This window comes from Lolium perenne, chromosome 4, assembly GCF_019359855.2.
Source record: "Lolium perenne isolate Kyuss_39 chromosome 4, Kyuss_2.0, whole genome shotgun sequence".
Lineage (NCBI taxonomy): Eukaryota > Viridiplantae > Streptophyta > Magnoliopsida > Poales > Poaceae > Lolium > Lolium perenne.
In genome coordinates, this window is record NC_067247.2 from 228,357,153 (window position 1) to 228,429,241 (window position 72,089).

General features: G+C 42.1%; 3 protein-coding genes across 4 annotated transcripts; 2 read left to right on the top strand and 1 right to left on the bottom strand.

Annotated features, from left to right (window-relative positions):
• Window positions 1-29,631: 29,631 nt before the first annotated feature.
• On the top strand, window positions 29,632-34,472 carry LOC127323232 (secretory carrier-associated membrane protein 4). The gene is made up of 12 exons (XM_051351399.2): window positions 29,632-29,730; window positions 31,934-32,023; window positions 32,430-32,492; window positions 32,648-32,681; window positions 32,772-32,894; window positions 32,980-33,042; window positions 33,163-33,256; window positions 33,375-33,420; window positions 33,522-33,589; window positions 33,826-33,874; window positions 34,121-34,186; window positions 34,278-34,472. Exons 1-12 carry the CDS (start codon window positions 29,665-29,667, stop codon window positions 34,356-34,358), a joined length of 843 nt encoding a protein of 280 aa, XP_051207359.1. The 5' UTR covers window positions 29,632-29,664; the 3' UTR covers window positions 34,359-34,472.
• Window positions 34,473-34,700: 228 nt separating this feature from the next.
• On the top strand, window positions 34,701-38,900 carry LOC127323231 (secretory carrier-associated membrane protein 4). 2 transcript variants are annotated; one of them, XM_051351396.2, is made up of 13 exons: window positions 34,701-35,049; window positions 36,557-36,622; window positions 36,714-36,827; window positions 36,964-37,026; window positions 37,141-37,174; window positions 37,265-37,387; window positions 37,554-37,616; window positions 37,743-37,836; window positions 37,942-37,987; window positions 38,090-38,157; window positions 38,344-38,392; window positions 38,486-38,551; window positions 38,668-38,900. In XM_051351396.2, the coding sequence occupies exons 1-13, from the start codon at window positions 34,981-34,983 to the stop codon at window positions 38,752-38,754; spliced, it is 942 nt and encodes a 313-aa protein (XP_051207356.1). In that variant the 5' UTR covers window positions 34,701-34,980; the 3' UTR covers window positions 38,755-38,900. The 2 variants fall into 2 exon arrangements, with proteins under 2 accessions (XP_051207356.1, XP_051207358.1); XM_051351398.2 differs by having other exon boundaries at window positions 36,717-36,827.
• Window positions 38,901-39,484: 584 nt separating this feature from the next.
• LOC127323233 (uncharacterized) lies at window positions 39,485-50,115 on the bottom strand. Its single transcript, XM_051351400.2, is given in 8 exon segments — window positions 39,485-40,290; window positions 40,946-41,011; window positions 41,194-41,300; window positions 44,012-44,077; window positions 47,617-47,729; window positions 48,432-48,517; window positions 49,509-49,698; window positions 49,786-50,115. Coding segments are annotated over 8 exon segments (1,239 nt in total). The 5' UTR covers window positions 49,926-50,115; the 3' UTR covers window positions 39,485-39,819.
• Between the last annotated feature and the right edge of the window lie 21,974 nt (window positions 50,116-72,089).

The following is a 72,089-nucleotide window of genomic DNA, read 5'->3' on the forward strand; positions in this document are numbered from 1 at the left end:
CCCTTCCTGAAAAGCCTGTAAGCTTCCTGTTTTTGACAGTTTCAGAGTTTTTATAAACTTCTTGAAAGAATCCCATTGCTATTAACAACCACTTCTATTCGTTTCTTCAGGATATTCGATCAGTTATTTCTTCCTTGGAGACCTTCGCCTCTTAGTTCACCTCACTCGAAGCTGACAAGGTTCGGCTTCAGGAGGAAATTGATTCAACTTCCTCAAAGCTTGATAATGCAATCAAAATGGTTGCCGAAGCTCGCCAGAATGCTGATTCTCTGAAGGGAGAGCTTGAGCAGTTGAAGAAGAAACTGAAAGATGAAGAAGCTTCGAAGGCTACTGCCGAAGCTCAAAGGAATGAAAAGGACAATCTTCTTCGCCAATCCATTTTGGCCTTGCTCAGTAATTCTTATCGGCTCAGCCTCTTTTTTAATTTTTTCACTCTTGACTTAATTGTAACTTAGCAAATTTTTCCTTTCGTTCTTTGCAGAAGCTGCCGATATCCCTGCTGATGCCTTAGAGAAGCTCCCGGATAACTCTCATGTCGATGCTTTGTCATTGACCCTTGAATCTCACAAACTTATTCAAGCTCTTCTCCAGAAGAATAAAGGAGTCATGGTGAGGATGCACTCGATGATTTTTCCTAAGGTCGACCAAAATAAAACTCTGGAGCAACTAACATATGCTTTTGCTGTCGACACGAAGGAAGTTATTGAGGTATTCAAACGCACTTCACGCACCTACGGCGCTCTCCTGGCTTTTCAGCTTATGATGGGTCATGGCTTCAAAGCCGATATTGAACAAATGTCCAAGGAGCTGCCAAAGGAACAAGATGGGCGACTTATTGACTTAAGTGTCCATAGAACTTCAGCGCTCAAGTGTGCTCGCCAGCTTCTCGAATTGGTTTTTTCAAACAAATCAGCTACTGGCCCAAGCTTGTCAACTCAGACCCAAGCTCCTTGACTTATTTTTTGTTGGATTGTAATCTTGTTTGTTTTAAAACAATTTCCTGTCATAAGACCTTTTTATTGTAACGAATTCCGTATTGGCAATGTTGCCAATACCCTCTTGCTGTAATACTTTCGACACTTTTAATTGCACGCTCCCGATGGGAGTGAATCCAATTGATAAGCTCATATACTCCATTGTGTTCTTAATGGCATAACTTTGCAGGTATTTCCTGTACCCTCCTTTACCAAAGGTTCTTCGGATGGTTCTTCTGAAAATGATCGCCTCCAACGCATGAAGGCTCGGATCGCCCAGATGGAGAAGGATATGCGTGGTATTTATGCCATGGCCGCTGTTATAAAGAAGAAGGGCGAACTAGCCGCCGACGCAGAAAGATATGCCCTTACTGAGTTGCACAAAGCCACATAAATTTTGAATTGTAAGTATCCTAACTTCCTGTTCCTTAACTTCTTGAATAATAAAGATAATCTCTTGACTTGACTTCCTTGATTGCTTCCCATAGTCATAGCTCTGAACTTATCAGAAGAGAACAAGCGTATTCATGAACGCGTAAATGCCATGATCCATCTTGCATCTTTGGATGAGGTTTTTTGGAGGAATCAATCAAAAGCTTCCACTGTCGCGAAGTTTCGGGATCGGGTGCAATCAGTGCACCGATTTTACACCAAGTGCTGTAATGTCTTGAGAGTAATGTGGAAGATAATGTTCCCCCTGAATGAGGTTCCTCCTACGTTACTGACTTTGATGTCTGAATTCGGTAACGCCAAGAAGATCCAAAGCTTGGTCCGTGAACAACTTGTTGCTGGAGCTCAATCTGCCTTCGCTCTTCTTCTATCGAATCACCCATCCATAGACCTGATGGCCATCGCAAATGCTGATGGTGATGTAAGACATATTTTTTGCCAAGGCTCATATTCCTTCTACCATTGTAATCGACAAGCTGGAACAGAATTCAAAGGTGATTGAAGAAGCAAGGGTTCTAGAAGGAGAGTCCTGAAAGATATTTATGCTCTTGTAATGTAAATACTTTAGTGCTTGCTGCAGCCGAACATTCGGATGCATTGACTCGACAGAAGGTGTATATATGTACTTCCCTTTTGCTTTTAATTGCGTTTAAGTGCCGTTGGCAATTTTTAGTATGAATAGAGTAAATCTTAATTACTCGTGTTACATCTGTATTATGATGTATATGTAAGTTTATCGGCAGCAAATTCTTTGAGTGATCAGTCCATATTGCAGGTTTGCAAAACCTGTTGTAAGTGAAACAATTCTTTCAACCGATGTATGACTTGACAGCAGCTCCCGAACGAACCGATAGAACTAAACCTGCCGATGACTCTGTTGCTCTTTCGTACTTCTGTAGTTTAAAGTACCGGTCATGGGTCGTTTTGTAAGTATGTGTTTATTATCCTTGCTATCTGCATCACTCTCGTATTCTTGAGGCTTTTGCAGTAAAGGATAAAAGCAAGATTCCCACCAATTTTGCATTGTAGCACTCGTATTTTCAGAGGCTTTAGAGTGCAATCTTGGGTATAATTTCAAGTAAACCAATGTTCGCTATAGTATACGAAAAAAGGTCTTGATAAACTTGTTCGGGTGTCCTGAATTACTGCAATACTTCAGACAAACGAAACTTGAGTCTTTATTAATAAAGTAAGCAAAAACTAAGGGGCTAAAAAAGCCTTATTGAAAGATAAAAAACTAAATGTATATAATGCTACACATCTTCTTAAACAAGAGGAGGGTTCTTTTTATCTTCGATCTTGTCTAATGTGTATGTGGCTTTGGAGGCGTCGTTGATTTCATCAGGAGTACTTGCAGCAAGTGCTAGAGCTTTACTGTCTTCGGCAGTGGCCTTGCTGTCAGCTACCGAAGGCCCAACTGCCGAAGCTTTCGGAGCGAGATCATCTAGTTTCTTCTTTAATTTCTTGATGCGCTCGTCTTCGTTATCGTCAAGTTCCAACGATTTGGGAGGGAAGTCGACAGGTTCTTGTTTTATTCCAAACTTGGCAGCGATCCTCTGAAACTCGCAATCACAGTTATCTGAGTGTGAAAAACTTCCATAAACTGTGATGTTTGTTCCATTGTTCACTGGCATCTTGAGCTTGAGATACGCATAATGTGGCACAACCATGAACTTGGCATAAGCTGGTCTCCCGAGTATAGCATGGTACTGTGATTCCCAATTTACTACCTCGAATTCGATCTTTTCCTTCCTGAAATTATCAGGTTTCCCCAAGACAACATTCAGATAAACTTTGCCAAGAGAATACGCTGGTAAGGTGGGGAGGATTCCATGGAAACATGTATCTGTTTCTTCCAACATCGTCATTGTAATTCCCATATTTTTGACTGTGTTCAGGAATATCAGATTTAATCCACTTCCACCATTCATAAAGACCTTGCTCAAATTAAATCCTCCAATTTGTGCTTCAGCTACTAAGGCACATGACCTGGCTTTGGGATTATCATCGGGTGGTCCGCTCTGCTGAATAGAATGCTCTGAGATGACCAGTCAATGTATTCTGGAATATTGGCCATAATACTTTCTGCCAGGTTGATTTCTTGAGTGAGCTTCTTCATCTCCCTTCTCGAAACACCAGTTCTGTGAATCATGCTCATCTGTCCCCGTGGTGTAGGGAAGGACTCGTTGGAGTTGTGAGGCTGCACTTGCTGAACTTGGTGCTGAGGTGGTGGTGGTGGTGGTGGACTCGGCTGTTGTTGTTGGATAAACTTCTGCATCTCAATGAACTATCGATAATCCCTGAGTAGATGACTCGACTTTTTCTTATCATCCTTAGGGTCAATGTACGCATGTAAGTAACAGGGAGCGTTTATCTGTCCAGCAAAAGGCAATTCAGGGATCCTCGAGGGTCGTGGTTTGTACTTGTCACGATTCCTTGAGTTATTGCGATTGTTATCCTGTCGATCATCTCGCCTGTCGTCGTACCGATCATCCCGACGATCAGAATATCCTGCGGCTACCATGTTAGTATCATCGTATCCATGGTTCTTCCTTTTCTTACGGCGATCTCTTCGACTGACCGAGTCATGCCTCGGCTGGTCGTCATCTTCATCGTCACTGCGTGGGCGAGGTTTTCGTACGTTATCCTCGCCATCAGCCCAACTATTGGCGATTTACATTAATTTGGTGATGGTCTTCGGCTTCTTACGCCCAAGCTCCTCTATGTAAGATTCGCGTCGAATACAGTCGCTGAAGGCGTCGATTGCTCTGTCGACAGAGACATCTGCGGCAGCGTTTAAGAGTTTGGTGAACCTCCCGATGTACGTACGCATCGACTCCTTCGGCTTCTGCTGGCAATGACGTAATTCATCGATTCCAACAGGCCTTTTATATGTTGCCTGAAATTTTTTGACGAAAACGTCTACCAGATCGTCCCATGATTTGATGGATCCCTTCGACATGCCTCTTAATCAGGCTCGTGATGAGTCCTTTAGGTAGAGCTGCAAGCACTGCATTGCCGCTATTTGGTTTCCCTTATGTAAGATTACAGTCTGCAGATAATCGTCTATCCAAGACCTCGGCTCCTGTTGCCCATCATATTTAGCGGCATCAGTAGGAGTAGGTTTGAATCTTTTGGGCGGCATTGTCTCGCGGATTTTGTAGCTTAAACAATCAGCTCCCCTCATCTCACCGTCGTACTCCTAGCTTTCCTCGGAATCATCACTGTCGTATTCTTCCCTTGCTGCTCGCTGTCGCCTGGCTCTGTCGATCCTCCTCTGGGTAATTTCATCTCAAGCGTCCCTTGAACGGTGCCTCGAACCGCTAGCTTGAAGTGTAGATTTTTCTTTCCGTGGAAGCAGCTTATCTCCAAGGATTGCGAGGCTTTCCAGGGCACCCCGATGAGCTTGGGCCATTGGACCTTCGGGTGCTGGTTGCTGGTTGATAAAATATGCCGCGAGGTTGGCGGTTGCTCATTCGACGGTCTTTGGTATCAACATACCCGCAATGTCGGTGGTCATGAAGGATTTGGATAGGTTTGACGTTATTTCTCTAGCATCATCTTCTGAAATTCGAGACAATCTTGATCGATGCTTCCATGCACCTTGGCTGCTTCGAGATGCACTTCCTCGCGAGACCCTCCGTCGTTCACTAGATTGATCTGCTGCGAGTAGACGTCGATCGAGGGTGGCCTGCTCGTTTGATAGTTGCTCCCGATTCTTCTTCAAAATAGACCGATATGCATTGAGAGTTCCAACCGAAGTTCCGGCAGGAAGCGGCGTATTGTTGATTATGGCAGCTCGAGCTGCTACCCATTCTTCCTCTGTGATAGTATAATCGATATTGTTGTTACTGGCGCTGTTTTCAGAGTTACATCGCCTGCTAGAACGGGGGGTGCGGTCTCCTCCTCCTCCGTTCTCCGCGTTTCCTGCGTTGAGGGTAGCGTAGACTTGGTGATGCGCTGCCCTCCAGGTGGTCATCTTGATGGCGCTGTCGATGCTTTCCTCACCCGATGAGTATATGTCGATGCATATGAACGGTGTATCACTCGATCCTAATCCGTGCCTAGTATCACAGTTTAAGCAGTAGTATGAAGTCATATCGGATGACATAGAATCATCGGATCCAATCGACATAGAGGACATTGATCGGGTGATCGATGGTGAAGAACAATTCGTCGAGTCCATCAAACCGGCCGATAGGTCGACTGACGAGGACGCAATCGATCCTGCGACTGATGGAGATGGTTTCCCGGCTGATCCGGAAACGTGCGGCTCAGGCAGCCGAAGGATCCCTTCCATGTTGACGTTGTAATGAACGCTTCCAAACATCATGCCCAAACCTCCTTGCAGATCCGAAAAGGTCGAGCGAGACGAGTCACTGTGCGGGGTAAACTCGAAGGAACCGAATCGAATCGAATTCCCCGAGTTTGGAGACGAAAGGGCCAGTGGTGATGCCGGCGGTGTAGATGAAGCTGCCGACGACATGGCCGAATCTGCCGATGACGGATCTTGTGTCAACAGGGTTCCCACAGACGACACCAATTGTCGAGGGTACTCCTCGGCAATGCCCTCCGTGTGGGGCTTAGGGTTGATGGAATCCTTTAGGCTGACACGAGACATCGGTTATCAAACAAGCGGGGAGAGCGATTTACCCAGGTTCGGGACCCTCGATGAGGTAAAACCCTTACGCCCTGCCTGCCTGATCTTGATTATGAAAATACCGGGTTACAATGGGGTGCCGAAGGTTTCAGCTATGATCTCGTCGAGAGACTAAGTTCTGTAATGACCTAGCTCTAGACTTACGTTAGCTATGATTACTATGGTTGTGCGTGTCCCTCAGCAGCCCCTCTCCTGACCCTTATATTGGGAGCCAGGTCTCGAGAGTACTGTCCGGGTACGACTAGGTTACAAAGACCCCTAGATCTAAACTCTCCTTGTATTCTTTGTCTTCTTGCCTTGTCTTTCAAGAATCCTTCTTCGGAACCGACGCTACGGCCCACCTGGTCGTCGAGTGTCTTCATGGGCCCCTGATACGTCTCAAACGTATCTATAATTTCTTATGTTCCATGCTACTTTTATGATGATACTCACATGTTTTATACGCATTATATGTCATATCTATGCATTTTCCGGCACTAACCTATTGACGAGATGCCGAAGAGCCAGTTGCTGTTTTCTGCTATTTTTGGTTTCAGAAATCCTAGTAAGGAAATATTCTCGGAATCGGACGAAATCAATGCCCAGCATCCTATTTTTCCACGAAGCTTCCAGAACACCCGAGAGCCAGCAGAGGGGGGCCACAGGGCCACCAGATGACAGGGTGGCGCGGCCAGGGCCTGGGCCGCGCCCCCCTATTGTGTCACCGCCTCGTCAGCCTTCCGACTCCGCCTCTTCGCCTATATAAAGGTCCCTAACCTAAATCTTCGAGACGGAAAAAGCCATGGTACGAGAAACCTTCCAGAGCCACCGCCATCGCGAAGCCAAGAACTGGGGGACAGGAGTCTCTGTTCTGGCACGCCGCCGGGACGGGGAAGTGCCCCCGGAAGGCTTCTCCATCGACATCACCGCCATCTTCATCACCGCTGTTGTCTCCCATGATGAGGAGGGAGTAGTTCTCCCCCGGGGCTGAGGGCTCTACCGTAGCTATGTGGTTCATCTCTCTCTCCCATGTGATCTTTATGTGATCATGAGCTTTGTGATCTAGTTGAATATCATCTATGTGCTACTCTAGTGATGTTATTAAAGTAGTCTATTCCTCCTTCATGATGTAATGTGGACAGTGTGTGCATCATGTAGTACTTGGCGTAGGTTATGATTGTGATCTCTTGTAGATTGTGAAGTTAACTATTACTATGATGGTATTGATGTGATTTATTCCCCCTTTCATAGCTAATGTTGACAGGCGCATGCTATGTTAGTACTCGGTATAATTGCGTTGGTCTATCATGCACTCTAAGGTTATTTAAATATGAACATCGAATGTTGTGGAGCTTGTTAACTCCGGCATTGAGGTGCTCTTGTAGCCCTACACAATGAATGGTGTTTGTCATCCAACAGGAGAGTGTAAAGAAAGTAGTATTTGTTTATTCAGTTATGTGATCAATGTTGAGAGTGTCCACTAGTGAAAGTATGATCCCTAGGCCTTGTTTCCAAACATCGAATCATCGCTTATTTACTGTTTTACTGCATCTTTACTTCCTGCAATATTACTACCATCAACTGCACGCCAGCAAGCACTTTTCTGGCACCGTTACTACTGCTCATATTCATTCATACCACTTGTATTTCACTATCTCTTCGTCGAACTAGTGCACCTATACATCTGACAAGTGTATTAGGTGTGTTGGGGACACAAGAGACTTCTTGTATCGTGATTGCAGGGTTGCTTGAGAGGGATATCTTTGACCTCTTCCTCCCTGAGTTCGATAAACCTTGGGTGATCCACTTAAGGGAAACTTGCTGCTGTTCTACAAACCTCTGCTCTTGGAGGCCCAACACTGTCTACAAGAATAGAAGCACACGTAGACATCATGCACTTTTCTGGCGCCGTTGCCGGGGAGGAAAGGTAAAAGACACTCATACTCCAGTCCCAGGTAACTAAGTACTTTTCTGTTGCTGTTGTGTGTGTGCTCGAAGCTATTTCCTTTAGATCCTGCAATTGCATCTTTTTGTTTCTTGTTAAACACTAGTAAGGCATAATGGAAAACATCTGTGAGCTTTTTAAACTATTTCCTGAGTCAAGACATGAATGGTTTAATGCGAAAATTAAAAAACCTGTGGAATCTTATTTGCATGCTAGTAGCAATGATATTAGTATGAACGCTTTGAACACCATTGTTGCTGATGATATAGAAAATTCTAAGCTTGGGGAGGTCGGTTTTGATGAAAATGATCTCTTTAGCCCTCCGGGTATTGAGGAGAAAGTTTATGTTGATTATGATATGCCTCCCATATATGATGATTATAATGATAGTGGTCTTTTGGTGCCGCCTACTATGGAGAGTAAATTTATTATGATTATACTATGCCTCCTACACTTGATGAGAATAATAATGATACCTACTTTGTTGAATTTGCTCCCACTACAACTAATAAAATTGATTATGCTTATGTGGAGAGTAATAATTTCATGCATATAGCTCATGATAAGAATGTTTCATTTGATAGTTATATTGTTGAATTTGTTCATGATGCCACTGAAAGTTATTATGAGAGAGGGAAACATGGTTATATGCATCTTAATAATATTAAGTTTCCCCTCTTTATGTTGAGAATCTTGAAGTTGCGCTTGTATTGCCTCCTTATGCTTGTCACTTTGTTCTTCATGAATTTGTTTATTTACAAGATTCCTTTTTATAGGAAGTGGGTTAGACTTAAATATGTTTTGAACTTGCTTTTTGATGCTCTCTTTTGCTTCAACTCTCATCCTTGTGCGAGCATCATTAAAATTGCTGAGCCCATCTTAATGGCTATAAAGAAAGAACTTCTTGGGAGATAACCCATGTCTTTATTTTGCTACTGTTTTGTTGTGTCTTGGAAGTTGTTACTACTGTAGCAACCTCTCCTTATCTTATTTTATTGCATTGTTGTGCCAAGTAAAGTCTTTGATAGCAAGGTTCATACTAGATTTGGATTACTGCGCAGAAACAGATTTCTGTCTGTCACAAATTTGGGCAGGGTTCTCTGTAGGTAACTCAGAAAATTCTGCCAATTTACGTGCGTGATCCTCAGATATGTACGCAACTTTCATTCAATTTGAGCATTTTCATCTGAGCAAGTCCAGTGCCTCTAAAAAATTCGTCTTTACGGACTGTTCTGTTTTGACAGATTCTGCCTTTTATTTCGCATTGCCTCTTTTGCTGTGTTGGATGGATTTCTTTGTTCCATTGACTTCCAGTAGCTTTGGGCAATGTCCAGAAGTGTTAAGAATGATTGTGTCACCTCTGAACATGTGAATTTTTGATTATGCACTAACCCTCTAATGAGTTTGTTTTAAGTTTGGTGTGGAGGAAGTTTTCAAGGGTCAAGAGAGGAGGATGATATACTATGATCAAGAAGAGTGAAAAGTTTAAGCTTGGGGATGCCCCCGTGGTTCATCCCTGCATATTTCAAGAAGACTCAAGCGTCTAAGCTTGGGGATGCCTTGTTCGTCAACAATTTATCAGGTTTCTTCTCTTGAAACTATATTTTTATTCGGTCACATCTTATGTACTTTACTTGGAGCGTCTGTTTGTTTTTATTTTCGTTTTGTTATTTTCATTCTATGAATAAATTCATGCTTGTGTGGGAGAGAGACACGCTCCGCTTTTTCGTATGAACCCTGGTGTTCTTAGTTCTATCTTTAATGTTCATGGCGGAGTTGAAAACCGCTTCGTTCATTGTTATATGGTTGGAAACGGAAAATGCCGCATGTGGTAATTGGTATAATGTCTTGAATAATTTGATACTTGGCAATTGTTGTGCTCATATGGATCATGTTTAAGCTCTTGCATCATGTACTTTGTACCCATTAATGAAGAACTACATAGAGCTTGTTAAAATTTGGTTTGCATGATTGTTCTCTAGAGTCTAGATATTTTCTGGTTAAGGTGTTTGAACAACAAGGAAGACGATGTTAAGTCTTATAATGCTTACAATATGTTCATATGTGAGTCTTGCTGCACCGGTTTATACTTGAGTTTGCTTCAAACAACCTTGCTAGCCTAGCCTTGTATTGAGAGGAATTCTTCTCGTGCATCCAAATCCTTGAGCCAAAAACCATGCCATTTGTGTCCACCATACCTACCTACCACATGGTATTTCTCTGCCATTCCAAAGTAAATTACTTGAGTGCTACCTTTAAAAATTCTATTCTTTGTCTTTACAATACATAGCTCATGGGAAAATAGCCTTAAAAACTATTGTGGTGAAGAATATGTAGCTATGTATCTTATTTCTTATAAGTTGCTTGTTAAGCGGTAACCATGTTTCTGGGGACGCCATCAACTTTTACCTTTGTTGAATATCATGTGAGTTGCTATGCATGTTCGTCTTGTCTGAAGTAAGGGCGATTTTCATGATCAAATGGTTTGAGTATGCATATTGTTAGAGAAGAACATTGGGCCGCTAACTAAAGCCATGAATCATGGTGGAAGTTTCAGTTTGGACAGAAAATCCTCAATCTCTTATGAGAATATTATCTGTTGTTGAATGCTTAAGCATTAAAAGAGGAGTCCATTATATGTTGTCTATGTTGTCCCGGTATGGATGTCTAAGTTGAGAATAATCAAAAGCGAGAAATCCAATGCGAACTTTCTCCTTAGACCTCTGTACAGGCGGCATAGAGGTACCCCTTATTGACACTTGGTTGAAACATATGTATGCAATGATAATCCGTGTTAATCCAAACTAATTAGGACAAGGTGCGAGCACTATTAGTATACTATGCATGAGGCTTGCAACTTATAAGATATCTTATACATAACACATATGCTTTATTACTACCGTTGACAAAATTGTTTCTTGTTTTCAAAATGAAAAGCTCTAGCACAAATATAGTAATCCATGCTTCCCTCTGCGAAGGGCCTATCTTTTATTTCATTGTTGAGTCAGTTTACCTACTTCCTTCTATCCCAGAAGCAAACACTTGTATCAACTGTGTGCATTGATTCTTACATGTTTACCTATTGCACTTGTTATATTACTTTGTGTTGACAATTATCCATGAGATATACATGTTGAAGTTGAAAGCAACCGCTGAAACTTATATCTTCCTTTGTGTTGCTTCAATACCTTTACTTTGAATTTATTGCTTTATGAGTAACTCTTATGCAAGTCTTATTGATGCTTGTCTTGAAAGTATTATTCATGAAAAGTCATTGCTATATGATTCATTTGTTTACTCATTATCTTTAACATTGCTTCGAATCACTGCATTCATCTCATATGCTTTACAATAGTATGATCAAGATTATGATAGCATGTCACTTCAGAAATTATCCTTGTTATTGTTTACCTACTCGAGGGCGAGTAGGAACTAAGCTTGGGGATGCTTGATACGTCTCAAACGTATCTATAATTTCTTATGTTCCATGCTACTTTTATGATGATACTCACATGTTTTATACGCATTATATGTCATATCTATGCATTTTCCGGCACTAACCTATTGACGAGATGCCGAAGAGCTAGTTGCTGTTTTCTGCTGTTTTTGGTTTCAGAAATCCTAGTAAGGAAATATTCTCGGAATCGGACGAAATCAATGCCCAGCATCCTATTTTTCCACGAAGCTTCCAGAACACCCGAGAGCCAGCAGAGGGGGGCCACAGGGCCACCAGATGACAGGGTGGCGCGGCCAGGGCCTGGGCCGCGCCCCCCTATTGTGTCACCGCCTCGTCAGCCTTCCGACTCCGCCTCTTCGCCTATATAAAGGTCCCTAACCTAAATCTTCGAGACGGAAAAAGCCATGGTACGAGAAACCTTCCAGAGCCGCCGCCATCGCGAAGCCAAGATCTGGGGGACAGGAGTCTCTGTTCCGGCACGCCGCCGGGACGGGGAAGTGCCCCCGGAAGGCTTCTCCATCGACATCACCGCCATCTTCATCACCGCTGTTGTCTCCCATGATGAGGAGGGAGTAGTTCTCCCCCGGGGCTGAGGGCTCTACCGTAGTTATGTGGTTCATCTCTCTCTCCCATGTGATCTTTATGTGATCATGAGCTTTGTGATCTAGTTGAATATCATCTATGTGCTACTCTAGTGATGTTATTAAAGTAGTCTATTCCTCCTTCATGATGTAATGTGGACAGTGTGTGCATCATGTAGTACTTGGCGTAGGTTATGATTGTGATCTCTTGTAGATTGTGAAGTTAACTATTACTATGATGGTATTGATGTGATTTATTCCCCCTTTCATAGCTAATGTTGACAGGCTCATGCTATGTTAGTACTCGGTATAATTGCGTTGGTCTATCATGCACTCTAAGGTTATTTAAATATGAACATCGAATGTTGTGGAGCTTGTTAACTCCGGCATTGAGGTGCTCTTGTAGCCCTACACAATGAATGGTGTTTGTCATCCAACAAGAGAGTGTAGAGAAAGTAGTATTTGTTTATTCAGTTATGTGATCAATGTTGAGAGTGTCCACTAGTGAAAGTATGATCCCTAGGCCTTGTTTCCAAACATCGAATCATCGCTTATTTACTGTTTTACTGCATCTTTACTTCCTGCAATGTTACTACCATCAACTGCACGCCAGCAAGCACTTTTCTGGCGCCGTTACTACTGCTCATATTCATTCATACCACTTGTATTTCACTATCTCTTCGCTGAACTAGTGCACCTATACATCTGACAAGTGTATTAGGTGTGTTGGGGACACAAGAGACTTCTTGTATCGTGATTGCAGGGTTGCTTGAGAGGGATATCTTTGACCTCTTCCTCCCTGAGTTCGATAAACCTTGGGTGATCCACTTAAGGGAAACTTGCTGCTGTTCTACAAACCGCTGCTTGATACGTCTCCAACGTATCTATAATTTCCGATGTTCCATGCTTGTTTTATGACAATACCAACATGTTTTGTTCACACTTTATATCATTTTTATGCGTTTTCCGGAACTAACCTATTGACGAGATGCCGAGAGGCCAGTTGCTGTTTTCTGCTGTTTTTGGTTTCAGAAATCCTAGTAAGGAAATATTCTCGGAATCGGACGAAATCAACGCCCAAGTTCCTATTTTCACCGGAAGCATCCAGAACACCCGGGAAGGACCAGAGGGGAGCCCTGGGGGCCCCACACCACACCCCGGCGCGGCCAGGGGGGGGCCGCGCCCCCCTATAGTGTGGGCCCCCCAGAAGCCCTCCGACTCCGACTCTTCGCCTATTTAAGCCGTCGTGACCTAAAACCTCGACACCAATCAATGAAACTCCAGAAAGACTCCAGGGGCGCCGCCGCCATCGCGAAACTCCAATTCGGGGGACAGAACTCTGTTTCGGCACCCTGCCGGGACGGGGAATTGCCCCCGGAGCCATCTTCACCGCCATCTTCACCGCCATCGCTGCCTCCATGATGAGGAGGGAGTAATCCACCCCCGAGGCTGAGGGCTCCGCTGTAGCTATGTGGTTCATCTCTCTCCCATGTACCTCAATACAATAATCTCATGAGCTGCTTTACATGATTGAGATTCATATGAGTTTTGTATCACAATTTATCTATGTGCTACTCTAGTGATGTTATTAAAGTATTCTATTCCTCCTGCATTGGTGTAAAGGTGACTAGTGTGTGCACCGTGTGGTTCTTGTCGTAGGCTATGATCATGATCTCTTGTGGATTGTGAAGTTAACTATTACTATGATGGTATTGATGTGATCTATTTGGTTATGTTGATCTATCTTACACTATAAGGTTACCAAAATATGAACAAATTGTGGAGCTTGTTAACTCCGGCATTGAGGGTTCGTGTAATCCTACGCAATGCGTTCATCATCCAACAAAAGTGTAGAGTATGCATTTATCTATTCTGCTATGTGATCAATGTTGAGAGTGTCCACTAGTGAAAGTGTAATCCCTAGGCCTTGTTCCTAAATACTGCTATCGCTGCTTGTTTACTGTTTTACTGTGTTACTACTGCTGCAATACTACCACCATCAACTACACGCCAGCAAGCTATTTTCTGGCACCGTTGCTACTGCTCATACTTATTTATACCACCTGTATTTCACTATCTCTTCGCCGAACTAGTGCACCTATTAGGTGTGTTGGGGACACAAGAGACTTCTTGCTTTGTGGTTGCAGGGTTGCATGAGAGGGATATCTTTGACCTCTTCCTCCCTGAGTTCGATAAACCTTGGGTGATCCACTTAAGGGAAAACTTGCTGCTGTTCTACAAACCTCTGCTCTTGGAGGCCCAACACTGTCTACAGGAAAGGAGGGGGAACGTAGACATCAAGCACTTTTCTGGCGCCGTTGCCGGGGAGGAAAGGTAAAAGGTACTCACACTCCGGACCTCGGCTACCAAGCTATTTTCCGTCGTTGTAAGTACTCAAAGCTATTTCCTTTAGATCCTGTAATTGCATCTTTTTGTTTCTTGTTTACACTAGTTAGGCATAATGGAAAACAATAAAAAAATTGGTGAGCTTTTTAGTCTTTTTCCTGATTTAGAATTGTTTGATGCGAAAATTAAAAAACCTATGGAACCTTATTTGCATGCTAGTAGCGATGTTATTAGTATGAATGCAATTACTGCTAATGCTATGAAGAAGTCTAAGCTTGGGGAAGCTAGTTTTTGTGATCTTTTTAGCTTCCCATCTTTAGGGGAGAAAATTTGTTCTGATAATGCTTTATCTCCCATATGCGATAACTCTAATAATGCTTCTGATATTTTAAATCCACCTGTTGAAAGTATTCCGTATAAAATACCTATGAAAATTATTAAACGTGTTATGGACAATCACTATAAAGGGGATGGAACTGTCCATCCTAGAGATCATTTACTGCTTTTGCACGAATTATGCGGGTTATTCAAGTGTGCAGGTATCTCTATGGATGAAGTGAAGAAGAAGCTATTCTCCGTTTCGCTGTCTGGTAAAGCGGTGCATTGGTATAAATTGTTGTAGAATAGGCATTCTCTTGGTTGGGAGGAAATTGCATCTCTCTTTTATTCTAAATTTTATCCTCCGCATGAAGTGCATATTGATAGGAATTATATTTATAACTTTTATCCTCGTGATGGAGAGAGTATTTCTCAAGCGTGGGGGAGATTGAAATCACTAATGCTCAAATGTCCCATTCATGAGCTCCCCCGTAATGTTATTGTTAACAATTTTTATGCAAGGCTTTCAGGACAACACAAGGACTATCTGGACGCGTGTTCGGAGGGATCTTTCACAAGCAAGGAGGTTGAAGCTAAGTGGGACCTTCTTGATCGGATTGAGGACAATGCTGAAGGATGGGAGAACGACAAAGGTAAAGAGTCAGGTATAAATTATGATTATGAATGCATTGAAGCTTTTATGGATACCGATAAATTTTGAAATATGAGTGCTACTTATGGTCTTGACTCTCAAGTTGCTGCAAATCTTTATAAAGCCTTTGCTTCTCATTTCGAATTGCCTAAAAATAATTTTGATAAGTATCATGAACCTTTTAAAGAGGCTTGCATGAAGAATGAAATTGTTGTTAATTATTGCAATAAGCATGCTCAAACTCCTAAGAATGCTATTTCCTATAAGCATGTTAATTTTTGTGGAATGCATAGACCTTGTGGAATTAATCAAGTCAAAGATGAATATTGCATCCATCATATTAATGAAAAAACTAGGAAGTGGCTTAGGGCTCTAGATGATCTTGGTAAAAAAGTTTGTGCCCTCTATCCTTTTATTTGTGAAGTTTGCCATGAAGTGGGTCATTTTAATTTTCAATGCTCCTCCAATGATAATTTGAACCCAATGAGTGCTGCAAATTTGTATTGTAATGATGAAATTACTCCTAATCAGCATGATGAACTTACTTTATTTTTGGGGTGTGAAGAACTGTCGAGAAAAATCTCTTTGTTACATATGAGTGATGTTGATATTGATGATGTCCTGCATGGGTGTTTTTCTTATTGCATTGATAATAGCCATACAACTACTTACATACAAAATATTTTAGAAGATGACACCTTGCCAAAATATGATAGGACCGCTGTGTGTTTTCAACTAATTAACGAAAAGGAGGGATCCTCCCAAGTTTCTTCTATTGTTTCTGAAAGTAAATCAGGTTATGCGGACAAGCCACCCTTCAAGCCTCTTCCTCCTGAAGAAGGGAACGAGGAGAAGGAAGAGAAGAAGAAGAAGAAGGGAACGAAGAAGAAGAAGAAGAAGAAGAAGAAGAAGAAGAAGAAGAAGAAGGAGAATAAAAAGAAAGAGGTAACGGCGTATCCCCGCGTGAATGAGATAACGCTAAGTAACCGTAAGTATGTTGCTCCTAATGATTATTGTGATAATGAATCTAAATATGATGATCTTCCTATGCCCTTTACATACATTAGCGATCATGATTTGAATGAGCACACTACTTTTGATATTGCAAATCTCTGGGAAACTAATTCTGAAAATGATGATAATAATTGCCATAGTGTCAGTGCTATCCATGCTTCCTCCCATAATAATATAGAAAGCTGTAAGCTTGGGGAAGAGGTGTTTGAAAATCCTTTTGCTACTGATCATTATGTGTTTGATACATCTCCTTCTAATAACAATGATGGTATGGTCATAGATAAACCGACTGTGAAAGATAACTATTCTATTTCTTATGATGACACTGTGCCTCCGATCTTTGATGATTATTATAAAGAATGCTATGATATAGGTTATAATTATCCTTATGAAACTTGTCATAGTCATGATTGGATTACCAAAAACAATTCTTTTAATATGCAACTTGTTTACCATGTTCAAATTCTTGATAATAATCTTGCTCCAATTACTATTAATGAGAATAACTCTTCTTATGCCAAAATTAATGATACTTCTATGCATATGAACCATGATAAGCATGTTTTAAGTGATGGGTATATTGTGGATTTCATCAATGATGCTACTGAAAGTTATTATGAGAGAGGGAAATATGGTTATATGCATCTTAATAATATTAAGTTTCCCCTCTTTATGTTGAGAATCTTGAAGTTACTCGTGTTTCATCCTCTTATGCTTGTCACTTTGTTCTTCATGAATTCATTTGTGTACAAGATTCCTCTTCATAGGAAGCATGTTAGACTTAAATGTGTTTTGAATTTGCCTCTTGATGCTCTCTTTTGCTTCAAATACTATTTCTTGCGAGTGCATCATTAAAACTGTTGAGCCCATCTTAATGGCTATAAAGAAAAGAACTTCTTGGGAGATAACCCATGTGTTATTTTGCTACAGTAATTTGTTTTTATTTTGTGTCTTGGAAGTTGTTTACTACTGTAGCAACCTCTCCTTATCTTAGTTTTGTGTTTTGTTGTGCCAAGTGAAGCCTCTAATCGAAGGTTGATACTAGATTTGGATTTCTGCGCAGAAACAGATTTCTATCTGTCACGAATCTGGGCTGTTTTCTCTGTAGAAAAATCAGAAAAATATGCCAATTTACGTGCGTGTTCCTCAGATATGTACGCAACTTTCATTAGTTTTGAGTTTTCTGATCTGAGCAACGGAAGTATTTATTAGAAATTCGTCTTTACGGACTGTTCTGTTTTGACAGATTCTGCCTTTTATTTCGCATTGCTTCTTTCGCTGTGTTGGGTGGATTTCTTTGTTCCATTACCTTCCAGTAGCTTTGAGCAATGTCCAGAAGTGTTAAGAATGATTGTGTCACCTCTGAACATGTGAGTTTTTGATTATGTACTGACCCCTCTAATGAAGTTTATGAGAAGTTTGGTGTGAAGGAAGTTTTCAAGGGTCAAGAGAGGAGGATGATATACCATGATCAAGAAGAGTGAAAGCTCTAAGCTTGGGGATGCCCCGGTGGTTCACCCCTGCATATATCAAGAAGACTCAAGCGTCTAAGCTTGGGGATGCCCAAGGCATCCCCTTCTTCATCGATAAATTATCAGGTTCCTTCTCTTGAAACTATATTTTTATTCGGTCACATCTTATGTGCTTTACTTGGAGCGTCTGTATGCTTTTATTTTTGTTTGTGTTTGAATAAATTGGATTACATCATGCTTGTGTGGGAGAGAGACACGCTCCGCTGGTTCGTATGAACACATGTGTTCTTAGCTTTTAATTTTCATGGCGAAGTTTCTTCTTCGTTAATTTGTTATATGGTTGGAATTGGAAAATGATACATGTAGTAATTGCTATAAATGTCTTGGGTAATGTGATACTTGGAAATTGTTGTGCTCTTGTTTAAGCTCTTGCATCATATACCTTGCACCTATTAGTGAAGAAATACATAGAGCTTGTTAAAATTTGGTTTGCATGAGTGGTTTCTCTAGAGTCTAGATATTTTCTAGTAAGATGTTTGAACAACAAGGAAGACGATGTATAGTATTATAATGCTTGTAATATGTCTTTTATGTGAGTTTTGCTGTACTAGTTCGTGCTTGTGTTTGCTTCAAACAACCTTGCTAGCCTAAACCTTGTATCGAGAGGGAATACTTCTCATGCATCCAAAATACTTGAGCCAACCACTATGCCATTTGTGTCCACCATACCTACCTACTACATGGTATTTCCCGCCATTCCAAAGTAAATCGCTTGAGTGCTACCTTTAAAATTCCATCATTCACCTTTGCAATATATAGCTCATGGGACAAATAGCTTAAAAACTATTGTGATATTGAATATGTAATTATGCACTTTATCTCTTATTAAGTTGCTTGTTGTGCGATAACCATGTTCACTGGGGACGCCATCAACTACTCTTTGTTGAATTTCATGTGAGTTGCTATGCATGTTCGTCTTGTCTGAAGTAAGAGCGATCTACCACCTTATGGTTAAGCATGCATATTGTTAGAGAAGAACATTGGGCCGCTAACTAAAGCCATGATCCATGGTGGAAGTTTCAGTTTTGGACAATATCCTCAATCTCATATGAGAAAAATAATTGTTGCTACATGCTTATGCATAAAAGAGGAGTCCATTATCTGTTGTCTATGTTGTCCCGGTATGGATGTCTAAGTTGAGAATAATCAATAGCGAGAAATCCAATGCGAGCTTTCTCCTTAGACCTTTGTACAGGCGGCATAGAGGTACCCCTTTGTGACACTTGGTTAAAACATGTGCATTGTGATGATCCGGTAGTCCAAGCTAATTAGGACAAGGTGCGGGCACTATTAGTATACTATGCATGAGGCTTGCAACTTGTAAGATATAATTTACATGATACATATGCTTTATTACTACCGTTGACAAAATTGTTTCATGTTTTCAAAATAAAAGCTCTAGCACAAATATAGCAATCGATGCTTTCCTCTTTGAAGGACCATTCTTTTACTTTTATTGTTGAGTCAGTTCACCTATCTCTCTCTACCTCAAGAAGCAAACATTTGTGTGAACTGTGCATTGATTCTTACATACTTGCTTATTGCATTTGTTATATTGCTCTGCATTGACAACTATCCATGAGATATACATGTTACAAGTTGAAAGCAACCGCTGAAACTTAATCTTCCATTGTGTTCCTTCAATGTCTCTACTATGAATTTATTGCTTTATGAGTAACTCTTATGCAAGACTTATTGATGCTTGTCTCGAAAGTACTATTCATGAAAAGTCTTTGCTATATGATTCAATTGTTTACTCATTGCATTTACATTGTTTCGAATCGCTGCATTCATCTCATATGCTTTACAATGGTATGATTAAGATTATGTTGGTAGCATGTCACCTCAGAAATTATCTTTTATCGTTTACCTACTCGAGGACGAGTAGGAACTAAGCTTGGGGATGCTGATACGTCTCCAACGTATCTATAATTTCCGATGTTCCATGCTTGTTTTATGACAATACCAACATGTTTTGTTCACACTTTATATCATTTTTATGCGTTTTCCGGAACTAACCTATTGACGAGATGCCGAGAGGCCAGTTGCTGTTTTCTGCTGTTTTTGGTTTCAGAAATCCTAGTAAGGAAATATTCTCGGAATCGGACGAAATCAACGCCCAAGTTCCTATTTTCACCGGAAGCATCCAGAACACCCGGGAAGGACCAGAGGGGAGCCCTGGGGGCCCCACACCACACCCCGGCGCGGCCAGGGGGGGCCGCGCCCCCCTATAGTGTGGGCCCCCCAGAAGCCCTCCGACTCCGACTCTTCGCCTATTTAAGCCGTCGTGACCTAAAACCTCGACACCAATCGACGAAACTCCAGAAAGACTCCAGGGGCGCCGCCGCCATCGCGAAACTCCAATTCGGGGGACAGAACTCTGTTTCGGCACCCTGCCGGGACGGGGAATTGCCCCCGGAGCCATCTTCACCGCCATCTTCACCGCCATCGCTGCCTCCATGATGAGGAGGGAGTAATCCACCCCCGAGGCTGAGGGCTCCGCTGTAGCTATGTGGTTCATCTCTCTCCCATGTACCTCAATACAATAATCTCATGAGCTGCTTTACATGATTGAGATTCATATGAGTTTTGTATCACAATTTATCTATGTGCTACTCTAGTGATGTTATTAAAGTATTCTATTCCTCCTGCATTGGTGTAAAGGTGACTAGTGTGTGCACCGTGTGGTTCTTGTCGTAGGCTATGATCATGATCTCTTGTGGATTGTGAAGTTAACTATTACTATGATGGTATTGATGTGATCTATTTGGTTATGTTGATCTATCTTACACTATAAGGTTACCAAAATATGAACAAATTGTGGAGCTTGTTAACTCCGGCATTGAGGGTTCGTGTAATCCTACGCAATGCGTTCATCATCCAACAAAAGTGTAGAGTATGCATTTATCTATTCTGCTATGTGATCAATGTTGAGAGTGTCCACTAGTGAAAGTGTAATCCCTAGGCCTTGTTCCTAAATACTGCTATCGCTGCTTGTTTACTGTTTTACTGTGTTACTACTGCTGCAATACTACCACCATCAACTACACGCCAGCAAGCTATTTTCTGGCACCGTTGCTACTGCTCATACTTATTTATACCACCTGTATTTCACTATCTCTTCGCCGAACTAGTGCACCTATTAGGTGTGTTGGGGACACAAGAGACTTCTTGCTTTGTGGTTGCAGGGTTGCATGAGAGGGATATCTTTGACCTCTTCCTCCCTGAGTTCGATAAACCTTGGGTGATCCACTTAAGGGAAAACTTGCTGCTGTTCTACAAACCTCTGCTCTTGGAGGCCCAACACTGTCTACAGGAAAGGAGGGGGAACGTAGACATCACTGCTCTTGGAGGCCCAACACTGTCTACAAGAATAGAAGCACACGTAGACATCAGCCCCTAGCTGGGCCGTAGGAGGTAATACAATAATAGTTACCCGAAGGGTAATGCCCACATCAAAGCATGGAGCATCAAAATGTATAGATACATTTGAGACGTATCAGCATCCCCAAGCTTAACTCATGCTCTTCCTCGAGTAGGTAAGTGATAACAAAGATAATTTTTGAGGTGACATGAAGCCAACACAATCTTGATCAAGCATGTAAAGTATTGTGAGCTGGGATCTAAGTACTCTAACATATGCATGATAGACATAATTCAACTGAACTTAGCAACTATGTTTTAACATGAAGAGTAACTCAAACAAAGGATCATGAATAATAGTGCATTGAAAGCAATTGTGTGTTTATGATCATAGAGTAAACATAATAAAGTAGTACTCAACATATCCTTATGGAATAGTAAAACATAAATTCAAGGACACCTTCAAAGTTCAAAGGGTGACTAGATACAAGTAATTTGAGAGCAAGCAATAGCACAATCATAAATCAATCAATAATAATTTTGGGACTATGCACGTTGCACTAAGAATGACAACTATGCTCTCTTAATTAGTGCATAAAGCAGAAGATGAAGACTCAACATAAAGGTAAAAAAAGGCCCTTCGCAGAGGGAAGCATGGATTACCCATGTGCTAGAGCTTTTTATTTTGAAAGCAATAGGAGTGTTGAAAATATTTATTTTGAGATGTGCTACTCATGTCAACTGTAGTGATAAATAGTATGGCTTATGCATAATTACTTCCTATAAGTTTTCTTGCCTCGTGCATAATATACCAATAGTGCTCACATCTTGTCCTAATTAGCTTGGACTACGATGGATTTTCATCACATACATATGTTTTAACCAAGTGTCACAAAGGGGTACCTCCTTGCCTCCTGTACAAAGGTCCTTAGGAGATGAATCTTATTTGATTTCTCAATTTTGATGAATCTCAACTTTTTTAGACATCCATACCGGGAAAGCAAGGACAACAGATATTTCGACTTTTGCCCAGCTGAAACTTCCACCATGTGAACTTGGCTTTAGTTGGCGGCCCAATGTTTCTCTCTAACAATATGCATACTCAAATCTTTGCAACTCATGGTAAATCTTCCTTACTTCAAACAAGATGAGCATGCATATTATTTCACATGATATTCAACAAAGGCATATTGATGGTCTTCCGCATGACAGCATGGTTATCACACAACAAGCAACTTATAAGAACTAAAAATGCATAAAACATAGTACTTGACACAATAGTTTTTTAGACTACTTTCCCATGAGCTATAAATTACACAAAAACATGTGATAAATTTTGAAGGTTTAAAGGTAGCACACAAGCAATTTACTTTGCAGTGGCGGTGAAATACCACATATAGGTAGATATGGTGGACACAATTGGCAACTTTGGTTTTTGGTGGTTGGATGCATGAGTAGAACTCACACTCAGTACATGTGAAGGATAGCAAAAAGACTGGAAGCGACCAACTAAGAGATCAATAATGGCCATAATCATGCATAGCGACAAAACATTATCAATCAAAGCATAAAGTGATATTACAAATCAAAAATTAAATGATCATAGAAGTCTTAGTTGACTGGTTATAGTCATAACATGTTATAAGCATGCGTCAAGTCAACCCAATAAAGCATCAAAGAAGAATACCACAATATTATGCTTTTATGATATAAACAACACATGATTCTTTTAAATGACACATTACGCACTCTTAGACATTTGAAACAAGTCATGCTAAAACAATAAATACTAAGCATATGACAAGAATAACATCCAACATGACATGCCAAAGTCTATGCCACAGTCTAGACAAGCTCCTTTTTGCATCACATTATAGTCATGAAATATTTTACTCGTATCCAACACCAATCAACTTATTTGAAATAACTCTCAGAGGTGAAATACAATATGGAACAGAGAGCTAATCATACACAAATAAATACTACTAACGTGCTCTGAACAAAATTCAAGTGAAAGAACAAGAGCTAAACGTAGTACCAGAAAACTAGAACACTCGCAGAACAATAATAGTGAAAACTATAGCGTTCTATGCAATTAAAAAAGGAGCAGGTCTTTCTCCAAAACAAATGTGTCGGGATCCAACATATGCTACAGAAAACAAAACTAAACTAAACTAAAACAAAAATAAAGACGCTCCAAGAACAACACATAGCGTATGAAGCAATAAAAATATAGTGTATAGAGAGATGACCTGCTGCTTTGTTGATGAAGAGGGCATGCCTTGGGAATCTCTAAGATTTGACGCTTGTACCTCTTGAATATGTCTTTGGGGTGCAGGGGCATCCCCGAGCTTGAGCTTTTTTCCATTCTTCATCTCATCATATCATTCTTCTCTCCCTACACTTGAAAACTTCCTTCATACAAAAACTTCGCACAATTCTTCATTAGCAGTATTAGTACAATCAAAATAAACAAATCCACTTGTGTTCAGTACTAACATATATCAAACATCTATTAAAGCATAAGCTACTGTAGCAGTCTTTCAAAAATCTCTTTAATAAAAAAACTAAAAAAAAAAAGAGATTTAAGAGGCGAATGCAAATAGTGCAGAAATCTGTCAAAACAGAATAGCTGGTAAAGATCGAAATTTTGGAAAATCCTACGCTGCTTATCTCGAAAAGTGTTCAGCTAAAGAAAGTTATATAATAACCTGGAGCATATGCATAAAAAATGACAGCTCAAAATTACGCTCTGGCTATTTATACGAATTTTTATGGTAACAGCACAAAATCTGTTTTCAGGACAGCAACTTCCCCAAACATTACTTTCTTCCTATTAGAGACTATTCTTGGCACAAAAATGAAATAAAAATGATAAGGAGCGGTCACTACAGTAGTAATAACTTCCAAGACTCAACAAAAAGAAAAATTCCTGTAAATAAAATATGGGTTGTCTTCCATAAGCGCTTTTTTTAACGCCTTTCAGCTATGCGCAGTAAAAATACGAGCATCAAGTATTATCAAGTGAAGAAACATCAAGATCAATGCGATAAGTATTTTCAACAAAGATTTGTATTTTATCAATATGAGTCTTAGAAGACCCTTTCTCTGCACTTTTAGATTCACTACTTTCAGCAAATAGATTTTCAGGAACAATCCAATCAAAATTCTTTTGCCAAACTTCATGCATTGCTACTAATTTGGAAGGTATTGATATTCTACCTTCTATACTACTTTTGGTTTGGTCAAGCGTACCAAAGATATCTACACATGAGCCTAGCTTATCAAACCGATTAAAAACTTTCCTAGCTTCTATAACCACATCTTTAAATTCTCTAAGCAAACTTTCTAGGATAAAATCTTTATTTTTATCATCCTCAATTTCATGGAGTTTAAAAAACATTTGTTGCATAAACGGATTGAGGCTAACAAATCTAGCCTCCAGCATTTGAACTAAACAAGCTGCAGCAGTTTCATAATCAGGAGCAAGTTCTACCAGGGATTTATCCTTAATATCTTTATGCTTACTAACATGATTGAAGAATTTTTCAATGTTATCTTTTCCAATTATAGAACCACTACCTACAGATAGGTCCTTCAGATCATACTTAGGAATCAACATAATAAAGTAGAAATAAAATAACAACTATGTAAGAAACTATTTTTTTATGTTTTTGATATGAAGACAACTATAAAAGTAAACTAATTTTTTCTGTTTTTGATATAATAAAGCAAACAAAACAAAGTAAAGTAAACTAAGCAAACTATAACAAAGTAAAGAGATTGGAGATGAGAGACTCCCCTTGCAGAAATCCTCTTTCTCCCCAGCAACGGCGCCAGAAAACAAGCTTGATGGTGTGTACTCGGCGTATGCGGACACACTGTTGGGGAACCCCAAGAAGAAGGTGTGATGAGCACAGCAGCAAGTTTTCCCTCAGTAAGAAACCAAGGTTTAATCGACCAGTAGGAGAAATGCGTGACTTCTGAAGGTGTTGCTGGCTGACTAGTGGCAGGGCGCACTACCGGCGTCAGCAATAACGTGGAACCTGCACACAACACAATCAAAGTACTTTGCCCCAACTTACAGTGAGGTTATCAATCTCACTGGTTTGCTGAACACAAAGGATTAGACGTATAGAATGGAAGGAGATGTTTGCAGAAAGTAAACAGAACAGGATTGCAGTTGAATTTATCACTAAAGGAAATAGAACCAGGGTCCACAGTTCACTAGAGGTGTCTCTCCATAAAGAAATAACATGTTGGGTGAACAAATTACAGCTGGGCAATTGACAGAATATCAGTCGATACATGACAAGATGATTACTATGATATCTGGTATTGGGCATTACAACATAATACATAGACCGTAATCCAACAACGTCTATGACTAATAACCCACCTTAAGGTTAGCGTCCGCACCCCTTCCAGTATAACGTTGCAAGCAACAGACTATCGCATTAAGCAATGTGTGTAAAGTAAACAATTGAATTACTCTTGGATAAAGAAATGTGGATTAAGCAATGTGTTTTATCCCTAGTAGCAACATCACATCTACAACCTTAGAAGTTATAAAGTCACTCTCCCAGGAAACTAGAGGCATGAACCTACTATCAAGCATAAATACCCCCTCTTGGAGTCACAAGTGTCCACTTGGCCAGAGTTTCTACTAGCAACGGAGAGCATGCAAGATCACAAATAACATATGACATGAATATATAATCAATCTCAACATAGTATTCAACATTCATCGGATCCCAGCAAACCAAACATAGAGGATTACATAAAGATGATCATATCATGTAGGGCAGCTGACAAGATCGATACATGAAGCACAAAGGGGAGAAGAAAACCATCTAGCTACTGCTATGGACCCATAGTCCAGGGATGAACTACTCACGCATCACTTCGGAGGCGGGCATGGCGATGTAGATGCCTCGGGCGATGATTTTCCCCTCCGACAGGGTGTCGAGAAGAGCTTCAGAACCCCCGAGATGGGTTCGGCGACGGTGGCCGCGACGGAACTTTTCGTGGATGGAGGCTCGGGTATCCAGGGTTTTCCAGAGAAGATGTATAAATAGACGGAGGATTGAGGTCGGTTGTGCGCCTGGTGGGCCCAGACCTACCCTAGGCGCGGGCCAGGTCTAGGCCGCGCCTAGGGGTGGTCTGGCCGACCTGCTGCGCCTCTTCGTACCCCCTCTAGACTTCGTCTTTGTTTTGGTAAAATATTGACTTAGGCTTTTGTTTCGTCCAATTCCGAGAATATTTCCTGTACAACTTTTCTGAAATACAAAAACAGCAGAAAACAGGGAACTGGCACTGTGGCATCTTGTTAATAAGTTAGTGCCGGAAATCATGTAAAAGTGCAATGAAGTGTAAAAAAAAATATATGAATTGGTGTAAAACAAGCATGGAGCATCAAAAATTATAGATACGTTTGAGACGTATCAGCTGGCCGCGCCGGCGGCTCGGATTCCACGCCGACGCTCGATTTTGACGTGGCCAGTAATGGCGATGCGCGATCGGCTTCCGCGGGAAACGAAGCGTTTGACTTTAAGTCCCGGTTTGGGATATGCGTCGGGACATGGCAGATTTTTTTTCAAAAGTGAGAATTATGACCCCAGCCTCAAAATCGAGCAGGGGCTATGACGCACCCCGTCCCGAGAGAGCATGCCAGCCACCTGTCGTGCCGCCTCTACCACACCATACAGTGTTGCTGCGGCCGGTCAGCTCCGACCCGTGGCCTTGTAGAGGACGGTGCATGCCGACAAGATGGCTCAAGGACATCCCATCAGCGACTGACCAAGACCACGTGGGTGATGGCTCCCAAGTGCAGTAGATCAATTGTAGTACTTTTCAATAAGAAAGGTTGTTGAACCCACGAGGATCTAAAGGTATTGGTTAGCGGATTTGACAAGTAAATAATAATAAAAATGTAGCAGCTTTTGATATTTTGGGTGTATAGTTTGCAATAAAATAAAATGCAGAAAGTAAATAGCAATATGTAAATACCCTCAATGAGAGAAAGTCCAATCCTCTATGCAGCAGGAGGAAAAGCTCAAGTTTGTGTGTGCTTATATGAGACAAGTGTTCCAGAGGGTGGTATGGATTTACTAGCATTTGAGTATACACAACATGGTAAATATTTTGTCAAGTTACATTCCCTTAGGGGCGGAGCCTAAATTAGGTGCATCCATAGATATGAGAAAATGCATCCCTTATGATGGGTCGTAGAACCATTCTAAGAATAGGAATCATTATGACATAAATGTCCCACCATAGCAATAAGATCAATTGTCCCCAACATAAGTCCCTCTAACGGAACTCAAAGTATTGGAAAACGGTTCCTGTCATTCCATCATTTCCAACACTCATTCATTACATTAAAGTGTAATCCTATGAGCCCATATAGGTGAAGTAATATGTAGTCGACGTTCGCATAAACCATCATAGAACAACATAAAAGATAAAAACTTGACCAAATACTCATTGCACATCATATAGAATCATTGCTAGGTCATCCTATGCCCTCTGGAACATGGGGAACTACTAACAAGTGTCAAACATGTTATCGACCAGAGGCATAATGATTACAACACAATCTAAGTATAGAATCTTTCCACCAAATAATGACAAAGTACTAATAACAAACATGCAATTAGCCTTTAAAACAGTATCCGAGGTTCAATCAAACACGAACTATGAGGACGATGAAGTCGATCTCGTAGATGGTGATGGTGGTGATGATGGTGCTGATGGAGATGTTGATGGAGATGCCTCCCCTACGTCAAGGAGGAGTGGTGATAACGATGGCGTCGATTTCCCCTTCACCGGAGGCACCGATGCGGCAGGAGTTGCCATCTCCCGGAGTAGGAGTGGACTTTCGCCTTCGCCGCCGCCTCAATAAATCCTGGGAAAAATATGGCTTAGGTTTTAGGCGAAACGGAGGTGTCTATATAAAAGGGGGCCCGAGGCGACGCTCGAGGGCAAAAAGAGCATAGGTGGGGCACCACCTGGCCTCTTTTCCCCCTCGTGGATCTCCTCGCATGATTCTTTGGCCCTCGGTGCTTCTCCAGATGAAAAACTGATCATGTATTTTTCCTTCGATTTTTAGGTGTTCATAAGGTCCCTGAAACAATAAAATACGAAAAATAAGGTTTTCTGCCTCCCAAAACTTAAATACCAATGAAAGAGACTTTGTAGGAAAATCCCAGAAATCAACTAAAAATACATAAATAATGGTATGATGGTAAATATCAATGAAAACTAAACATATGTAACAATATTGATGATGTAAAATGCACGTATCAACTCCCCCAAGTTCAAACATTTGCTCGTCCTCAAGCAAATAAGCGAATAGATCATATCATGCATCAATGAGCTTATGGTTGATAAAAAAATACGAGCATTATTGCATCATCAACTTATGCATATTTGATTGTCTTGTAAAATCTCTGAATTAACAACCATACGAATATGGACTTCATATAATAGAAACTCTAGCAACTAACCCTTACCATTTGAACAAAACTAACCATTGCATGTTGAACAATTGAATAATATTTCATATATCTCATCTCTATATGATTGGCTTTTTACCAGCTTTGTTTTCCTTTTTTATCTTGCCTTTGTAATGAAGATAAACTCTCATAGAGCAACTAGTTACAAGAAGATAATTTTGTAAACAACAAGATAAACATGAAGTTTGACTTTGTCAAACAATTCACCATATTTTCAATGGGATCAGTTAATAGTCTTGCCCCCTAGTAACCAGTATAAACTTTTTTCATAGATCTTTCAATTAAATCATATGCATTACATCCACCTTTATCTTTCACTTTTCCAAGCTGACCGAATCCTCGTGTGCCGATCTTTTCATGCACAAACTTGTTTTGTGCATATGTACTGAAATATCCATAACCATCAGTTTACCAGTTGATTAATAACTAATAGTAATAAGCTTTTTTCCGCTCCACCTTGAGGCTTCAGCAGATGTAGCTCCTGCCACTTGTAACGCGCGTGCACCAGCACAGGCCCGGCCGGCCGGCCTGTCCTAGTACATGCCTACGAAGTTCCGCCATATTACGACATGGCGTTGTGCAAGACGACATGCTAGCGAGCTACCTATCGGCGAGCCGATGTCAATGCGAGAGAAGAAAGCGAAGGTGATCGAGAGATGATTACAAATGCAAAAGGCCGCCCAGCGTACCGTACAAGTCGGGGTGCTGAGAGCTAAATCTAGTTGCAAATGTTAGTTTATTTGCCTTGTGTGAGCTAGGGTGTGGGCCGGCCGGCAGCCTGTCGCGAACGCCCATATATACATGTTCTTGAGTCTGGAGGTGTAATTTCCAGTTCATTAGCTAGGTAGCAGGCAGAGCTCGAAGGTGGTGGATTCGATGGCGGGGAAGTGGAGGCAGGACAACCCGTTCGAGGAGGTCGAGGTCGAGGTCAACCCTTTCTCGGTACGTTCCAGAGCTTCCTCTTGCCGCATAACATATATCTACCGTGCTCGATCATCATGCAGAGTTTATTTACAGTTGAAAAAACAATCGTACTTCTCTTGATATGTTCGGCAGGGAGTACCATACTCCTTCCGTTCCAATTTATGGTAAGTATAATTTTACGTGAAATTAAACTTCGTAAAGTTTGATCAATTATAAAACAAATATATTTTTGATAAAGATCGTTTTATTACTTAAACTTCAAGCATTACACCCGGTCTTTGCAGAGCTAAGAATGTATATAGCCGCACCAACATCCAAGTATCCAATGGTCCAAAAATAAAGTAAATGCGCAATACAAGTGATGAACTCCATGAACGCCAGGTCCTGTCCACAAATTACGACATCATTCATGTTGAAAAAAATATCTCACGTCGTGTCCTCCAAGTATATAGATATCTCCATAAATAGATCGTGATTCTTCACTCGCTGAAGCGACAACCATGAACGGAGCAAAGCAGTGCATCGGTAGTAACCTGTAAGAGAGAATATTTTTTATCGTTAAAAATCTTGTCATTTCTACATAAACACATCGACCAAATAATAGCAATCGCTCCCACCCAAATAAGAACTTTAAACCTATGATCCACCCTATTAATCCAGTTGCCAAATATATTCACAATGCTACGTGTCGGGTATTAGGTAGAACCATTTAGGTGAATAGCCATATAGATCTAGCAAACTGACTTTGAAAAAGTAAGTGTTGATAGTATCATCGTACTAATAGAAGACACCATTTGTACTTCTATGACAATTACGCTTTGCAAGGTTGTATTTAGTAAGAATAACCCCCTACGAAAATGCCATGCAAAGAGCTTAGACTTTAACAGAATCTTCATTTTCCATATCTTTTTATTCTTATCTACCGGCATGTCAGTACGGATCAATGCACTACATAGATTCCGCAAAGAATTTTCCACTACGCTAACTAGACCGTATCTAGAAGCTGAAACAAAGCATTCCAAAGGATGCTAGACTTGGACCAACGCACCACTAGGGGAAGGCCTATTATCGACGCATCAATTTGGGCTATCACCGGCGGGAACAGGCTGGTGGTATTGGGTTACTGCCGGCGCACCGGGCCAGATGGCACCGGCGATAAGACAATACCACTGGCGCTCCTGCCTCGTGCGCCAGCGCTAGGACCTGCCACCAGTGGCGCTCGGGCGTGCGCCTCGAATTCCGCTATCCCGGCACGGGTCTTGATGGAGAAAGACCCGTATAAAAAGAAAAAGTGTGAATCCCAGGTTTCCAAAAAATACCTGAGACAAAGCTTTTAAGTCGGCATACTTTCTCATCAGGATGGTTTGCCATATACCCTCTTTCGAAAGGAGCTTGAATAGAAAAATATATCAACTTCTATAATATAAAATCAATATTATTAGAATCAAAATATATTTTCATATTATATATTTTTTATATCATACTGTAGATAATAATAATTTTCCATATAGGCGGTCCAACTTTACAAAATTTAACGTTAACAATAACTTATATGCCATGTATTTTGGGACGGAAGGAGTACCGGCAGATTAATTAGATCAGTCCTTGTCCAACAACCCCTCAAAAAAAATCTTGAATAGCCTACATGCTAATAAAGATTGGCACCGTTACTAGCCTACAGCTGGACTCCAATACTAACGCAATTTTTTTTTCTTATTTGGAAAAGGTGGTTAATATCTCCGACTCTGCATCAAAGGTGTTTATTTAAATTTTATTTAACAAAGATCTTCCAAGAGAATACATCAAAAAATTCAAAGCTACTACCACCTACAACAGCTAATTACCGGGGCATCACCAATACTACCAGAACCTTAGTTTACAAGTTAACCAACTGATTAACCAAATGATCTTGAATGAAAGCATCAGACACCTTCGGGGTACATGACAATTCAGAAAAAATATGCTATATATTGTGAATAACACGGATTAACCAGCTTGTACTTTGTTTCTAAAAAAAAAAGGATTAACCAGCTTGAGCAAGTCAACTCCAACTAGGACCACCAAAAATCTATGAGAAGAAAATCATAATTGTCTCTTGTTAAGTGTAGCATTAAGGATACAGTGATTCTTAAATTGATTTTGTGCATTTCATATTCTTTGTTGTAGTTAACTCTACTTAACTGTGCCATGATCTGACAAATATATCTTTGTATTTATGTAGCACCCACGCCCAACCCCACTCCCTCCGGAACCAGTTAATTTCTACAATGACATTGGCGCACCAGTAAATATGCCTCTTGATACCAAAAAGGTATTTGAATTCCTTCACACTAAAGTAGCATTTGCTATATATACTATAATGCCTTCTGTGATGATGAGTTTGTCTTCTCTTGGAGTTCTGCAAAATATTTTAAGCTTAATTATGTGTATTTGTACACAAATTAATCACATAAGTTTTAAATCAAGTGCTACATATTCCCGGTCACATTATTTTCACTAATAATATCCTAGGAAATAACAATCAAGGTTATCATTCCCTCACAAAAAAATTTAAGGGTATAACTGTGGCATTTCGACATAGGAAGTGACTTTTCAAATGAAGGCGCTGATTACTGTTGTAAATCTGGAATTTCCTTAGTCTCCCTGTTGTTGCACTACTCTAGTTTTTTTTCTATATCATTCACAAATCATTTTGATGGTGGCGCCTACAAACACAGGACCTGAAGAAAAAAGAGAAACAACTTTTGGCTAAAGAGGCTGAGCTGAACAAGAGAGAGCAGGTATGCACTAAAATCAAGTTGGCTTGCCATTTCCTTTTCGAAAACATTTCTCTAAGTATACAGCTAAATTTCACATATTTATGTAGTTCCTGTTATTATATTTTTATATATCCATTCTGAAGTTGCATGCTTCCTTCTGATTCCATTTTCTCTAGGCGATAAAACGAAGGGAAGAAGCTCTTGAAAGAGGTAAACTTTGACGTAATCGTACTCAAATGTACAATTAATCTATTTGAAACTAGGCACGATTACTTATCTTCCCCCCTTGACCTTACGCAGCCGGAGTTCGCATAGAGCCTAAAAATTGGCCACCATTCTTCCCCCTCATTCATGTGGATATTTCAAACGACATACCTGTGCACTTGCAGCGAGTGCAATATGTTGCATTTGCATCGCTCCTAGGTACAAACAAGATAATGCCAAAGATACTTAAAATTCATATATAAATGAGTATTGGTGCCAAAAAAATCACATTTTTTTCATGCAGGTTTGATTATATGCCTCTTCTGGAACTTCATATGTGTTACTGCTGTCTGGATTATAGGCGACGGTACGTTTAGACAAACTTTCTTTATTTATGTTTATGACAATCCTTGGTAATTGTATGATATTATTTCGTACGTTTGTATTGTTTTAGTTAATCTTCTTTGCTTTCTACATGCAGCTGCAGGCCCTAAGATCTGGTTCCTGGCAATCATATATTTCGTTACTGGAGTTCCAGGTGCCTATTATTGTTGGTACCGACCTCTATATCGTGCGATGAGGTACATTATTTTCTCTTTCTGATTATATACTATGAAGTCTTCAAATATTTGTAGTGCATGGTTACCAGTGGTTACAATCTCTTGTTCACGAGTTGATATATGATCATAATTTCACTAGGAAAGAGAGTGCGTTCAGATACGGATGGTTCTTCATGTTCTATTTTGTAAGTTTTCTGTACAATATTGACAATTTTGAATGCATGTTAGATCCTCGTACAAGGTACCCGTTTCAGTCGGATAACTGATGTTTGTGTTGATATTGCAGTTTCACATTTGTTTTTGTGTATTTGCATCTGTTGCGCCGTCAATTCTGTTTGTGGGACGTTCACTGGCGTAAGTTACATTTCCAGCTTATATTATGATGGAGTTTGCCGTCTAACTCATTTGTCAGCACATAAAATAAATCATAGTTTGCTCTTTTTGAAGTATATGTGCTGTAAAGCCGTCCATGTTAAAAAAAAAAAATTAACACCGTCAAAAGCCGTTCATGTTGTTATCTGATGCTTGGTAATTCATATTTTTTTTTTAGAAAATAACTCACCTTATTTGTCTTCTCCTATCATTTGCAGAGGAATTTTTCAAGCACTCAGCGTAATAACGTACAGCGCTACGGTTGGGGTGAGTGGATATTACATCAATTTATTTCTACCATTTGTGAACCAAAACACAACAGGGCCTGAAGGCACATTTTGAGAACCAAAACTCAAATTTGAGTGAAGATGTTTCATTTTGTAAATCCAAAGTTGAATCGGTAGTTTCGTTATCCTAGTCTAGGGCAGTTCAAAACCGATTGCTCCATCAGTCCGGAACCTCCCTTTTCAACACTTATACATGAATTGAACACACTGTCTTTATATTTTTCAGATATTCTACTTCATTGGTTTCACCTTGTTTGTCCTGGAAGCGTTGCTGAGCATATGGGTCATGCAGGTATAGGCAGTGCATAAATTTCCTACTGCAGAATACCAGAACTGAATTCTGCATCTCTCTGAAAATTAACTTGTGCTTCTTCTACTTGCAGAAAGTATACTGGTATTTCCGCGGAAGCGGGAAGGAGGCGGAGATGAGGCCTGATGGGGCATCGCGCCGTCCACCCTTTTGACGTCTTCGTGGCTTTGGTCGGGGGAGAAGATTAAAGCTTGGAGATTATTAAATTTGTGTGCCACCGTTCGATTGAGCTAGTTATACTTAATCTTAGTGCCAGAATTCGTGTATATCTGAATCACAACCGAAGAATGACATCATATATTTTTTCTAAATATCATTTTCCGACGCTGCTATAAGCTAGCGTATCATTTCTCGGCAGCTTGTTGTCACGCATAAATGCCACTGTACCAGTCTTTCCAGGCATACATAGCTGGTTTTAATCTAGAAGCCGTCGCAATCAAGTTGGCGTGGATGAGGCGGCAAAGAAAGTATACTTACGAGAGAAGAAAGTAAGAGGCCCGATCATTCGAACGCTGATGCCTGTTTGACGGCAATAAAAAGTAAACACGGCGGCCGGACAAAATCCACGCGGAAACCGCTAAATTTTTCCATGGTTTTATACTATTCCTACGATTTCTAGATGTGATGATGCAACTTCTCGCAAAGACCAACTGCTCCCTGTGTAGAACAGTGAGGAGTAGTTGAGGTCTAATACGGCTGCTGCCGCTGCTTCTTCTTCGTCTCTCTTTGCACGGTTGCACCTGACCCTAGGCTAGGCAGAAGCAGAGGAAAGATCCATGGCGGGGAGGTCGAGGTATGACAACCCTTTCGAGGAGGGCGGCACCGACGAGGTCAACCCTTTCGCGGTAAGGCTGGCCGACCAGCTCGAGCTACTCTTAATTCTCTCCTCCTCGTGTTTCACCGAGATCAATCACCCTCCTGTCCTATTTGACTCGTTAACTGATCGTATCCTCTTTTATGTTCTTGCTATGTAGTATCTGCCTCTGTTAGTCAATATATTGCCATGTGAAATCATTTGTAGCATGGATGTGTGTAGTGGCCCACTTTAAACGTAGAGTTCTTACAAGTTGTTTGTAAATGTTTCCGTAAAAAATCATTTGAAATCATTTCCTGATTCGGAAGTCCATTGTTGCTTGTCCAAGCTTTTTGTTGTGCCATAATGATAGAGCAACACCTTTTTATATTTTTCGATAAAGGGAATATAACACCTTTTTATATAGAGATGAAATAGTAGTAACCTAGATCCCCCAACAATTGTTTGTACATACACGGTTACACACACCTGCTACATGCTACAGATAAGATAATAAAAAACGCTGACCAAAGGAGAATGATCCCTCGCTTGGCTAGACTCTTCCAGCGGATAAACGCTAGGATGATAGTCCACACCTTCCAGAGAAATTACCGCTAGGTGGGGATTTAAACCCGGGTAGACTGGTTGCACACTCGCTAGCTTTGCGACCGAGCTAGCACTTAGTTCCGTATGAAACTTAAATGAATCGCATCAGCCGAGGATTAAACAAAATTATAGACAACCATATGTCCAAATTTTTCTACAAGATAAGATAATTGATTGATTATTATCACACCTGGAACAACGAGTGTTTCTTGCACTGTTGTAGTACATACTCAACAGAATACTTGTACAATTCGCCAACAGAACTAAAATAGAAATAAAGAAAGGTTGCATAACCTTAATGTTTCACATCAAAAATTAGGAGTTAGTGGTCAATTCACCAGTAGTTGTCTTTTCTTTCTGACGAACTATTCTGCACTAAAGATGGAAAGCTGAATATCAGACTGTTGCAACAAGGTGTCTTTGAATTTGGTGAAGTAAAACGAAATAAGAGAACTCTTCAGACATTAGAGAAAATGGCTAGTTGTAGTTCTGTATGCAAAAAACCTCTTGTAGCCCGGGCTACATGTCGCCCGGTTTTTTAAAAAAAAGTTTCAAAACTTTTGATTTTATAGTTTTAGAAAATTTACAAAAAAAAATACATAGATGTAGAGAATGTTGGAATCTATCAATGTGTAAATTTTTAGATTGAATTCATTGTATTTTCCTTCAGTAAAAATGACAAAATGTCACAAAATGACAAAATCTAGATTATAGTCACCAATGATGAAATCAAGATTCGTTATTTTTGCTGAGTCCAACTACAACATATCTCGTTCTGAAAATTTGCCACATTCGTAGATTACAATATTTTATATATCATGGTATTTTTTTGAATTTTTTTGACATGTCTAAAATGAAATTTTCATAGATTCAAAAAACGGCCTACTGTACCTCGGCCTAAGTATCACAGCTCTTGTATGCCATTATAATGATTCGCCCTTCTCCTGTACCAGGACAAAGCTACTAGGGGAGCACCAGCTGCTCAATCCAGTTATTCTGGAGGTTCATTCTACACAACGGTGAGTTTTCAGTGAATCAAGTTCATAACAAAAGTAAAAAAAAATGCGTTCCTGTCTGCCAATCATATCATATGAACTCGTCTTGATGCAGCAGTCAGGACCTACTCCTCCCAGCAACACCCGCCTTTCGCCTCTTCCTCCTGAGCCGGCCGACTTCTATAATGACTTCTCCTCCCCAGTGGACATTCCAATGGACACAGGCAAGGTAGTCACGCTACTTCACTGTGGTTTTAAATCCTTCGATGTATGAACTTTCAGAGTGAATTCAGCACAAACAAAGGATTCAAAATAAATTGATTAAACTCGTCTATCTTGCTTACTAATCAAGTAATCATACGCAGGATATGAAGACAAGAGAGAAGGAGCTTCTGGCAAAGGAGGCCGAGCTAAGCAGGCGAGAGAAGGTATCTGAATAACAGAGGAGACGACGTTTTGGTGACCCTATTACTACCTTATTTGTACTCTTTATATTGTCCAAAATTTAGGTGATGTGTTCAACCCTTGTTTGTACCATGTAGGACATCAAACGGAGGGAAGAGGCTGCAGCGCGAGGTGGAGCTTCTGTTCTCTAATTTTCTCTCCTTTTTGTCGTCCTCTTTACCTTCCTGTAATTTGAGGTTGCCTCCCTTCTTTCTTTTGCAGCTGGCATTGTCATAGAAGAAAAAAACTGGCCACCATTTTTCCCCATCATTCATCATGACATCAACAATGAGATACCTGTGCACCTTCAAAGGACACAGTATGTCGCCTTCGCATCGCTTTTGGGTATGTTTTCCATCACATCTGCTCAAAATGACATTCTTACACATCAATAAAGCTATTAAATATAGATATGTAATGATTTATGTCACCACCATCCTACATCAGTTTTGAGACGTTATTTCATGATTCTGATGGACAAGGTTAATCTATTCGCTTGTCTGTTTGGCAGGGTTGGTCCTGTGCCTGTTTTGGAACATAGTCTGTGTTACTGCTGCTTGGATTAAAGGGGAAGGTATTCAAAATAATTACAGCATACAGATTTATTTCCGGGGACTATAGCAGAAAACCTAGGTTCTGTATGCAGTGGTCATCGTTAACTGTCCATAATTTGCTTCGATTTCTTGCTTCCTGGGTGCAGGTCCCAAGATCTGGTTTCTTGCAATCATCTACTTCATTCTTGGTTGCCCAGGTGCCTATTATCTTTGGTACCGACCACTTTACCGCGCCATGAGGTACATTTGATCATGTGCAACTTCAGTTTTGATGAAACATTGAGCTTTTTTCTTCTTTCAAGCAATAAATCGTCATTTTGATTGTGTTTACAACTCATGTTACAGGAATGATAGTGCTCTGAGGTTTGGATGGTTTTTTCTGTTCTACTTGGTAAGTACCCTATGAAGTTGATGCAAAAACAGAGTGCATTCAGATCCCCGTGTTACATTAGCTATTTAATCAGCTCATTTTGTTCTTGCTGATTCCGAACAGGTTCATATTGCTTTCTGCGTGTACGCAGCTGTTTCTCCTTCCATTCTATTCGTTGGAAAATCACTGACGTGAGTTCTAAAAAACTGCTTTACCTCCATTTCGCTCACAAACTTTTTCTTGAACAAACAAGAGCATCATTTTTCATAACAAATCCATTTTTTCTGTGTTAACATGATACTTCCTAGATTTGTTTCTGAAGCAGCTATATAAGAATTCTGATATATATTCCTTTCCCTTCTTTACTCTTTACTCAGAGGGATTTTCCCCGCGATCAGCTTAATAGGCAAAAGTGTCATAGTCGGGGTGAGTCTAGCTGTTTACCTTCAGGAATTCACAGTAGTCATTTTCAATAATAAGTAAACATTATTTTTAAGACTTTAAACATCTGATCTGCAGATTTTCTACTTTCTTGGCTTTGCAATCTTCTGCCTCGAGTCGTTGCTAAGCATGTGGGTCATTCAGGTGCTACTTTCTCTTCATCTATCTCGACGCCTGTGCTTGTATTGAGTGGATTCTGAGCAGTAGTAGCTTGTGTATCACTAAATTATCTGATCACGTAAATTATCTGATCCATGCAGCGTGTGTATCACTACTTCCGTGGAAGCGGGAAAGATGCACAGATGAAGCGTGAGGCAGCACGCGGCGCAGCAAGGGCAGCATTTTGAGTAGTATAAAAATATGTACATGTGTATTGTATATGCATACTTTTTTACTAATAGTTTTTAAGGTACAAAGGCTTGTAATATAAGATACATGCAATGCAAGGTTGTGGTTGTAGTTGTTGTACACCAAGTTTTCAGCTTTTCCTTGAGATTTGCCCCTGGTCTTATCGCAGAAATTGGGGGCTCTATGCCCAATCTAGTGTCAGGACTTATTTCCGAAAAAAAAGTATATCATTTTGCGTTCCTCTTGCTAAAAGAGAAGTCTTAAATATTTAAAACTTGTATCCAACATGTAGTTACGGCTTAACTAGATAGTTGGGGGTATCTCGAGCAACATGGTCGCAAGAGGAAGTATTAAGAGTGAGAGTGTATGTTGGTCTTATACCCAAGGTCGTCATACACTTCGCGAGAATCGGAACAATAATGTTTTTAAATAGGTTTGCAACCTACTCCTATATTAAGAAATCACCAAAAGGGAGTTTGCTCATGGACCTTGGGCCATATGGAACTTCCCAAGGGCAAAGCCACATTCGCTCATCAACATCGGTCCAAGTCATATGTGACTCCTCACATCCTAAATAGAGCTCAGGGGACATGTAGTTAGGGACGGTACCCTCCTTTTATGGGGTGCACCGGTGGAGATGCCCTAAGGGTAGCCAAAGGCATCACCGCCACATCAAGATAGCTCCTATGCCTGCAAAACCCATCCATGGGGAGGACAAAAGGGGCCAGCTCTCGGAAACAGCCATTCTTGATTTCATCATTAGCAAAAGAGTATTAACACTTCACGGTAACAATGGCAACTACTACCAGATAAGCTCCGTTATAGTACTTAAATAGATGGAAAAAGGCAGAAAATTAACACACCCAAGGGACATGGCATACTTTAGCACTTCCCGGTAACTAGATATCCTATGTTATTCCTAACTGACGGCAAAATGCAGAAAACTAAAAAACCTGGGGATTCTTTGCGAATAAGTATAGCGGTAGCAAAGATTACTAGTACTAGATGTGCTCTGTTATTCTTTAACTGACAGCAAAATGCAGAAAACTAAAACACCTGGGAAGCTACTTCTTTGCGAAAAAGGATAGCAGTGACGCTTGTCCATCTGAAGCAGTTTTTGGGCCTTTTTCTTTCCTTTTAACAGGACCAACGGGCGATCTACCAGCGTTCTCTGTCTTCGTCTCTGCTTTGACTTCAGTGTCCTGGATCTTCCTCTTGATTCCGGAAGTATCTTGTTTCTGGTTTAATTCCAGAACATCTTCTCTCTTAATGTTATGAGTAGTATAAAAAGTTTGTGGTTCCAAAGTAACAGATTCATCCTTAACTGCACTAGAACACTCCTTCTCTGCAGGCTGCTGTTTGTCTGTTTTGTCTAGTTGATTTTCTCCCAGTTCGCAGTCCTCTTTTGCAGTTCTGGAGGCTTGTGTTTCTGCAACCTCTGGTGAAGTCTTATCAGGCTTCACTGATTGCCCATGTGCAGCTGATTTCTTCATGAAGAATTCTGAAATAGGCCTTCCGCTAGGCCTTATTTGTACCTGCACTTTCACAAGTAGTAGAGAAGAAAGCATGTCCTGTTGTGCTTTGGAAAATACAAGGGAAAAACTATCATCTGAATCTGACAACTGGGAGGGAGTTACAACTTTTAACGTATACCACCAACAACTGGATACTGGATAAATTTTAGCTAGTATAGAACTGTACTTCCATTAAATTTAATATTTCAATGATCTCATAGTTATGACGATCAAACAGCTCAACAATGATACCTTCAGATATCACATGCAACAAAAGGAGAAGATACTAGCACTGATTAAGCATATTATTTTATAGTAGATAAGAAAACCATGTTTCAATATATTCAGTAGTGAAACCCACATTTGCATGTTACTTCAATAAAAAATACTTCGAAGCTATTAACATGTCAGACTTGTCAGTAGATATCAAGAAATCGGTTCGGTTGATATTTATATCAATATTCAACAAACATAAAAACACTATGTTTCAGGAAGAAAAGATAACATTACGTGTGCAAGCTGAGCAGTTTCACTCATTTTACCCTGCCAACACTAGGCAAGGACAGTAATATACTGAGCATAGCAGATCGTGTGACAACCAACATTCAGTTTAAACCAAAACAGAGTCCTACATCTAAAACTAAACGGCAATTAGCAACAGAATGTAGTAACCTACCTCTTCGATGCACTCGGGGCCATTAAAAGAAGGTTTGCCCATTGCAGTTGTCACTGGATACCAAACCTGCAGAAGGGATCCATTAATTATCATTATATACTCATGTTACAACCTAATGTCTATTTTCGCCTGTCAGGCGTTAACAAAGTTAAAACAGATGATTCCCAGACGATACTGTTCAATGTAAAAATGGTATATACAATATAGATTTGTGTGTACTGGTAAAATGATGTGTAGCATGGACTTACTAGATCAGCTCCTTCATATGGTACAGTAATTTCTTCAATCTTCAGAGATGAATTGTGCAACCAAGCATTAACAGAGTATTTATCACCCAAGATCACAGGCATTCTATCTGTCATCACAGAGAAATCTCAAATTGTGGCATTTTATCTGTCATCACAGAGAAGCCTCAAATAGAACCAAACCTAATCATAGGTGACTGCAAAAGCAACCTTGCTGCAGATCAGTTGCACAAAAAATTTGTGTGCAGACATGTTTCCTTCATCTACTACGGTACTACTACCATAATGAAGCATCATCCAGTTTCCCCATTAAACTGAAGGACAGGCCTTAGTTACTGCCACAGTGCCGTAAATGGGACAATTTGCATAGCCATGACACAACAATCTCTCAAAAATGTGGAATTATTCCTCAACGGTATTGTCATTTGCCAAAAAAAAAATTACTATTAATGTATATTCAAGACTGGGAGTTGGTTTCTGTTGTACATCAACCCCCTCCTATAGGACATAGCGCCTTCACACTTTTCCACTTCCCTAAAAGATCTATGACAAAAAGTAACAAACAAACTAAGTGAACACTCTCCCATGTCCATCTTCCACAAAATTATCCACTGAAGAGCTACAAATTAAGTAAGGCACAGGTGATACATCTCTGTAGCAAACTAACTTGACCATCATTTTTTTCAAAATGGGGGAAATATCACCCCAGCTTCTGCATCCAAAGGATGCACACGGCTTTTTTTATTAGATTATTCACAACACCTTACAAGAGCAATACAAAAGATCAAACTCGAAGCCACCTCACTAAACCTACGGAGGGATGAAGGGGGTGACAATTCACAACCTCACATCATCCAAAAAACCAAATGCCTTCCCAGGCCGCCCAATAGCAGATGAGAAGCACATCCAGTCAAGCAGACTCTCAGCGCACGCCAACACACACGCCATAGAAGTTGCTAAACGCCTTCTTCCTCGACTCCATCTTCAAGAGAGATCATCGCATTGGCCATGCCAGGCCTGCCATCGATGCCGCCACGGCACCAGACGACTCCACCATCCTGTGCGCGTCCATCACACTGCATCCGTCTCCGAGACACCACTGCACCATGTCACGGCGACTCGACGACACCGGCATAGCAGAAGCACACCGCTCCACCTGAGCACCACCACCATCCGTTGTCTGCTCCAAAAGCGATGCCCCCAACAGGTAGAACGGCGGTGCGCGCCGCCATCGTCCGATCCGGGAGACCCGGGTCTAGGGTTTCCCCTCGAGCAACCCAGGCGAAGAACGCAGACTGCAGAGACAATGCCTTCAACAAGGTAACGACGAACTGCGCCGCCATCATCCGCCATGACCGAAGTCCGGGCCGGCTTTCACCGGCAGCTACGCCTCGCCATCGGGAGCTAGACGACGGATCGCGAGATCCGCCAAGGCTAGCCACACAACTAGCCGATCTCCTCCGGCGAAGGAGAAGACCACCACTGCGGTGCCACGTCAGCAGCACCAGACGCCCGCCACCCGCCGCCAGGTCGACGTCGTCACCGCCATCCAGGGCTGCCGCCCTTGCTACCGTGGTCCCAGACCTGGACGAGGAGCAGCACCCCGCAGCCACCCAAGCCCGGCGAGGCCAAGGCGAGGAAGGGAGAGGAGGGCCGCGCCGCCAGGCCGGGACCATCCCCCCAGCGCGGAGGCCAGCCTCCCTACCGCCGCACCAGGGGACCCGCGCGCAGATCCCCGCCTCCCCCATCACCGGCTGCGCCAGGCTTCGCCGGCGGCAGCCTCAGGGGACGGCTAGGAGAGGGAAGAGGGGTGGGGAAGGCGGTGACGGCGGTGACGGCGGGGGGGTTAGGGTTTCCGCACTTGAGTCGCCAGGAGGGGACCACTAACTTGACCATCATGCTAGAGCAAAACAAGAGGGCATGATTTAGGCCTAGAGTGAACTCTAATGAGTAATGAATGAAGTGATCCTCCTGCTAAAAATGAACAAAGTGACGTGGCTAGCAGCATGTGTTGGCGCCCCGGTAGCCAGTGTTGCGGTATCACTGAGAAGGATCTAGTTATCCCCCTTGATGTCGGCATATTTGCCGAACCTCGCTAACAAATCCTGTGTGTTGTTTTCGTGTGATTGCTTGTCCTCGGTAGAAATCCTGTGCTTCTGGCTTTCTAGCATAATTTAATATAAGACATCCGAGACAAGCTAACTTGCTCAGCCTATATATCTTAGTGACTCAGACTACATCTGAGGTGTCTCAAGTTGTACGTGTTACTTTCAGTAGTTTTACTTGTAAATTTTTGAACCTACATACTACATACATCTTATACAGTGCCTTCTTCTAGATTTATCAGTAAATGCATAGCAAGAGGAAAAACATTTATCTAGGAGTTACATTTGCTAGTTGAACTGCAAATGCAGTCGTATTTTGAGAATCTTGAATGGTTGATTGATCATCACATTCGTAACCAAGATATCCATATTTGACTCACCCTGTTTACAATCCACATTCGTAACTGATACTATCGGCACTTCTATTTGTGTCAAGCACTATCCGTGTTCGACTCCGACTCCGAAAAAAAGGTGGTTCAGGTTACGATGAGCAACATCCGTATGTATCAGTTCCATTTTCACCCATAAGTACAATAACCAGATATAAATGTGAAGATCAAAACAAACAGATGTTGTCACTTGTCAGTTATCGTAATAACCGTGAAGCCAAGTTCAACAGGAAAAACATTAAGAAAACTGAGAGCATGTAAAGTGTTAGTCAAATTAGTAAATGCATTAAAGATCTGACATCATGGGGGAAAGAGTCCACAACTAACCATGAAGCCATCCCAATGAAGTTGATGAACGAGTAGTCAAAATGGTAAATGTGTGAAGGCTTTCTCCTGGCAAAAGTAGCATGGCAAATAGCAGATACATTAGAATTGCAGATAAATTATCGGTTAGAATTTTGAGTGAGGACCACTTTACAGTTCCATGTTTCAATGATTTTGAAATTGACACTAGGCACACTAATACTAATACATAAATAGCAAGCAGCAAAAAGAATTACCAACAAACAAAAGAGCAACACTATAAAAGCTTTTCAAAAGATGGTGTAGGCGTGTAGTTAGGCAACAAAATATCAGTAAATTTGATGCATGCTATGAATTTACTAATACTGAAATGTTAATGCAAAACATTTAGAAATGTTCTTCTATCCACATCCAGGTGGGTAGGTATCCACCCTCGGCATACAGTACATTTTGCACATGCAAAATACAATCCAAAAGGTCATTTTTTAAATCCTCCCAGATGGTGAAATTTACAATGCGGAGACACGCGCTAAGATCACAAAAAAATGTTAAACCAGTCAGACAAGTTATTCCAATCCCTTCACCAATTTTGATCTACACAATTGTGAATACAGATTATCGAAGTATAAAACTCTGATGTACGAGTTTGTGTAGATAAAGGACTCAAAAACTGGAATACACAAAGGAACAAAAGATTTAGACAGGTTCAGGCCTCCTATTGAGAACAACCTAGCAAGGGATCTCTTCCATCTTCCCATGTCATATGAGTTGGTCAATCATGCTTCTGATAGCACTGATCAAGACACATGGACATACTCTTGGGAAAGCAGTTACTCTGTAGCTAAGGCATGTGACTTTTTTATGCAGCTTAAGCATCCTTCTGAACTCCGCTCTGCTTTTCGGTGGCTATGGAGATCATGTTACCAGGAAAAGGATAAGAGTTTTCTTTTGGCTCTTGCTCCAGGATCTGCTTCAGAGAACAAAAAAAATCTTCTTTGAAGATTACTCCTGTGTCCTCTGCAATGGCAGTTTGCTAGAAACTAGAGACCACCTATTTTTTCACTACACCGTTATCACACTATTACGCAAAAAAAAATGCAGTACAGATACAACAGTATAGACCCATACGTCTACTTAATGTAAGCTTTGAAATATTTACTAAAGTAGGTACTAATCGCATTACGGAGATTGCTCATAAGGTGATTAGACCTACTCAAACAGCCTTCATACCAGGACGAAATATCTTAGAAGGGGTTGTCATGTTACATGAGACTATCGATGAACTTCATAGGAAGAAGATCGATGGGGTGTTGTTTAAAATAGACTTTGAGAAGGAGTATCAAAGTGAAATGGCATTTCTTGCAGCAAACCTTGTGTACGAAAGGATTCCACCAGAGTGGTGTGAATGGATTGTGCAGTTTGTCCAAGGATGTAGTGTGGGAATAAAGGTCAATGATGATATTGATCATTACTTCCAAACTACTCCCTCTGTCCCTTAATATAAGATGTTATTACAACCTGATAACTCATGTATTGGTTGTAATAACATCTTATATTATGGGACGGAGGAATAGAAAAGGATTGCCAAATTGAGACAGGGTGATGTGTTGTCTCCGACGATTTTCGATATAGTTGAAGATATGTTGGCAATCCTAATTGCTAGAACAAAGGGGGATGGTCAAGTAGGAGGTATCTTCTCACATCTCGGCGAGGGAGGGGTTTCAATTCTACAATATGTTGATGACACAATTTTGTTTATGGAACACAGCTTAGAGAAATCCGTTAACATGAAATTAGCATCATGCATCTTTGAACATTTATCTAGACTTAACATTAACTTCCATAAGAGTGAGATATTCTGTTTTTGAAAGGCAGAAGATGAAGAACAACAGTGCAAACAAATTTTTGGTTGATTCTGGTTCTTCGCCTTTTAGACACCTTGGGGTTCCTGTCCATTGCAGAAAAATTCGAATTCAGATTGGTGTCCAGTAGAAAGTCGCTTCGCAAGGAAGCTTGGATGCTGGAAGGGCAGGTTGCTTTCACACGGAGATCGACTTGTTCTTATCAACTTGGTTCTGGCTAGTCTATCTATGTTTATGTTATCGTTTCTCGAAATACCCAAAGTGGTAAGGAAGCATCTAAACTTTTACAGATTACAGTTTTCCTAGCAATGTGATGAGAATAAATGTAAATATTGTTAACAAAATGGAATATAATATGTAGACCTAAAGATCAGGGAGGCCTAGGTATAGAGGTACTTGACCTTAAGAACACGTGTTTACTTTGCAAATGGTTGTTTAAATTACTAAATGAAGAGGGTGTGCCCCAAGATTTGCTACATAACTAGTATCTCAAAAATAAGACTTCGTCACAAGTTCAGGCAAAGCCTACAGGTTCTCAATATTGGAAGGGTGTTATATGGGTTAAAGATCACTTATTTAACAGAGGATTCTTCCAAATTGGAGATGGCTTGAATACCCGGTTTTGGGAAGATATTTAGTAAGGCAACGGAATGATTTTTCCATTGCTAATGTTTTATCACAGGTTCCACTCAATATTAATTTTAGACGGACTTTAATTGGTGATAAGTGGACTGCTTCGCTACATTTATCCAAAGATTGATGATGGTACATTTATCGGATGAACCAAATAGGATTCTTTGGATGCTGACATCGTCAGGGATCTTTTCGGTGAAATCTTTGTATAGCGGCCACATGAATGGGCATACGAGATTTCTTAACAAATACCTATGGAAATTAAACATCCCACTTAAGATAAAGATTTTTATGTGGGGTCAAGAACTGACGATCCACGGGACCAAAACCGCACAAACTGCCCAGCGTCGGCCGCATTGGCCTGCCAGACACACCAGGATGGGGATAGAGCCATGGGACTATTATTCCGTACAACTCCGCCTCCCCTGTCGAGACTCCGCCGCCAAGAACCACACAAATCTAACATAGAAGGTACTTAAACTGCGGTACAGTACAATGATCCATGGTTCCCCCTACCTTCTGGTGCCAAACTGGCCGCCCGAGACGAGGGGAACCACATCTAAACTCACAGGTATCTAGAGGTTTTTCTTCCATATATGTCTTCTCCAGTTCTCCCTGACCCATAAGCAGATCTAAAGAATACTTCTAAGCGATGGCTAACTGCAGATCTTCAGTCCTTCCTGGTGGACCACCACACTCATGGACCTTGTCTGGCGGTTTGACCCAACGACTAGGTTGACCAGACAACATATATTACACACTGATACACTGTAATCAGATGAATCTATCTTCAAAAATTTACCTTCAATCCTAATGAAACTAATCTCTGATACATGGAATTTATCTGTAAGCAATAAACCCAATTAACACGCAACCTAATTATTCTTATCTTTATGGGTTACCAGACAAGGTTCAGACGCATAAAACCTCATGATTTTGAACAACAGCAATAAAACTAACTGAAAGCGAAACATCTGTAAATCTCTCTAGCTCAGGTATGGAACTATCAAAGTGTTGCCCTACATACAGAATGGAAACATAGCAAGATAACAAAAATAGTGGAATTAAAAAAAGGCCCAGTTAATCTATAAATAAGAATATAATGATGCCTGCGATGAAAAAAAAAATCCAGACCTTCTGAATTTTTCCATGTGTCAAACAGAGCAGCAAAAACAAGAGGCCTCTGATCTTGGAAATAAATGTAATATGGTTGCTTTTTTTATCCATCCTTTTTCCACTCAAAGAACCTGCACCAGTGTGAAACATCAATGCATGGTTAACACAAGAATGTAGTCCGCAGACTATTTGTTAACTTCACTTGAATAAATTTACACAAAAGTAAACACGTATCAACCACATAAGCAGCACATCATAGATTCACACTGCATAAGCGTTGGAAATATCACACTCGTTAGGGTTTCTAGGTCGAATTGTGGTGTCTGTTCAATCTAGTCAATTCCTAGTTGACCAGGTCAAAGTCAAGTCTGGTCGCTCCCTTGCTACTTACTGATTGATGGCGTGTCTGTCAACTCACCTCTTACTTTAAGGACGAGGGCCGCAAACAGCCACCATTGATTTTCATGCCCGCGGTAGGCCCCCTACTTACGGGGACGGTTAACCACCGGTATGGAATCTCAGAGGCAGTGTAACCTACCTAAATTAGCTTATTTTATTGCTGTCACATACTCATATATCTACAGGGTCCGGGTCTTTATGATGGGTTTAGAAACTGAAGTACTGTACGATTAGAAACAATTTGTGATCAAGGTCCAAAACCATTCTACTACAACCTTAATAATATACCAGTGCAATATTGAAAAAAGCATGTTAATCAATAGCACACAAACCTCAGACATTGAGCATCCCAGAACATAATTACGCACAATAACAGATCCATATGTAAAAGTTGCACATGATAACAGTGATAACAATCAAGTGCATGTCCATACCCTTCTACTGCAACAAGACACCTATTCTTCGGGATAAGTCGCCGAAATGAAGCCTTTTCCTTTATAGACTCTGATCTAGCATTGAACTGCATAACAAAATAAATTAACTCATGTCCTGAAAAGACAATCAGTTACGGAATGAAACCAGAGCCATGGGAAGAAAATCAAGCTCCACAGCAGGTACAGTCGAAGACCTATGATGCGCCCAGAGTGGGGTAAAAATCATAGAGTTATCAACCAATGCCATGCAATCAAACATGAATTAGACGGACTAAAAAAGGTATATTTCATATGGTGATATGGATAGAATCTGTTGATGTAAAAAGAACTTCAGGGCGGCACGTCCAATTCTTCTATTCCCATTGAAATATAGACAAAAAACCCAGGAGTACAAATATCCTATTCCTGGCAAACTTCACATCAAATAGCTTTTTGGCTGTATAAAAAAATTATCCATCCAAATCAAAAGCATTCATGTCAAAATGTGATACCAACTACCAACGTCAAGAGCGGACCTACATGCCTCCGCAAGGGCCATGTAGCTGTAACAATAGCTACATTTTTTGGAGGAGTAGCGGGAGCAGTGGGAGAGTTTAAGTATTTAACTGCATTTTTTCTATTAATGTAAAGCAGTTAAAGGTTACAAAAGAGGTTTAAAAGATTTTAAATAAAACATAACCATATAAAGAGCCTGAGCGACGACTTCCAGTTTTTAAGTTGTATTTCCTTGCGATTTTTCTTCACGCTTGCCTTATAGCAAGATGCACTTTGATAAATGCAAGGGAATCATACAAATCAGTGAAATCACTGGCCTCGTCGCAGAAAAAAATTAGCGGGTGAACATCACCCAGTTGAGTTAATTCACCAACTATAACAAGTTTGTTGACAGAGTATACGTGTGTAAGATCTGTATGTTCTTGGTGGGATAGTTTCTGGTAGAGACTTATGGAAGCAATGAAAGTACAAACACCCCATCATAGTAGAGCCTAATCTGCAATCTATTATGTACCAAAACTTCCCAAATTGCTATTGATCTGTAACAGGAAAATGTTATAAAACAGAGCGGGCAGTCCATACCATCCTGAAATGGTCGAGTTTCTCGTTCTTGCCTGTGAAGCTGGGTACAAGCCCCCACTTCATGCACTGGATAACTGGCACGTGCTCCTCCGCGCCTCCTCCTCCATCTCCGTCGTCGCCCGGCGCACGCGCCCGCACGGCCCCAACCGGGAGGTACGCCCCGGGCGACACGTTATACGACGGCCGAAACCTGCATACAACAACAACAAATAAACTAACTACTGAAGAAACACACAACTTCCTTGGCGACGCCCTAAACTCGAGATTTTTCTACTACCTATCCATCTGGAGCGTCGGCACCGCGGGGGAGTCTTCTCCGCCGCCGCCGCCCGCTCCCCCGACGGTAGTGGTGCTTGGGAAACCGAAAGCCCTGGCGGCCTGGGCCGGACTGAGGGTACACCTGGCCCTGCCGCACATCTTGGATTGATTTTACCGCGAACCAGCGTGCTGCTCGTTGCTGCTTGGTTTGGGGAGTTGGCGGTGGGAGGACGACGGCGCCGAGGCCGGGATTGGGTCGCGGAAGGGGAAACTATTTTCTTTCGTTATTTTTGGGGAAGAGGAAGGAAAACTTGTACTAGAACGGTGGCGCCGAGGCCAGCATCGGGGCGCGGGAAGGGAAACTGTTTCCATTTTTTTCTTATAATAACACGACTATAAGGGATTGTTTCTTTCATCTTCTGAAAAACAACACCCACCCACACAGGCGATCTGGCGATTCCCAGGCGATCTCGCCCCACCGCCGCCGCTGCCGCCTCTCTTCCCATCCCGAGCGCCCGCCGTCGCTGGTATTCTCCGGTGCGTACAGCGGAGGGGCATGTCCACCTCAAAGTGGACGGCGGGGTTCCCGTCGTTTGCCGAGGAGGTTCGGCTGGGCGAGGAGAGAAGGCAGAGGGAGAAGGAGGCGGAGATGGCGGAGGCGCGTCGGCAGGCTCTCCTGCGGCGGAAGCTTTTGATCCTCCAGATCAGCCTAGCTTCGGAGTGGGCGATCAAGCAGATGGAGAAGGGCTGGCGGCCGCAAATCTCGGGGCAGGGGCTCGAGGAGCAAGTGGCTGCGGCGTTGGCGATGGTCAAAATGAAGGATCCCGAAGACCCGAGGCGTCTCATGGCGGAGCAAGGGCTGGAGGATTTGGAGAATTGGACGCCGTGATGCTCTCTCTTCGCGGCTCACCATTGAGGCCTACTCCAGCTCGAGTGGGCGGTGAAGGTGCTATAGGTGCGAGTGTTGTTGGCTGCCGAAGCTCTGAAGTTCAGCGGCGGAGGCTTGATCGGATCCGGAGAGGGGACCCGTCGCCGACGAGGTGCTCCTCGCCGGTGAGGAGTGGGGGATCTGGCACCAGGATTCCGAGGCGGGACCCGCTTCGCAATCGAGCTGCTCTGACAGGTGCTGGTGACCGTCGATGGGTTCCACCTATGCGAAATCCAACCGTTGTTGGTAATGTGGGGGTGGCGGATTTTGAAATGCCGTTTTCCAGGATGGATAAAAAGGAGCTGGCGGCGGCTTCAGACCACAATCTCCTGAACAAGCCTAGGGTTCCTCCTGCTTCCCGGACCCTTGTCTGGGTCAGGAAGGATCTAGTTCAGTCAAAATCGTTCACACCTTCTGATTGCTACCCGGCTAGATCTGGATTTCTTCCCAAGCCAACAGTGGTCAAGTTCGCTGATCTGCGGGGGCGGTTGAAGGAAGGAGATCTTTCGTTGAGATCATCAAGATGGCCGGTGGAGGTAGAGGAATGGGGAGAGCGGGAGGTGCCGTTGGTGGACGTGGTGCTGGCGGTCGTGTCCCTCCAACGACAGCGACAACATCGAGTGTGACGGCGATCCCTCTCAGCAACGTCCCTGAGTTGGCTCCAATCAAGTCCGAGTTTCAGCAACCTATGATACAGCAGATGGGGGGAAGTGGTCAAGGTATGTATCCGATGATGAATCCCAATATGTGGAACATGCAGATGGCGCAATGGCCGCAGTTCTTTGGTAACCAGCAACTTCCCCCGCCTGGTTTCAATCCTATGTTGATGATGCCGCAAGGAGTTGCTTCTACTCTGCCACAATCAAACAGCCAGGGGAGTAGTGCTAGCCAATTTCCTGTACAGCAGCAAAACTCTGGTAGCAACAAAAACAAGAAGAAAACTCTGAAAGGTACTGCCTCTGATGGTTCTAAGAATAGTGGTGATAGAAGTGGCAGCAACTTGCAAATGAATCTTGTCTCTGGGCCTGGACCTGCTTTGGATCCTAAATTCAAGAATGTGACCTGCTACAACTGTGGTGAGCTGGGTCATTATGTTGGACTATGTACCAGGATCAAGAGGCGCTTTATCTGTAGCAAAACTGGGCACCATATGGACAATTGTTTGATGTGGTACTCTCTGCTTCCCACTGCTCAGTATTGGGGGAGTGCCAATCCTGGATTGGGTTTCTTCCATGTGGAGGTGGAGGGACCTGAAGCTGTTCAATGGCTAAACATGGATAATGTTGGTGTGGTAGTTGTAAAAGATGGGGAGATCTCTGCTGAGGAATTAGAGAAATGCTTCAATGATATGTGGAAGGTCAACTGGTATTGGCAGATTCGACAGCTTGGGCCCAAAAGATTCCTGGTGAGATTTCCTCCAAGCAAAAGGGTCAAGGAGCTGGTGGAATATCCCTCCATCAACCTCAAAAAAGATGGTGTGGTTATATACTTTGTTAACTGGGAAGGTGAAGCAGAACCTTTTGAGGAATTTCAGGAGGTGTGGGTCAGGATTACTGGCATTCCTGCTAAGTGGCTCACTTGGAAGACTATTTGCCAGGTGTCCACTGCTCTTGGAGTCCTTGTTAATATTGACTGGCATGGCATCTTCAGAAGCTTCTACAAAGAGGTTAGAGTCAAAGTCTCTGTGAGGGACAAGTCCAAGATCCCTGCCAATAAGCTCTTTGAGATGGAACAATGTTTTTTCCTGATTAACTTCCTGGTGGAGAATGAGGGTGAGCCTATTGATCTAGATGATGATGATGGTGAGGATCCTGGTCATACTTATGAAGAAGGCAAGCTTGAGGATGATGCTGATATTGGGGATGACTTCAGGGCTCTGGACAAGAATAAATCTGGGGGGGAGTAATAGCAAAATGGAGACTGATCCTTCCATTCCTAGTGGAAATTCTGGTCCTAGGGCTGCTCAAATGAGCCTGGAGACAAGTGTCCAAGCTAAGGTGTATGGCAAGGAGGCACACATCCCTAATGAAAGTGTCTTGGTGGTGAGAAGAGCTGAGGATAATATTGGGAAGAATCTGATTCAGCAGTTTGATGAGGAGAGTGATGATGATGTGGAAGATATCAATGTTGGGAAGGAGGTCATGGTGAGCAGCAAGCCTGACCTTCCTGTGCCTCCAATGGCTTGGAAGGAGAAGAAGCAGTGGGGTCCTGTTCAAGCAACCAGGATGAGTTCAAGAATTCCCAGGGATGGCAAGAGTGTGATTGAAAAAGCTCAAGACCTCAAGAAGGAGAAGAATTTGGAGATTCCCAAAGGTAATAAGACTCTTGGGTTTTCCAATTCTTTTGCTACACTTGATAATCATCTTTTATTAGATAGAGCAAAAAATGCTGGCATTAGCCTAGGGGTTAAAACCAAAAATGCTGATAGTGTAATTGACAAAATAAAAGAAGGTGAAATTAAGAGACTTGAAGATTTCCACCTCTCTAACCCTGCTTCTTTTCTTCCCAAGGACATTAGTCTCTCTATGGAAGAACTTAGAGCAGGTTTGGAGGATGAGAATGAGATGGTAGATGAACAGGATGATCACCTTAGTGATGTGCCTGATGAGAATGAATCTTGGACTTTAGTCCGTAGTAGGAAAATAGGTAGGAAAAAGTTGATCTTTAAAAATGGTAGTAGCCCTAATCTGGAATTCTAGAGGTCTAAATAGACCTGATAAAATTACTAGAGTGCATGATCTCATTAGAGAAGTATGCCCTGATATTATTTGCTTCTCTGAATCTAAAAAAGAGGAGTTCACTAGTTTACAACTATTGCAACTTGATCCAGGAGGTAGATTCTCTTGGAACTGGCTACCAGCTGTTAAGACAGCTGGTGGGATCCTTGTTGGCATTAGCCATGACATGTTTGATATAATTAGATGGGATATTTTAACATATTGTATCTCTGTTCAGATTAAGGCAAAAAAAGATAATGTGGTGTGGAGAGTCATTGCTGTGTATGGTTCTGCCTATGAGGAGCACAAATTAGATTTTATTAATGAGTTACACAATGTCTTTGCTAGCTGGAGTGGCCCCACTTTAGTTGGTGGTGACTTCAATCTCATTAGAGAAAAATGTGACAAAAATACTGGCAACATTAACCAACATTGGGCTAATCTGTTCAATGATTGGATTAATAAGTTCAGTCTTATGGAGCTGAAAAACCCTAGTAGACAATACTCTTGGGCCAATAATCAGGATAACCTGGTTATGGCCTTATTGGATAGAGTGTTTGTCTCTACTTGCTGGGATGCTTTGTTCCCTGCTAGTAGTCTTTCTTCTAAACCTAGGGTTGGCAGTGATCATACCTCCTTGATTGTGGATACTGGTGCTTTAAAGAACCCCCACAATAAGCAGTTTAGATTTGAAAAATTGTGGCTCAAAGTTGATGGTTTTGATCAGGTTGTGGCCAAATTTTGGCAGAGTCCTTGTCATCTCAAGAATTCTCTTGATAGGTGGCAGTTTAAGATGAGGAAAACTAGGATGGGTTTGAAAGGATGGTCAGCTAATATTGAATCTGCACAAAAAAAATGCAAACAAAGTTTGATTGCTGAGTATGATTTACTTGATATCCATTCTGAAACCCAAAATTTATCACCTGTTTCCAAAAAAAGGATGAAATATATTTCTATTGAATTGACTAATATTTGGGGTAATGAGGAGATAAAAGCTAGACAAAGATCTAGAGAAAGGTACATTTTAGAGGGTGATCGTAATACTGCTTATTTTCATGCTGTAGCAAACCAGAGGAGGAGAAAGAAACATATTTGTAAACTGCAGGGTGAAGATGGGATGGTTGAGGATAATAAAGGTATGTTAGATATTGCTGTTTCTTATTATAAGTCCCTATTCTGTAAAGAAACTTGCCTGGATGTTGATTTATTAGATGACTTTTGGGATCCTGAGGATATGGTGTCCCAAGAACATAATGCTATGCTTAATGCTGATTTCTCTGAGAAAGAGGTTAAGGATGCCATCTTTGGCTCTTATGCTGAAGGTGCTCCTGGACCTGATGGTTTCTCTTTTCTTTTTTATCAACACTTCTGGGAGCTCATTAGAGCTGATTTCATGACAATGGTTAAGGACTGGAATGAGGGAAAGTTGGATCTGTATAGATTAAATTTCTCCCTTTTAACTTTAATTCCGAAGGAGGCTGATGCTGTAACTATACAGAAATTCAGACCTGTTGCCTTGACTAATTGCAGTTTTAAGATTTTCTCCAAGTGTGCTACGAATAGGCTAGGTTTGGTTAGTGAGTGATACGTCTCCGACGTATCGATAATTTCTTATGTTCCATGCCACATTATTGATGTTATCTACATGTTTTATGCACACTTTATGTCATATTCGTGCATTTTCTGGAACTAACCTATTAACAAGATGCCGAAGTGCCGATTCTTTGTTTCTGCTGTTTTTGGTTTCAGAAATCCTAGTAACGAAATATTCTCGGAATCGGACGAAATCAACGCCCAAGTTCCTATTTTCACCGGAAGCATCCAGAACACCCGGGAAGGACCAGAGGGGGGGCACTGGGCCCCCAGACCATAGGCCGGCGCGGCCCAGGCCCTGGCCGCGCCGCCCTATGGTGTCGTCGCCCCTTCGACCCCCCTGCGCCGCCTCTTCGCCTATAAAATCCCTTTCGACCTAAAAACGCAGTCACGATTGACGAAAACCACAGAAACCTTCCAGAGCCGCCGCCATCGCGAGGCCAAGATCTGGGGGACAGGAGTCTCTGTTCCGGCACGCTGCCGGAGCGGGGAAGTGCCCCCGGAAGGCTTCTCCATCGACACCGCTGCCATCTCCACCGCCATCTTCATCACCGCTGCTGCTCCCATGAGGAGGGAGTAGTTCTCCATCGAGGCTCGGGGCTGTACCGGTAGCTATGTGGTTCATCTCTCTCCTATGTACTTCAATACAATGATCTCATGAGCTGCTTTACATGATTGAGATTCATATGAGTTTGTATCACAATTTATCTATGTGCTACTCTAGCAAAGTTATTAAAGTAGTTCTATTCCTCCTGCACGTGTGTAAAGGTGACAGTGTGTGCACCGTGTTAGTACTTGGTTTATGCTATGATCATGATCTCTTGTAGATTGCGAAGTTAACTATTGCTATGATAATATTGATGTGATCTATTCCTCCTACATATGCATGAAGGTGACAGTGTGCATGCTATGTTAGTACTTGGTTTAGTCTATTGATCTATCTTACACTATAAGGTTACTTAAACATGAGCATTATTGTGGAGCTTGTTAACTCCGGCATTGAGGGTTCGTGTAATCCTACGCAATGTGTTCATCATCCAACAAAAGTGTAGAGTATGCATTTATCTATTCTGTTATGTGATCAATGTTGAGAGTGTCCACTAGTGAAAGTCTAATCCCTAGGCCTTGTTCCTAAATACTGCTATCGCTGCTTGTTTCTTGTTTTTTCTTGTGTTACTACTGCTGCAATACTACCACCATCAACTACACGCCAGCAAGCTATTTTCTGGCACCGTTGCTACTGCTCATATATATTCATACCACCTGTATTTCACTATCTCTTCGCCGAACTAGTGCACCTATTAGGTGTGTTGGGGACACAAGAGACTTCTTGCTTTGTGGTTGCAGGGCTGCATGAGAGGGATATCTTTGACCTCTTCCTCCCTGAGTTCGATAAACCTTGGGTGATCCACTTAAGGGAAAACTTGCTGCTGCTCTACAAACCTCTGCTCTTGGAGGCCCAACACTGTCTACAGGAAAGGAGGGGGAACGTAGACATCAAGCTATTTTCTGGCGCCGTTGCCGGGGAGGAAAGGTAAAAGGTACTCACACTCCGGACCTCGGCTACCAAGCTATTTTCCGCCGTTGTAAGTACTCAAAGCTATTTCCTTTAGATCCTGCAATTGCAACTTTTTGTTTCTTGTTTACACTAGTAAGGCATAATGGAAAACATCTGTGAGTTTTTTATTCTATTTCCTGAGTCAAGACATGAATGGTTTAATGCGAAAATTAAAAAACCCATGGAACATATTAGCATGAACACATTGAACACTATTGTTGCTAATGATATGGAAAATTCTAAGCTTGGGGAAGCTGGTTTTGATGAGCATGATCTTTTTAGTCCCCCAAGAATTGAGGAGGAAATTTACTTTGATGATTCTTTACCTCCTATTTATGATGATTATAATGATAGTAGTCTTTTGTTGCCACCTGTTATGGAGGATAAATTTGATTATGAATACAATATGCCTCCTATATTTGATGATGAGAATAATAATGATAGCTACTTTGTTGAATTTGCTCCCACTACAACTACTAATAAAATTGATTATGCTTATGTGGAGAGTAATAATTTTATGCATGAGACTCATGATAAGAATGCTTTATGTGATAGTTATATTGTTGAGTTTGCTCATGATGCTACTGAAAGTTATTATGAGAGAGGAAAATATGGTTGTAGAAATTTTCATGTTACTAAAACACCTCTCTATGTGCTGAAATTTTTGAAACTACACTTGTTTTATCTTTCTATGCTTATTGCATTATGCTTCTTGAACTTGTTTATTTACAAGATTCCTTTGCATAGGAAGCATGTTAGACTTAAAGTTGTTTTGAATTTGCCTCTTGATGCTCTCTTTTGCTTCAACTACTATTTCTTGCGAGTGCATCATTAAAACTGCTGAGCCCATCTTAATGGCTATAAAGAAAGAACTTCTTGGGAGATAACCCATGTGTTATTTTGCTACAGTATTTTGTTTTATATTTGTGTCTTGGAAGTTGTTTACTACTGTAGCAACCTCTCCTTATCTTAGTTTTGTGTTTTGTTGTGCCAAGTAAAGCCGTTGATAGAAAAGTAAGTACTAGATTTGGATTACTGCGCAGTTCCAGATTTCTTTGCTGTCACGAATCTGGGTCCACCTCCCTGTAGGTAGCTCAGAAAATTAAGCCAATTTACGTGCATGATCCTCAGATATGTACGCAACTTTCATTCAATTTGAGCATTTTCATTTGAGCAAGTCTGGTGCCATTTTAAAATTCGTCAATACGAACTGTTCTGTTTTGACAGATTCTGCCTTTTATTTCGCATTGCCTCTTTTGCTATGTTGGATGAATTTCTTCGATCCACTAATGTCCAGTAGCATTATGCAATGTCCAGAAGTGTTAAGAATGATTGTGTCACCTCTGAACATGTTAATTTTTATTGTGCACTAACCCTCTAATGAGTTGTTTCGAGTTTGGTGTGGAGGAAGTTTTCAAGGATCAAGAGAGGAGTATGATGCAACATGATCAAGGAGAGTGAAAGCTCTAAGCTTGGGGATGCCCCGGTGGTTCACCCCTGCATATATCAAGAAGACTCAAGCGTCTAAGCTTGGGGATGCCCAAGGCATCCCCTTCTTCGTCGACAACATTATCAGGTTCCTCCCCTGAAACTATATTTTTATTCCGTCACATCTTATGCACTTTACTTGGAGCGTCTGTATGTTTCTTGTTTTTTGTTTGTGTTTGAATAAATTGGATTACATCATGCTTGTGTGGGAGAGAGACACGCTCCGCTGTTGCATATGAACACATGTGTTCTTAGCTTTTAGTATTCATGGCGAAGTTTCTTCTTCGTTAAATTGTTATATGGTTGGAATTGGAAAATGATACATGTAGAAATTGCTATTAATGTCTTGGGTAATGTGATACTTGGCAATTGTTGTGCTCATGTTTAAGCTCTTGCATCATATGCTTTGCACCCATTAATGAAGAAATACATAGAGCATGCTAAAATTTGGTTTGCATAATTGGTCTCTCTAAGGTCTAGATAATTTCTAGTATTGAGTTTGAACAACAAGGAAGATGGTGTAGAGTCTTATAATGTTTTCAATATGTCTTTTATGTGAGTTTTGCTGCACCGGTTCATCCTTGTGTTTGTTTCAAACAACCTTGCTAGCCTAAAACTTGTATCGAGAGGGAATACTTCTCATGCATCCAAATCCTTGAGCCAAACAACACTATGCCATTTGTGTCCACCATACCTACCTACTACATGGTATTTCTCCGCCATTCCAAAGTAAATTGCTTGAGTGCTACCTTTAAAATTCCATCATTCACCTTTGCAATATATAGCTCATGGGACAAATAGCTTAAAAACTATTGTGGTATTGAATATGTAATTATGCACTTTATCTCTTAATAAGTTGCTTGTTGTGCGATAACCATGTTCACTGGGGACGCCATCAACTATTCATTGTTGAATTTCATGTGAGTTGCTATGCATGTCTGTCTTGTCTGAAGTAAGAGCGATCTACCACCTTATGGTTAAGCATGCATATTGTTAGAGAAGAACATTGGGCCGCTAACTAAAGCCATGATCCATGGTGGAAGTTTCAGTTTTGGACATATATCCTCAATCTCAAATGAGAAAATAATTAATTGTTGTTACATGCTTATGCATAAAAGAGGAGTCCATTATCTGTTGTCTATGTTGTCCCGGTATGGATGTCTAAGTTGAAGAATAATCAATAGCGAGAAATCCAATGCGAGCTTTCTCCTTAGACCTTTGTACAAAGTGACATAGAGGTACCCCTTTGTGACACTTGGTCAAAACATGTGCATTGTGATGATCCGGTAGTCCAAGCTAATTAGGACAAGGTGCGGGCACTATTAGTACACTATGCATGAGGCTTGCAACTTATAAGATATAATTTACATGATGCATATGCTTTATTACTACCGTTGACAAAATTGTTTCATGTTTTCAAAATCAAAGCTCTAGCACAAATATAGCAATCGATGCTTTTCCTCTATGGATGACCATTCTTTTACTTTTATTGTTGAGTCAGTTCACCTATTTCTCTCCACCTTAAGAAGCAAACACTTGTGTGAACTGTGCATTGATTCCTACATACTTGCATATTGCACTTATTATATTACTCTATGTTGACAATATCCATGAGATATACATGTTACAAGTTGAAAGCAACCGCTGAAACTTAATCTTCCTTTGTGTTGCTTCAATGCTTTTACTTTGAATTATTGCTTTATGAGTTAACTCTTATGCAAGACTTATTGATGCTTGTCTTGAAGTGCTATTCATGAAAAGTCTTTGCTATATGATTCAATTGTTTACTCATGTCATATACATTGTTTTGATCGCTGCATTCACTACATATGCTTTACAAATAGTATGATCAAGGTTATGATGGCATGTCACTCCAGAAATTATCTGTGTTATCGTTTTACCTGCTCGGGACGAGCAGAACTAAGCTTGGGGATGCTGATACGTCTCCGACGTATCGATACCACATTATTGATGTTATCTACATGTTTTATGCACACTTTATGTCATATTCGTGCATTTTCTGGAACTAACCTATTAACAAGATGCCGAAGTGCCAGTTGCTGTTTTCTGCTGTTTTTGGTTTCAGAAATCCTAGTAACGAAATATTCTCGGAATCGGACGAAATCAACGCCCAAGTTCCTATTTTCACCGGAAGCATCCAGAACACCCGGGAAGGACCAGAGGGGGGGCACTGGGCCCCCAGACCATAGGCCGGCGCGGCCCAGGCCCTGGCCGCGCCACCCTATGGTGTCGTCGCCCCTTCGACCCCCCTGCGCCGCCTCTTCGCCTATAAAATCCCTTTCGACCTAAAAACGCAGTCACGATTGACGAAAACCACAGAAACCTTCCAGAGTCGCCGCCATCGCGAGGCCAAGATCTGGGGGACAGGAGTCTCTGTTCCGGCACGCTGCCGGAGCGGGGAAGTGCCCCCGGAAGGCTTCTCCATCGACACCGCTGCCATCTCCACCGCCATCTTCATCACCGCTGCTGCTCCCATGAGGAGGGAGTAGTTCTCCATCGAGGCTCGGGGCTGTACCGGTAGCTATGTGGTTCATCTCTCTCCTATGTACTTCAATACAATGATCTCATGAGCTGCTTTACATGATTGAGATTCATATGAGTTTGTATCACAATTTATCTATGTGCTACTCTAGCAAAGTTATTAAAGTAGTTCTATTCCTCCTGCACGTGTGTAAAGGTGACAGTGTGTGCACCGTGTTAGTACTTGGTTTATGCTATGATCATGATCTCTTGTAGATTGCGAAGTTAACTATTGCTATGATAATATTGATGTGATCTATTCCTCCTACATATGCATGAAGGTGACAGTGTGCATGCTATGTTAGTACTTGGTTTAGTCTATTGATCTATCTTACACTATAAGGTTACTTAAACATGAGCATTATTGTGGAGCTTGTTAACTCCGGCATTGAGGGTTCGTGTAATCCTACGCAATGTGTTCATCATCCAACAAAAGTGTAGAGTATGCATTTATCTATTCTGTTATGTGATCAATGTTGAGAGTGTCCACTAGTGAAAGTCTAATCCCTAGGCCTTGTTCCTAAATACTGCTATCGCTGCTTGTTTACTGTTTTACTGTGTTACTACTGCTGCAATACTACCACCATCAACTACACGCCAAATAGCTATTTTTCTCGGCACCGTTGCTACTGCTCATATATATTCATACCACCTGTATTTCACTATCTCTTCGCCGAACTAGTGCACCTATTAGGTGTGTTGGGGACACAAGAGACTTCTTGCTTTGTGGTTGCAGGGTTGCATGAGAGGGATATCTTTGACCTCTTCCTCCCTGAGTTCGATAAACCTTGGGTGATCCACTTAAGGGAAAACTTGCTGCTGTTCTACAAACCTCTGCTCTTGGAGGCCCAACACTGTCTACAGGAAAGGAGGGGGAACGTAGACATCAGTGAGGATCTTATTTCTCCTAACCAAACAGCTTTTATCAAAGGTAGATATATTTTGGAAAGTGTGGTTTCTGCACATGAGGTCATTCATGGTGTAGTGCATAGGGGGCTCTCTGGCCTAATTTTCAAATTAGATTATGAGAAAGCCTATGATAGGGTTGATAGAGATTTCCTTTTAAGGGTTATGAGAATGAGGGACTTTAGCCCTAGATGGATGTCTATCATTGAGGGCTTATTGTTTAAAGGTTCTGTTGGTGTCAGGATTAATGACTGCAATAGTCAATTCTTCCTGACTAGTAGAGGTGTGAGGCAAGGGGACCCTATTTCTCCCATCCTCTTTAATTTTATGGCTGATGTGTTCACTAAAGTGCTGTGCAAAGCTGCTGGTGATTGCCAGATTGCTGGGCTCATGCAAAATATGGGAGGGGGTGGGATAATTAGCATGCAATATGCTGATGATACTCTCCTCTTCTTAGAAAATAAGCTTCAGACTGCCATTAATTTGAAATGGATTCTTGCTTGTTTTGAGCATATGTCTGGCATGAGAATTACTTTTCATAAGTGTGATCTTGTACCTATGAATGTGGATGATGATGATGCTCAACTTATTGCCCAATCCCTGAGTTGTAAGCTAGGGAACTTTCCTATGAATTATCTTGGAGTTCCTCTTCATCATAGCAAACTTAGAAAGGAAGATATCCAACCTGTTGTGGATAAGATTCTCAATAGAGCTGGGGGATGGAGAGGAAAACTTCTTAGCCATGCTGCTAAGCTTGAGCTGGTTAAAAGTGTGCTGGCTAGCATTCCTCTCTACCTCCTTAGTATTATTAAATTCCCAAAATGGGCTATTACTCTTATTAATTCCCAGATGGCTCATTGCCTATGGGATAACTATGAGGGGCACCATAAGTACCATCTAGCCAACTGGGGCTTGGTGACTAGGAAAAAAAGTTTGGTGGGTTGGGCATTCCTGACTTGGCAGAGATGAATTTGTGCCTTTTAGCCTCTTGGATTAAAAGGTATCACTTAAGTGAGGATAAATTGTGGAAGCAAATAGTTGAGAATAAGTACAACTTGGACAATCCTAACCTTTTCTCTTGCACTCTGAATGGTGCCTCTCCCTTTTGGAAAGGGGTTATGTGGGCTGCCAGAGCTGCTAAAATGGGGTACCAATGGAAGGTTGGGAATGGTAGAAGCATAAAGTTTTGGGAAGATCACTGGTTTGGCTCTTGTTCTTTGGCCATTCAATACTGGGAGCTTTACTTCCTAGTCAATGAGCAGAATAGGTCTATTGCTGACCTCTGGGATGGGTCTTCTTTGAAAGTAACTTTTAGGAGATGTTTTGACCATAATCTGATGTTGCAATGGTTTGAGATTCAACAAATTGCCCAAACTATTTCTTTTGATGGTACTAAAGATAGTTTGATTTGGAATTGGGAAGCAAATGGCATTTACAGTGTTAAATCTATGTATGTTGTGATTAATTTTGGTGGCATTAAACCTGTTAATATTCATTGTGTGTGGAAGATCAAAATTCCTCCTAAAATACATTTTTTCCTTTGGTTACTGTTCCATAACAAATTGCTCACTAGAGATAATTTGGTTAAGAGACAAAGTGTTGATGACTTAACTTGTGTGTTCTGTAATGAGCTGGAGTCTTGCCAACACCTTTTCTTTGATTGTGTTGTGGCATCAGAACTCTGGAAGGAAGTTTGTTCTGTCTTGGAAATTGGGCTTGTAATTTCAAATATGCATGTCGTCTCCTCTCTCTGGGAGGACAAAAAGAAGAACAATCCTGTTAATATGATCTTTGCTGTTGTGTTGAGAACTATCTGGATTACCAGAAATGACATTGTTTTCAACTGTTCCCCATGGCTTGGCATGCAGGGATTGTGGCGCCACTTACTCTACAACGTTGCTCAGTGGAAGATTCTGTTGAAGGAAGAAGGAAGAGGGGTGCTGGCGGCGATGTTGAGCAAGATGGGGGGGTAGCTCGGCTGCCGCCGCTGCTGTTGTGGCCGGAGCCTGGTTAATCCCACAAAAAAGAGCGAGAACGACGCTGGAGGTCTGTGACATGAACTGCACAAGGGGGCTTGGTCCGATGCTGATCACCGCGGAGGACCTGAAGAGAGCCTTGGAAGCTAATGAGTTGTTCCTGGTAGGTGACGGTGCAAGGTTCCAAGTCCTTGGTCAGCCTTGATGTTTTCTATGCTGGTTGCGGTGCCTCTGGTTGTCTGTTTCTGTGAGTGGGTGTTTTGTAAGATATGTTAGTGGGTGGACGTGGAAATGTTGCTAGTTTGCACGATGTCTGTGACTATGGTGGCTTCAATATATTTGGAGCTGGGGCGTTGCCCTGTTTCTCTAAAAAACACGACTATAAGAGCAACTCCAGCAGATACCGCGTATCAGCATCTGGTTTGGATTAGCCAAATCTCATCGAGGAAATTGCAAGAACCAGTACCTTTTCGGGACGTTGTTGCACAAATCAGCGACTCCAAAAAAAAATTGCACAGACCAGTGACTCCATGTCTGTCTGTTTTAACAGTGTACGAAGTATTAGAAAACACTTAAAAATTCGTAAAAAATTAATTACTCATCAAAAAGTTCTGGATTTTTTGTGGATGTACTTAAGGATGTAATAGAACCATTTTTCACATAAAATCCCTTTCGACTGTACATTAAGCATTTTTTTACGAAAAACACTTCAAAACACTAAAACGCTTAAAAATTCATTAAAAATAATTATGCATCAAAAAATTCTGTTTTATGTGTGAATGTACTTAAGGATGTAATAGAACCATGGCCCCGAAGCGGGAGTTCGAGCCATCCACCAACGACCACGAGGCCAACAGCAGCCGACGAACCGCGCCGGTGCGTTCGAGATGGGGCCGCGACTGGATCTACGTCACCGTAGCGGTGGCGCAGATGTTCTGGGCTGACATCGTCCCAATGTCATGGGGCGATGTGCACCTCCCCCATGACTGGCACCTGATCCCAGATCGGGTTCCGGTGCCGCCGATCCCGGGCTCCGGCCGCGCCCGCATCGCGGGGATCCGGAGGCGCCGTGCGCAGCTGCCGGTGGACCTCCGGGAGCACCCCGCCTACGGCGACACAAGTCCCTATTCAAGGTGGAGCACGATGCGCGCCACAGGCCCAGCCCTAGCCCCAGCCCCAGCAGGAGGAGGACGACGACCCCGAGCTGCAGGCAGCGCTGGCAGCGTCCCACGAGCTCAACGACCTCGAGGAGATGGCCAAATGGCCGCACCTCACCGAGACGCTGCGCGCCTCCGCGGTGGAGGAGATGACCAGGAAGGCCCAGGAGGACGCCCAGGCGGAGGCGTGGGCCTTCCTCGACATGGCGCGCCGGCAGGAGGAGGCCACGCGCCAGGCCGCGCTCCGGGAGGAGGAGCGCCAGGCCGCGCTCCGGGCGGAGGAGGAGCGCCAGGCCGCGCTCCGGCAGGAGGCGGGGCTGCAGGCCGCTGCGACGCAGCGGCGGCAGAAGGAGGTCGCGCGGCTGGCACGCCTGCGTAGGCCGGCGAGCCCTCCGAACCCGCACTCCGCCTAGGAAAGGACGCAGTGGTCGCCCTGGCCGGAGTCCCCGGCGCCCTCCATCGTGTCCAGCCGGAATAGCGCGTCGCCGCCGGGGCGTCGTCCTCATCGACGGAGACGACGACGAGTACTACTAGGAGTAGGGTGGCGCACCGGCGGCCACCGCGTCCTCATCGTTAAAGTTGGTTACTGTAGAGTCAAAAGGGATTTTATGTGAAAAATAGTTATATTACATCCTTAAGTACATCCTCAAAAAAATTCAGAATTTTTCGATGCATAATTATTTTTTAATGAAGTTTAAGCGTTTTTTAGAGTTTTTAAGTGTTTTTCGTAAAAACTGCTTACTGTACAGTCAAAAGGGATTTTATGTGAAAAATAGTTCTATTACATCCTTAAGTACATCCGCAAAAAATTTCAGAACTTTTTGATGAGTAACTAATTTTTTACGAATTTTTAAGTGTTTTCTAATATTTGGTATATTATTAAAACAGGGAATATGAGCTCTGAGACCTAGAGTCACTGGTTTGTGCAAAAAAAAAAAATTGGAGTTACTGATCTGTGCAACAACGTCCCGAAGAGTTACTGGTTCTTGCAATTTTCTCAATCTCATCTGCATCGCCACCATGTTCACTCCTCGCCTACAAGAAATTCGCACGACTTCGGCGAGCAATCGAGTAGATCCACCGCCGCGGTAGTACCATGGTGTCAGACGGAGGTCGAGGAGGCCGCAACGGAGGGAGAATGGACAACGGCGGTTCCCCTTCCGTTCGCGCCCACGCGCTGCCAGCCGCCGAGGAGCTAGAGCCACATCGGGCCTCCAACGCGACGCGCATTTGCGGCTCATAGCGCTACCTCCGACAAGGCTGCAGGCCTCTGGAGGCATTTGAGCGGCGCGAATCGCGATACTACTGGGATCTGCAGCAGCCGAGCTCCCGTGGCTCGACGTCGCGCTCCAGTGATCCGCCGCCGCGTCGCCTCAGCTTCAGCGACGCATCGAGCTCGAGCGCGCCCCCAATGCCGCGGTTCGACCTGGGTGACTACTTGGAGGACGCCGACATCACGATGCTCGCCGCCAAGCACGAGCACGCCGCCCTCGCGCTGATGGCCGGCGACTTCGTCCCCGACTCCGCCCTAGGCACCGTCACCAAGCTGGTGAAGGACAATACCCGCCATGACGCCAACAAGAAGGCGGAACGGCTCCGCGAGCAGGCAGGGCAGTAAACGTGCTACATCGAGCTCTCCGACTCCGACGAGGAGAAGTGAGCTGCAACTCCGCCACCGCGGCACGAAGCTCCGTGAGGTATCTCGGGCTAGATTTTGGTAGTGCTCAGCGGTCGCGGCGGCACCAACCTAGAAAGCGGAGCACTATGCTTGTGGTTCGCTGTTCATCTCGTTTTCTCTGAATGTATTGAACAATATGGCGTGAATGTTTGTTTCAAATTATGTAGTCTAGTTTTCAGTTTCTAGTCTATTTGCTTGGCCCGTAGATATCGTTTAGGGGGCCTCCATCAACGTATTTGGAATTTACGGTTTGCAGTGTCTGCTAGAGTTTTTCTAATAATACCAAGAGTGATATAGCGTCGCCGCCACCTCTGCCTTCTCCACAACCACGCAAGGTGGAGAACCCATCTACGCGTGTAGTATTTATTTAAAGTAGTGTTTTTAATAGATTAGCTTAGAATTTTGTTAGCTTTTTTTGCCTCCCTCTCAACCAAAGTGGCATTATCTACAATTGGTGATTTTGGGTCATCTTCTATATCTAAATAGGAAGCCCCCACTACCCTATTTCTCTCCACATGCAAGGCATCCACCTCACCAAGGCTGCCATCTCAGCAAAAAAGTTCCACATCATGCAACTATGACATCTCATTAATCTTCCACGTCATACTTTTTAGTCACATACTGGCATGATCTGTTGAGCCGATTCAGCTTCTTTCACTCCAACAGACGGCTGTTTGCCTAGAAAACAGTTAACACAATCAATCTGTGATGAATAGTAGGTCCTCCTTTCCTCTTCCTCCCCGTCTCTCCATCTTTCCTCACCACTATTCAGCCACCCGGCCGGCCCTGATCTTTGCATTCTGACGTTTGTTATTTGTGCCAAGTATTGTCGCCTCGCTCTCCCCAAGTTCGTCGGTTCTTTTTTCAGGAAGACGACGCCATCCCGGCAACTCCACCATCCAGCGACCGGCTCCACCGGAATCGTTGCTTCGGGATGGGACAGAGGTGGATAGATCGGCGGGCAGCGGCAGTGGACGCGGCGGACGGGCAAGGTAGAGTCCCTCCTCCCACGTCTCTTCTCCCTACCTAGCTCATGTTTTTGCCACACACAGGCACTACGGATCTGAATCTTTTCCTCTCCCCAATTCTTGCTCATTCACATGTTCACATATCTCTCTTTTCTATAGGTCTTCGATGATCTGACGACATCATTGGTGACAGTGGGGTGCAGTGAGTACCACATCGACTAGCTCAGTAGCTCTCCAATTCTCCTTGAGTTGTGATGGTGTGCACCATCACAAGGCTAGATTCCATTTTGGGATTTAGATCTTAATCCTATGTTTCTTTTTGTTATGTTTCCTGTTCACGGGCCTGATCTATTTGACAACAATGGGTGTACTTCATCTAACATATGCCAGGGCCTTCATCGTGTAATTTTTATTTCTTCTGTGTACATATGGTTTGTTCTTTGTAGGTTATCAACTACCTATATATATGGTCTGGTCTCTCAAGAAAACCCCGCATATGGGACATGTTGGCAATGCGAGCTCGGCACACGGCACATTAGCAAACTGTAAGTCCAACCTTTTTATCACTGTTGAGTCTAGATCATCTTTTGTATGGTCTTCTGCAGGAGAGTTTCAAACAATTAACATAATACCATAATATTTTCAGCAACACACTTGAAAATGGTTTACACAGACAATGGTTCTTTCTAGGTTCAGCTTTGGTACATAGAGATTGATTATTTCAAAGATGCACCTCTCATCAATCTGCTGCCACAATTATGAAAAATAAGGTATTTATTCGCTCAACCATGATACTCTGTCTTAGTTTGCAGATTCATTTATTTTTCCTTTTGGCCTGATTAATCATTAAGTTTCAACGGATTTTTCCACAGTATATTTGGGGCTGAATCGAAGCAAATACTATGGTAGTATTTCTGATGCTTTAGCTATTAGATTAACTAAAGAAATGTTGAACGACATTAGGATTATTGATAAGGAGTGTGTCACTGCTTCCATAGCTGAACCATACATTTTCTACTAGCGTTGTGAGGATAGAGGTAGCTGAACCATACATTTTCTACTAGCGTTGTGAGGATAGAGGTCCACCCGTCTAAAAATACAAAGGACGGAGGTTGTTGGCCACATATAATTCGTAATTATGTGTTCTTTCACTTAAATTTACCAGCAACGTTGAGTTAGTCTGAAACTATGTATGGGCATCCACCTCACCAAGGCTGCCATCTCAGCAAAAAAGTTCCACATCATGCAACTATGACATCTCATTACTCTTCCACGTCATACTTTTTAGTCACATACTGGCATGATCTGTTGAGCCGATTCAGCTTCTTTCACTCCAACAGACGGCTGTTTGCCTAGAAAACAGTTAACACAATCAATCTGTGATGAATAGTAGGTCCTCCTTTCCTCTTCCTCCCCGTCTCTCTATCTTTCCTCACCACTATTCAGCCACCCGGCCGGCCCTGATCTTTGCATTCTGACGTTTGTTATTTGTGCCAAGTATTGTCGCCTCGCTCTCCCCAAGTTCGTCGGTTCTTTTTTCAGGAAGACGACGCCATCCCGGCAACTCCACCATCCAGCGACCGGCTCCACCGGAATCGTTGCTTCGGGATGGGACAGAGGTGGATAGATCGGCGGGCAGCGGCAGTGGACGCGGCGGACGGGCAAGGTAGAGTCCCTCCTCCCACGTCTCTTCTCCCTACCTAGCTCATGTTTTTGCCACACACAAGCACTACGGATCTGAATCTTTTCCTCTCCCCAATTCTTGCTCATTCACATGTTCACATATCTCTCTTTTCTATAGGTCTTCGATGATCTGACGACATCATTGGTGACAGTGGGGTGCAGTGAGTACCACATCGACTAGCTCAGTAGCTCTCCAATTCTCCTTGAGTTGTGATGGTGTGCACCATCACAAGGCTAGATTCCATTTTGGGATTTAGATCTTAATCCTATGTTTCTTTTTGTTATGTTTCCTGTTCACGGGCCTGATCTATTTGACAACAATGGGTGTACTTCATCTAACATATGCCAGGGCCTTCATCGTGTAATTTTTATTTCTTCTGTGTACATATGGTTTGTTCTTTGTAGGTTATCAACTACCTGTATATATGGTCTGGTCTCTCAAGAAAACCCCGCATATGGGACATGTTGGCAATGCGAGCTCGGCACACGGCACATTAGCAAACTGTAAGTCCAACCTTTTTATCACTGTTGAGTCTAGATCATCTTTTGTATGGTCTTCTGCAGGAGAGTTTCAAACAATTAACATAATGCCATAATATTTTCAGCAACACACTTGAAAATGGTTTACACAGACAATGGTTCTTTCTAGGTTCAGCTTTGGTACATAGAGATTGATTATTTCAAAGATGCGCCTCTCATCAATCTGCTGCCACAATTATGAAAAATAAGGTATTTATTCGCTCAACCATGACACTCTGTCTTAGTTTGCAGATTCATTTATTTTTCCTTTTGGCCTGATTAATCATTAAGTTTCAACGGATTTTTCCACATTATATTTGGGGCTGAATCGAAGCAAATACTATGGTAGTATTTCTGATGCTTTAGCTATTAGATTAACTAAAGAAATGTTGAACGACATTAGGATTATTGATAAGGAGTGTGTCACTGCTTCCATAGCTGAACCATACATTTTCTACTAGCGTTGTGAGGATAGAGGTAGCTGAACCATACATTTTCTACTAGCGTTGTGAGGATAGAGGTCCACCCGTCTAAAAATACAAAGGACGGAGGTTGTTGGCCACATATAATTCGTAATTATGTGTTCTTTCACTTAAATTTACCAGCAACGTTGAGTTAGTCTGAAACTATGTATGGGCATCCATCTCACCAAGGCTGCCATCTCAGCAAAAAAGTTCCACATCATGCAACTATGACATCTCATTAATCTTCCACGTCATACTTTTTAGTCACATACTGGCATGATCTGTTGAGCCGATTCAGCTTCTTTAACTCCAACAGACGGCTGTTTGCCTAGAAAACAGTTAACACAATCAATCTGTGATGAATAGTAGGTCCTCCTTTCCTCTTCCTCCCCGTCTCTCCATCTTTCCTCACCACTATTCAGCCACCCGGCCGGCCCTGATCTTTGCATTCTGGCGTTTGTTATTTGTGCCAAGTATTGTCGCCTCGCTCTCCCCAAGTTCGTCGGTTCTTTTTTCAGGAAGACGACGCCATCCCGGCAACTCCACCATCCAGCGACCGGCTCCACCGGAATCGTTGCTTCGGGATGGGACAGAGGTGGATAGATCGGCGGGCAGCGGCAGTGGACGCGGCGGACGGGCAAGGTAGAGTCCCTCCTCCCACGTCTCTTCTCCCTACCTAGCTCATGTTTTTGCCACACACAGGCACTACGGATCTGAATCTTTTCCTCTCCCCAATTCTTGCTCATTCACATGTTCACATATCTCTCTTTTCTATAGGTCTTCGATGATCTGACGACATCATTGGTGACAGTGGGGTGCAGTGAGTACCACATCGACTAGCTCAGTAGCTCTCCAATTCTCCTTGAGTTGTGATGGTGTGCACCATCACAAGGCTAGATTCCATTTTGGGATTTAGATCTTAATCCTATGTTTCTTTTTGTTATGTTTCCTGTTCACGGGCCTGATCTATTTGACAACAATGGGTGTACTTCATCTAACATATGCCAGGGCCTTCATCGTGTAATTTTTATTTCTTCTGTGTACATATGGTTTGTTCTTTGTAGGTTATCAACTACCTGTATATATGGTCTGGTCTCTCAAGAAAACCCCGCATATGGGACATGTTGGCAATGCGAGCTCGGCACACGGCACATTAGCAAACTGTAAGTCCAACCTTTTTATCACTGTTGAGTCTAGATCATCTTTTGTATGGTCTTCTGCAGGAGAGTTTCAAACAATTAACATAATGCCATAATGTTTTCAGCAACACACTTGAAAATGGTTTACACAGACAATGGTTCTTTCTAGGTTCAGCTTTGGTACATAGAGATTGATTATTTCAAAGATGCACCTCTCATCAATCTGCTGCCACAATTATGAAAAATAAGGTATTTATTCGCTCAACCATGACACTCTGTCTTAGTTTGCAGATTCATTTATTTTTCCTTTTGGCCTGATTAATCATTAAGTTTCAACGGATTTTTCCACAGTATATTTGGGGCTGAATCGAAGCAAATACTATGGTAGTATTTCTGATGCTTTAGCTATTAGATTAACTAAAGAAATGTTGAACGACATTAGGATTATTGATAAGGAGTGTGTCACTGCTTCCATAGCTGAACCATACATTTTCTATTAGCGTTGTGAGGATAGAGGTAGCTGAACCATACATTTTCTACTAGCGTTGTGAGGATAGAGGTCCACCCGTCTAAAAATACAAAGGATGGAGGTTGATGGCCACATATAATTCGTAATTATGTGTTCTTTCACTTAAATTTACCAGCAACGTTGAGTTAGTCTGAAACTATGTATGGGCATCCACCTCACCAAGACTGCCATCTCAGCAAAAAAGTTCCACATCATGCAACTATGACATCTCATTAATCTTCCATGTCATACTTTTTAGTCACATACTGGCATGATCTATTGAGCCGATTCAGCTTCTTTCACTCCAACAGACGGTTGTTTGCCTAGAAAACAGTTAACACAATCAATCTGTGATGAATAGTAGGTCCTCCTTTCCTCTTCCTCCCCGTCTCTCCATCTTTCCTCACCACTATTCAGCCACCCGGCCGGCCCTGATCTTTGCATTCTGACTTTTGTTATTTGTGCCAAGTATTGTCGCCTCGCTCTCCCCAAGTTCGTCG

Bases quoted from the DNA above. Each gene is read 5' to 3' on its own strand.
- LOC127323232 (XM_051351399.2), top strand. From the start codon at position 29,665: ATGGCGGGGAAGTGGAGGCAGGACAACCCGTTCGAGGAGGTCGAGGTC. The intron at 33,590-33,825 runs GTAAGTTACATT...TATCATTTGCAG, and splicing joins TTTGTGGGACGTTCACTGGC to AGGAATTTTTCAAGCACTCA. The intron at 34,187-34,277 runs GTATAGGCAGTG...TTCTACTTGCAG, and splicing joins TGAGCATATGGGTCATGCAG to AAAGTATACTGGTATTTCCG.
- LOC127323231 (XM_051351396.2), top strand. From the start codon at position 34,981: ATGGCGGGGAGGTCGAGGTATGACAACCCTTTCGAGGAGGGCGGCACC. The intron at 36,828-36,963 runs GTAGTCACGCTA...AATCATACGCAG, and splicing joins TTCCAATGGACACAGGCAAG to GATATGAAGACAAGAGAGAA. The intron at 37,388-37,553 runs GTATGTTTTCCA...TCTGTTTGGCAG, and splicing joins CGCCTTCGCATCGCTTTTGG to GGTTGGTCCTGTGCCTGTTT.